Source organism: Leuciscus leuciscus (assembly GCF_965113295.1).
Source record: "Leuciscus leuciscus genome assembly, chromosome: 17".
Lineage (NCBI taxonomy): Eukaryota > Metazoa > Chordata > Actinopteri > Cypriniformes > Leuciscidae > Leuciscus > Leuciscus leuciscus.
In genome coordinates, this window is record NC_138741.1 from 6,410,982 (window position 1) to 6,482,550 (window position 71,569).

The 71,569-nt window shown below is 39.6% G+C and overlaps 4 protein-coding genes across 7 annotated transcripts; 2 read left to right on the plus strand and 2 right to left on the minus strand.

Annotated features, from left to right (window-relative positions):
• Positions 1–23,594: 23,594 nt before the first annotated feature.
• Positions 23,595–48,000, minus strand: atg2b (autophagy related 2B). 2 transcript variants are annotated; one of them, XM_082143695.1, is made up of 43 exons: positions 47,758–48,000; positions 46,827–47,016; positions 45,272–45,434; positions 44,203–44,355; positions 43,977–44,079; positions 43,715–43,877; positions 43,436–43,615; positions 42,947–43,043; positions 42,655–42,828; positions 42,375–42,526; positions 41,410–41,521; positions 41,075–41,318; positions 40,317–40,473; positions 40,127–40,219; positions 39,719–39,907; positions 39,347–39,620; positions 38,626–38,734; positions 38,309–38,513; positions 37,904–38,046; positions 37,621–37,778; positions 37,273–37,445; positions 35,721–35,868; positions 35,271–35,470; positions 34,598–34,678; positions 34,274–34,380; positions 33,943–34,035; positions 33,794–33,864; positions 33,634–33,710; positions 33,375–33,545; positions 33,062–33,194; positions 31,968–32,170; positions 31,634–31,863; positions 31,415–31,532; positions 30,298–30,489; positions 30,103–30,204; positions 29,175–29,253; positions 28,764–28,977; positions 28,394–28,463; positions 27,675–27,757; positions 27,472–27,593; positions 27,164–27,318; positions 26,848–26,997; positions 23,595–25,545 (listed from the first exon to the last, which is right to left on the minus strand). In XM_082143695.1, the coding sequence occupies exons 2-43, from the start codon at positions 46,986–46,988 to the stop codon at positions 25,315–25,317; spliced, it is 6,234 nt and encodes a 2,077-aa protein (XP_081999821.1). In that variant the 5' UTR covers positions 46,989–47,016; positions 47,758–48,000; the 3' UTR covers positions 23,595–25,314. The 2 variants fall into 2 exon arrangements, with proteins under 2 accessions (XP_081999821.1, XP_081999820.1); XM_082143694.1 differs by having other exon boundaries at positions 35,721–35,871.
• A 34-nt stretch (positions 48,001–48,034) lies between these two features.
• On the plus strand, positions 48,035–52,703 carry gskip (gsk3b interacting protein). Of its 2 annotated transcripts, XM_082143904.1 has the most exons (4): positions 48,084–48,154; positions 48,922–49,050; positions 49,473–49,718; positions 51,020–52,703. In XM_082143904.1, the coding sequence occupies exons 2-4, from the start codon at positions 49,012–49,014 to the stop codon at positions 51,176–51,178; spliced, it is 444 nt and encodes a 147-aa protein (XP_082000030.1). In that variant the 5' UTR covers positions 48,084–48,154; positions 48,922–49,011; the 3' UTR covers positions 51,179–52,703. The 2 variants fall into 2 exon arrangements, with proteins under 2 accessions (XP_082000031.1, XP_082000030.1); XM_082143905.1 differs by lacking the exon at positions 48,922–49,050 and having other exon boundaries at positions 48,035–48,154.
• A 995-nt stretch (positions 52,704–53,698) lies between these two features.
• Positions 53,699–56,088, minus strand: npc2.1 (NPC intracellular cholesterol transporter 2, tandem duplicate 1). Of its 2 annotated transcripts, none has more exons than XM_082143902.1 (5): positions 55,960–56,088; positions 55,657–55,758; positions 55,153–55,260; positions 54,899–55,071; positions 53,699–54,805 (listed from the first exon to the last, which is right to left on the minus strand). In XM_082143902.1, the coding sequence occupies exons 2-5, from the start codon at positions 55,742–55,744 to the stop codon at positions 54,719–54,721; spliced, it is 456 nt and encodes a 151-aa protein (XP_082000028.1). In that variant the 5' UTR covers positions 55,745–55,758; positions 55,960–56,088; the 3' UTR covers positions 53,699–54,718. The 2 variants fall into 2 exon arrangements, with proteins under 2 accessions (XP_082000028.1, XP_082000029.1); XM_082143903.1 differs by having other exon boundaries at positions 55,987–56,008.
• Positions 56,089–56,834: 746 nt separating this feature from the next.
• Positions 56,835–59,118, plus strand: isca2 (iron-sulfur cluster assembly 2). Its single transcript, XM_082143901.1, has 4 exons — positions 56,835–56,964; positions 57,413–57,557; positions 57,706–57,821; positions 58,701–59,118. The coding sequence occupies exons 1-4, from the start codon at positions 56,903–56,905 to the stop codon at positions 58,873–58,875; spliced, it is 498 nt and encodes a 165-aa protein (XP_082000027.1). The 5' UTR covers positions 56,835–56,902; the 3' UTR covers positions 58,876–59,118.
• Positions 59,119–71,569: the final 12,451 nt, after the last annotated feature.

Here is a 71,569-nt window from a genome sequence, read left to right on the forward strand (position 1 = left end):
ACTTTCTCAATATATGTCATCATTTTAGCTTTGTCTAACTGGGTCTCGTTTTCACATCCAATTAGCAAATTCCCATCTCCTAAAATCCTTGCATATTTCACTTCCCCAATCTGATTCTTGATGATTTTTGTTAATTTTAATCGGGTAAATTTTCTTAACTCCGCCTCCTTCTTCAAATCTGACAACTACATTCAATATTCCTTCCTTTACTGTTTTACCCTTTCCACTTCCATCACTTTCTGATTCTCCAATGCTAGATGCATGATTTTTCTTTCTTTTCCGACTCTCTCCCTTCTTTCCCTTACCAGCACTTTCCCATTCATTTATCCTCCTCTCATCTTCCTCACTACAAGCCATGTTATTACTCTCACTGTCAGTCATTCTTTCCCATTCATTTATCCTCCTCTCATCTTCCTCACTACAAGCCATGTTATTACTCTCACTGTCAGAGTCATTCCCTGCCATCTCCTACGGATTGCAAGGAACTCCGTGAGACCACCGTTCCGGACCTATACAGGCCGTCGGTCTATAATCCCACTGCAAATTCCTCACACAACCCTTTTTTCTTTTTTTTTTCTTTTTTTTTTCTTTTTTTTTCAAAACCTCACAACACCCACCCCCTGTCTTTTTACAATGCAACAAAATATTTAAAGAGCAAGCTATTACAATCTATATTAGGCCTATGCGCACAGATAATATAACAGTATATTAGTCAGTAATTTTTATTAAGTTAAACAGTGATTGGATAACGTTTTTAATTAAAAGTTTTTAAATTAAGGCACACCCACAATTGGTCTGGCCCATCCAAAACTGGAATCCTGGCGCCGTGCCTGTGTCCATCTGAGCATATATTCAAAAAAATAAAGTAAATAATTATTTAGCCAGTAATTACCTCCATTGAATGTGTTTTGATGAGTTCACAATTTATATATTTGTATTTATTTTTTTATTCTTTTTTTTATTTTTTATTTATGTATCTAGGCCTTGCAGTCATTCCTGAGGAGGAGGAAGATGCTCTGTTCAGCACAAGCCCAGCTCTGAAAGGTATCGAGAAATACTTTTCTTAATGTTCTAGTTTTACTTAATACTTAATGTTCTAGTACTAATACTTTACTTAATACTTAATGTTCTAGTTTTTCTTTTCTTTATTTTTATTGATATCATTTAAATACTGATTATTACTGTAGCGTTTTACTGAGGTAAATATGGAAATATGGTTTATGCAGGTGTGTCTTGTGTATATAGTAGGGGTTGCACGACTACTGATTTCTGCAAGTCGATTTCTTATCAAAACAGTACTCGAGTTACTCAGGCCGAACAGCTGATCATAGCTGGACAGGGCGGGTTTTTATTACTCATCTCCATAAATATATCTAGTAGTAAAACTAATGCAAGGGCTAGAAATCATTAATCCTTTGCTGATACTTCCTCGTCATCATGGAGAGCTCAGTTCATTGCACAGCAACAAAAGACGCCATGGGAGCGCAAGCACTTGTGGAAAGAAGGAGAGCGTTTTTAGACGTGATATGTGAACGGCCCCTTACAGAATTGGGATATAGAGATTTTTATAACCCTTGATGAAATACTTTCACACATCTGATGTTTTTTTTATTTTTTTTTATTGCATTTTAACAAGAACAAAACATAATTTACATACAAGAGTAGGCCTACACATGTCATTGGTAAAGAAGAAGAAGAAAAAAGAAAGGCATTTTACAGAAAACATCTGTATCTGTCAAAGAGCTGTGTAGTTTTCCTAGCTTTTAGGTTTTTACTTTTGGATATTGTTTCTAAATATATTTTAACATCAATTTTATAATGTTCAAAATGTGGTATTTTTCCATTCCATTTGACTTTATGAATATAGTAACGGGCAATTATAACAATTAAATCTAAAACACCATCCTTTTTGATCAGCTGTTTAACCCAAATAATTCCCTTTTCAAACCAATTCTCAAAAAATATTGACTTGTTTCTAACCCTTATAAATCTGTTATTCCAGATGTTACATTTATGGGGGGAAAATTATGACTATACATAAGAGTCTATGAGAGTAATGCTTGTTTGTGGAAACTTGCAAGTTTAATGGGTATTTTGTTAACATCATAATCACGTTTCAGTATAAATTCTATACCACCTACTTTTTGAAATATAAAATTGGGTACTGTATACCATATACTTTGTTTATTTTTTAAATAATTTTGGAGCCATTTTATTTTAAATATCATATTAGAGGTCTTAAAATCCAAAGCATTCAATCCTCCTTCAATTTTTGATCTACAAATATTTTCTTTTTTTCTTTTTTTCTACTAAATAATTAATTTTAATGGTTTGTCTGAAAAGGTTAGTCTATAGGCCTTATAATGTGACCAGCTACTTGACAGGATGTGGTGTGCTAAGCTGTCTTTTCTCCATTTTAATAGAATCTGAGGACGAAGGAGGAGAAGCTGAGGACGAAGGAGGAGAAGCTGAGGACGAAGGAGGAGAAGCTGAGGACGACGGAGGAGAAGCTGAGGACGACGGAGGAGAATCTGAGGACGACGGAGGAGAATCTGAGGACGACGGAGGAGAATCTGAGGACGACGGAGGAGAATCTGAGGACGACGGAGGAGATTCTGAGGACGACGGAGGAGAATCTGAGGACGACGGAGGAGAATCTGAGGACGACGGAGGAGAATCTGAGGACGACGGAGGAGAATCTGAGGACGACGGAGGAGAATCTGAGGACGACGGAGGAGAATCTGAGGACGACGGAGGAGAATCTGAGGACGACGGAGGAGATTCTGAGGACGACGGAGGAGATTCTGAGGACGACGGAGGAGAATCTGAGGACGACGGAGGAGAATCTGAGGACGACGGAGGAGAATCTGAGGACGACGGAGGAGAATCTGAGGACGACGGAGGAGAATCTGAGGACGACGGAGGAGATTCTGAGGACGACGGAGGAGATTCTGAGGACGACGGAGGAGAATCTGAGGACGACGGAGGAGATTCTGAGGACGACGGAGGAGAATCTGAGGACGACGGAGGAGAATCTGAGGACGACGGAGGAGAATCTGAGGACGACGGAGGAGAATCTGAGGACGACGGAGGAGAATCTGAGGACGACGGAGGAGAATCTGAGGACGACGGAGGAGAATCTGAGGACGACGGAGGAGATTCTGAGGACGACGGAGGAGATTCTGAGGACGACGGAGGAGATTCTGAGGACGACGGAGGAGATTCTGAGGACGACGGAGGAGATTCTGAGGACGACGGAGGAGAATCTGAGGACGACGGAGGAGAATCTGAGGACGAAGGAGAAGCTGAGGACGAAGGAACAGAGAGAGGAGAGACCGAGAGAGGAGAGACCGAGAGAGGAGAGACCGAGAGAGGAGAGACCGAGAGAGGAGAAGCTGAGGACGAAGGAGAAGCTGAGGACGAAGGAACAGAGAGAGGAGAGACCGAGAGAAGATGCCAACTACACATTTGGACTGAAAAGCGACAAAGTCAGTTTATTCCTCCTTGAGTTTCTTTAACAAGAACTTAGATTAATGTATGAATTGAATAGTGATTGTGTGACCTATGATGAGGGAACAACCAGTGATACCCTTGGTAGTACCATCAAATGATAGCCTATAGCGATGTCATAAGGATACACATACACCTGTAGGCAGTGGCCCACTTTACCGGGTGACCACATCGTGGTCCACCAGAATTTATAGTTTACCCACCTCTTTTTTTACCACTACACCTCTGGAGCTAAGGTATATGTAACTCAAAGGGTGCATATTCCTTATTAGTTTACAATTTAGCCTGGGAGATTATTTATTTATTTATTTTTCTTACTTACTCCCCCTCGATCATTCTCTTTCAACCCACAAATCCTCACTTAGAATTATTAGGTCAGAGACCATCAGAACCAAACCTTTATTTGGGGAAAATTGTAACACCATCATCAAAGGCTCTACTCCCCACAAAATAAGCTTTACAACCTTTCTCTCTGGCATCTTTTACCATGGGCCACAGGAGTTTTCGCCTCTCCACGTCCAGCGCAGTCAAGTCCTCTGTAAACTGTAAACGCTGTGCTTGAAGGAATTCACAGTTCTTCGCTCTTTTCCAAAGTAGATCTCGAGTAGACCTGTTCATGAACTGAATTATCGTTGCTCTTGGGCTTCTGCCCTGTTCTTTCCAACCCAGTCTATGAACAATGTCCACATCAACTTGGCATCTCTCCTTTAGTTCTGGGGCAACCGAACCGCAGATTCCAATCACCAGATGCTTGAGATCTTCATCCGTTTACTCAGGAACACCGTGCAGCCTCAAGTTCCATCTCCGCCGATATCTTTCTGCTTCATTGACTTTTCGTTCAAGCTCCGCAACTTTCTGCTCGTGCGATTTAGTGATTTCTTTCACTGCTTTCATTTCGTCTTTCAAATCTTTAACTTCATTCAGCGCAAAGTCAATTGACTTTTTCAGGGTTCCAATGCTGAGCGTATTTTCTCGAATCAGATTCTTCAGGTGCCCCAAACCTTCATTAATTTTCTTGGATAAGAGAGTTACAATATTCTCGTGCATCTCAAGAAGCGACGGCTCGTCTTTCTTTTTTTTGGAACAAGGTTTTTCTGGCGTGTCAAAATCCATATCTGGCATACGCTGAATATCTTTCTCGTTGGTATACGAGTGATCTGCCATCTCAATGTCATTGCGTATACCCTTTTATTGACACTTTTGTGTCTCCACAGATATCGATGCTTTAGAACAGCGGTTTTCAATAGGTGAGGCGCGCCTCCCCTGGGGCGTGCCAAAGAGCCACAGGGGAGGCGCGACACACTAAGAAAAAATAACTGTAATTGTGTGTGCGCGAGTATTAACTTTAAAATGCGTCGTTTCCTTGTCCCAAGTCAACAGAAGTCAGCATTAAGGGAGAATACGGAGCCCGGGAAGTCACCTGTGTGAGTAAAAAAAAAACATCCGTGGCGACGGTTTTGCAATCCGTCCGCTCAGTTTATAAACAGTAACGAATTCTCAAACCGTTCCCTCGGTTTTACAAATCGTACCCACGGATTAATAAACTGTACCCACGAGTTTCTAATCCGCGCTCTCAGACTTGTTAACCGTGCCTTCAGTTTTTGCAATCTGGCACAAATTCATAAACCGTGCCCACGCTTTCGCAATCCGTTCCCACGTAGTATTGCGTGACGAGTTCATAATGCGGTGAATTCCCGCTCCCATTTACTTCACAATCTCATTATAGAGACGCGCTTCACGATCTGTGCACTGCCGCGTCTCGCGCTCGCCATGCAGCCAGCTTTTATGGGGCGCCGTTTGTAAAGCGGCTCACGCTGAAAATAACAGCAACATTTTGTCACATTTAGCTTCAAACAATGTTTAAAAAACTGGTATGTATTTTTGACGGTCACTTTTTACCACATTTACAACAATATTTGTCAACTTAGAGATATTTTAAATAGTAAAATCTAAATATTAAATGTTACACCTAAATGTTAAATGTTAAATCTAAATGCTAAATCTAAATCTAAATGTTAAATCTAAATCTAAATGTTAAATCTAAATGTTAAATCTAAATATTAAATCTAAATGTTAAATCTAAATCTAAATGTTAAATCTAAATCTAAATGTTGAATCTAAATCTAAATGTTAAATCTAAATGTTAAATCTAAATGTTGAATCTAAATGTTTCCGGTGAAACTAATATTTAACTAATATGCAAATTCAAAATGCCGGTAACCGGAAGTGCCTAAATAAAAGCTCGAGGAGGTCAGTGTGTGTTTATAGCATGGTTTATAGTGTCAAATAACGAAACAAAAATTCATACCAGTTTTTTAAACATTGTTTGAAGCTAAATGTGACAAAATGTTGCTGTTATTTTCAGCGTGAGCCGCTTTACAAACGACGCGCCATAAGCTTTCAGTATCAATGCACCTTATGAACCATGGCGTTAACTTGAACTGCATTTCTGTCAGTGCGTGACTACAGCTCGTTAATAAACAACAGCTCGTTTTTTTGATTGATCCATTTCATACAATCCGTCTTCATTTGGCAAGTACACTTGCGCAAAAACGTTTTTCATGTTCAACTATTTTTTTGTGTGTGGATGCTTCTGATAAAACAGCTTCGCCGAGACTACAAAGAGGCATGCATTTGTGTGTGTGTTTGTTTGTTTGTTTCTTTTGTAAAAGTTTCCCGGATATAACTTCCCTATTTAATGCACAATTTTCCTTACAAATTATATTATCTGCATTACAATGTGAGTAAATGTAGCCGTGTAAAATGTAAGGGATGATGCCACCCTTCTACTGTAGATCAATGTGCATTCGAAGGGTCCTAAAAAAAATTAAAGCTGCAAGCAGCGATGAAAAGGGCCCTCGCACCCCTGCCACTGCCACCCAGCGCCTTTCGTAAAGGCCTTAAGATTACACTCACCAAATTTGAAGAGGATCAGATCAAAACTGTAGGAGGAGTTCGTTAAAGTACAACATCAGGAAATGGCAAAAACTGCACAAAATCTGAGTGGAAGGTCAAAATAGCTGACTTCCTGTTGTGTTTAGGGCTGCGCTCCAAGAGACTTTTTTGTAGGTATTGGGTCATTACATGTATGTACTAAATTTCATACCTGTACGTGAAACCTAGAGCCGGGGCAAAATGTGGGGGCAATAATTTACAGAATTTGCGTAAATATCACACGTAATATCACACGTAAATTTTCACCACTTCTGAAGCGTGTGCAAAGTTTCATGAGTTTTCGAGCATGTTAAGGCCCTCTAAAAAGCGATTCACTTTGGAGAAGAAGAAGAAGAATAAACGGAGCAAAAACAATAGGGTCCTCTCACCATCGGTGCTCGGGCCCTAAAAATCCATTTGAAAGCATAGATCCATACAATCTATCAATAATGTGATTTGTTAAACATAAATAGGCCTAAATTCATATACATTTTTGAAAGGGATTAAAATGAGGCTGTATAGGGATAAAAGTAAAGTGTGATCCATGGATTGTTCAGAAGACAAAACATCTTTCCCCAAAAAATTTTGGAAGACAAAAGCCCCATAAAACAGTTTTGAAAGTTGTGAGTTTTGAAAGCTATGTGACTTATGACCTTTATACACTCTGCATCCTATTGTAAAGACTGCAAGTCTATTCCTCACAGCCATGTTTTCAGCCACGTAAAAATCTGAATTTGTCACAAAAGTCATAATTTCCCTTACATGGTAACTTTGAATTTATTCAGCAGGAAATTATGTAAAATCAAAAAGGCAAGATGCAATATAGGTTAATTTTTGCTACATTTAAATTGACATTACTTTTCCAAGCTTTTAAGATTAAATCAAGTCTAAGATATTGACTGACTTAATGACATATAGTAGTATTTAGTTGTATTTGGACTCTCTTTTACTCAGACTTGACTCAAACTTGATTGACTAGGACTCGACTAGGTGGACTTGAACCCACCACTAATTTCTGGTTTATGATTTAATGATGAAAGGGCAATCTTGTCATTTAAAGATAAACTGAATTACTATTTTTCCCAACATAGCAATCAACTAAGTATGAACCTCTTTAATCCCAGTAACCATTATACTGATACAAATAAATAGATTCTGCCTTCTCTTGCCAGTGTTTTTTCCAGTGTTGCAGTGTTGGACCAGGTCCACCGCCTCTGAGAGTGACACTACCTCTCCTACTGCATCTGCGACTGAGAGAGACACTCCATCTGAGAGAGACACTCCATCTGAGAGAGACACTCCATCTGAGAGAGACACAGCATCTGAGAGAGACACTCCATCTGAGAGAGACACTGCATCTGAGAGAAACACTGCATCTGAGAGAGACACTGCATCTGAGAGAGACACTGCATCTGAGAGAGACACTCCATCTGAGAGAGACACTCCATCTGAGAGAGACACTCCATCTGAGAGAGACACTCCATCTGAGAGAGACACTCCATCTGAGAGAGACACAGCATCTGAGAGAGACACTCCATCTGAGAGACGCACTGCATCTGAGAGAGACACTACCTCTCCTACTGCATCTGCAACTGAGAGAAACACTCCATCTGAGAGAGACACTCCATCTGAGAGAGACACTGCATCTGAGAGAAACACTGCATCTGAGAGAAACACTGCATCTGAGAGAGACACAGCATCTGAGAGAGACACTCCATCTGAGAGAGACACTGCATCTGAGAGAGACACTACCTCTCCTACTGCATCTGCAACTGAGAGAAACACTCCATCTGAGAGAGACACTCCATCTGAGAGAGACACTGCATCTGAGAGAAACACTGCATCTGAGAGAGACACTGCATCTGAGAGAGACACTGCATCTGAGAGAAACACTGCATCTGAGAGAAACACTGCATCTGAGAGAAACACTGCATCTGAGAGAGACACTGCATCTGAGAGAAACACTGCATCTGAGAGAAACACTGCATCTGAGAGAGACACTGCATCTGAGAGAAACACTGCATCTGAGAGAGACACTGCATCTGAGAGAAACACTGCATCTGAGAGAGACACTGCATCTGAGAGAGACACTGCATCTGAGAGAGACACTCCATCTGAGAGACGCACTGCCTTTAAAGTGAAACTGCATCTGAGAGAGACACTGTCTCTGAGAGAGACACTGAGATTCTCAGTGCATCTGAGATTCCGCATGCACTTTATTTAATTATTTTTCTCACGCCTTTTACGAGTCCATCAAACAACTTAGGTGAGTAGGATCAGTCAACAAACACGGTAAGTCATGACATCTTCTCCTCTTACTGTTACTTGCACCTCATGCAACATGTTTAGCATATCCTTCTCTGTCAGCACAGGATTTACGCATCCAAACTTTAATCGAGGATAGTAAGAATGCAAGGGCTTTAGATACTGCTTTGGATGCGACTAGCTGAGTGAACTCTGTACATTGTTAAAAGCACTGTTTAAATGAAGATAACATGATATGACAAAACATGACAATCTGCTGGCTGTCTTACGTCACCAAGGTCAGATAAATCCCATCACATAGAGCCTCTTTCACCTAGCTATCATCACATAGATGTAATGTTTCTTATTTCAGTGAAGAAACAGTTTGTAACAAAACGTATATTTTATTCACTTTCAGGTTGCGAGCAGGAACAACAACAACCCATGTGGTCTACTAACTCTCCGTCTGCATACTCTGCAGGTAAGTGTAATGCTACTGACACCTAGTGGTTAGTTTCTGTATTCACATCAACAACTACACTATCACTACAATATAGACTGTGTCTGTTCATTATAGACTTCTATAATTCAATGTTAGGCTGCATAGATCAGGTCAGACAGAACCGGGAACACTTCCCATAAATCCTGATGTACTCGTTACATCATAAGAAGAATGGCATCTAGGCTAATTTGAGTGTTTTTGTTTATCCCGAGGTTTTCCCACAGCCTGCCGGATCCAGGCTGTATCCAGATCTGATGAAGGACCTGCGCCTGGACCTGATGTCATAGCGGGGTGCTGAAGTGCCAACTAGTTTCTCCTTATGGAGGATCCCTTTACCACTCTACAGATAAAGCGTTGTCGGGAAAATGTAGTTAATAACTAATGATCGTTGCGACCGAAGTGAATCAATCAAATTAACTTTAGCTGGAAAATAACTTTATTCAAGAACTGCTATAAAGCCAAAACAATCTCTGTTACTTAAACTATCCTAGTATCTCTGTAAAGCCGCTTTGGAACAATCTACATTGTTAAAAGCATAGCATGACATGATATGACAAAACATGACAATCTGGGGCTCAGGTCAGGAAGCAGATTGACTGGCTTAACCGACCGTCTGCTGGCTGTCTCACGACACCAAGGTCAGATAAATCCCATCACATAGAGCCTCTTTCACCTAGCTATCATCACAGAGAGAGACTGTGTCTGTCCCCCGAATTTGGAAATCCAAAAAAACGTTTCAACCCATCAAAGGTTAAGAATTTAATTGATGTTTAACAAATAAAAAACAGCTATAATACAGATGAGCAAATGATAAAGCTTGGGTTGCTGAATATTCGATCCCTTACTTCAAAAGCACTTATTGTTAATGATATGATTACTGACTAAAATCTAGATGTGCTGTGTTTAACAGAAACCTGGCTAAAACTAAACGATTACATTACTTTAAATGAGTCCACCCCGCAAGATTACTGTTATAAACATGAACCTGAAACGCAAAGGGGGAGGTGTCGCTGTAATTTATAGTAATATGTTCAAAATCACTAAGAAATCTAGTTTTAAATATACTTCTTTTGAAGTGTTGGTGCTTAATGTAAAAATATATAGTGTAAGTCTCGTGTAAATTACATTTAGGCTTTTAGCACTTTAGACACAGTTGCTCCATTGCGCTTAAAGAAGATTAAAGAAAAAAGTCCAACGCCGTGGTACAACGAGCACACTCAGGCACTTAAGAGAGCAGCCAGAAAAATGGAGCGCAACTGGAAGAAAACCAAACTAGAGGTATTTCGCATTTCATGGAAAGAGAGTTCGATTGCATACAGAGAGGCCTTAAAAGCTGCTAGATCTGCTGATTTTTCAACCCTATTAGAAGAAAATAAACAAAACCCTAGGTATTTATTTGAAACAGTGGCTAAACTAACAAAAAAGAAAGCTTCAAGCCCAGAAATTTCCAAGCAACACAGCAGTAATGACTTTATGAACTTCTTCACTTATAAGATTGATAATATCAGGGACAAAATTATAACTATGCAACCGTCTACTACAGTAAAGTAGTCAGGCATCAGGCAGTGCATTGTAGTCTCCTTAAGGAAAAATTCGATTTATTTATTGCTATAGGAGAGGAAGAATTCGCTAAACTCATTAAATCATCTAAACCGACAACATGTATGTTAGACCCTATACCGACTAAGCTACTGAAAGAGATGCTTCCAGAGGTCATAGATCCTCTTCTTACTATCATCAATTCAGCTTTGTCAATAGGATACGTACCAAAAACTTTTAAGCTGGCTATGATTAAACCGCTTGTTAAAAAAACGCAACTTGATCCTACAGAATTAGTCAATTACAGGCCGATCTCGAATCTACCCTTTCTGTCAAACATACTAGAAAAGGCAGTATCTTCACAACTATGTTCCTTTTTAAAAAGAAATGATATCTGCGAGGATTTTCAGTCAGGATTTAGACCGTACCATAGTACAGAGACAGCTCTCATTAGAGTTACAAATGATTTGCTCTTATCATCCGATCGTGGTTGTATCTCTCTATTAGTGTTACTCGATCTTAGTGCTGCATTTGACACTATCGACCACAACATTCTTTTAAATAGACTCGAAAATTATGTTGGCATTAGTGGAATTGTATTAGCATGGTTTAAATCATACTTATCTGACCGTTATCAGTTTGTAGCAGTAAATGAAGAGATGTCTTATCGATCACAAGTTCAGTATGGCGTACCACAAGGTTCAGTACTTGGACCACTGCTGTTCACTCTGTACATGCTACCATTAGGAGATATCATTAGGAAGGTAAACAATGAGTCCGCACACCAGAAAATGCTCCTTAACGATTTTAATGGTTGCTCACCACGTGTAACGTTTCGGGCCCAAGCCCTTCATCAGACATGAAACAAGTGGGGAGACACACCTCCATATATACAGCCATGCATGATCACATGATCACATACATCCATGATTAATCACAGGACCAATCAAGTGAAAATGCAATTACATCAGGAAAACAGATAAAAAAAAAAATATACCAACATTTGTAATACAAAAATATATTAGAAATATATTAGGTGACTAAGAGAAGGCCTGCAGTGCTTAAAGCATAGCCTAAAGTCTCTACCACTGTAGGCAATAGTGATAGATGAGCAAGAATGTAGATATATAAGGGATACCACAAAGGTGTGTTGCATATATCATATATCAAAGTCAGCAAAACGATAACACAACATTTACAATATTTACACAATTACAGGAGTTATTTACAGAAATGGCCTCAGGTCAAAGTCTTCATTCAACCCTTTTGGAGCTAAAGTGTCCAGGGTATAGATCCAGAATGCTTCTCTTTTGAGTAACAGACAATTTACATCTCCTCCACGGGAGGGCTGTTTCACAAGTTCAATGCCGCAATATCTGAGAGAGGAAACGTTATGAGAGGCTTGTGAAAAATGCACCGCTACTGGGCTTTTGATGTCATGGTTACGAATATTTGATCTGTGTTCTGAGATTCTTGTTTTCAGTGGCCTGGTCGTTTTACCAACATAGGCCAAGCCGCACGGGCATTTAAGTAAGTAGATAACATTCTTTGTGTTACAGGTGATCACACCTTTGATATCATAGAGTTTTCCAGTGCGTGGGTGATTAAAGGTGGTAGTTTTATGTGTGAAGTTGCATTGAGGGCAGTTGCCACATCTGTAATTCCCAAAGGGAATAGACTGCAAAAAATGTGGTGGACTCAATGGTGGAAGATGAGCTCTCACCAACATGTTTTTGAGATTAGGTGCTCTCTTGTACACAACGTGGGGTGATGTGGTGAAGCATGTAAGTGCTGGATCAGAGTCAATAATGTGCCAATGTTTTTTAATGATGGATTCAAAATCTCTGCCAAGAGGTGAGTATTGGACAATACAGTTAACTCTAGACTCAGAAGTTCTGGATCTGGTGTTGCTGAGACAATCAGTTTGTGATATATTTTCAAAGCGATTACGTGCTTGGATAATCCATTCATGTTTGTATTGTCTCTGTTGAAAACGTTTTCCTAAATCAGCTGCCTGGGCTTGGAAATCACTATCAGAACTACAGATCCGGCGAATGCGACTAAACTGAGACAAAGGCAGACTCCTTTTGAGTGGAATAGGGTGAAAAGATTGTCCATGAAGAATAGAATTTCTGTCAGTGCTTTTTCGGTACAAGTTGGATCCCAGTCTATTCAAGTCTCTGTAAACAAGGATGTCTAAAAAATTCATCCTATGCTTGTCATATTCCATTGTGAATTTCAAATGGCAACTGTTCGCGTTGATAAACTCATGGAACTGTTTTAACTGAGTCTCAGAACCGGTCCAAATGAAAAAAATATCATCTATATACCTCCTCCAGTTGGAAATTGAGGGTAGGTGTGGGTTGCATAGTTGATTCAGGATGATTTCCTTTTCAAGGAGTCCGCAGTATAGGGATGCAAAACTTGGGGCCATTTTAGCTCCCATGCTCGTGCCTGACACCTGGAGGTAAAAGTCAGAGCCACCTTTTACCTCCAGGTGTCAGGCACGAGCATGGGAGCTAAAATGGCCCCAAGTTTTGCATCCCTATACTGCGGACTCCTTGAAAAGGAAATCATCCTGAATCAACTATGCAACCCACACCAATTTCCAACTGGAGGAGGTATATAGATGATATTTTTTCATTTGGACCGGTTCTGAGACTCAGTTAAAACAGTTCCATGAGTTCATCAACGCGAACAGTTGCCATTTGAAATTCACAATGGAATATGACAAGCATAGGATGAATTTTTTAGACATCCTTGTTTACAGAGACTTGAATAGACTGGGATCCAACCTGTACCGAAAAAGCACTGACAGAAATTCTATTCTTCATGGACAATCTTTTCACCCTATTCCACTCAAGAGGAGTCTGCCTTTGTCTCAGTTAAGTCGCATTCGCCGGATCTGTAGTTCTGATAGTGATTTCCAAGCCCAGGCAGCTGATTTAGGAAAACCTTTTCAACAGAGACAATACAAACATGAATGGATTATCCAAGCACGTAATCGCTTTGAAAATATATCACAAACTGATTGTCTCAGCAACACCAGATCCAGAACTTCTGAGTCTAGAGTTAACTGTATTGTCCAATACTCACCTCTTGGCAGAGATTTTGAATCCATCATTTAAAAACATTGGCACATTATTGACTCTGATCCAGCACTTACATGCTTCACCACATCACCCAACGTTGTGTACAAGAGAGCACCTAATCTCAAAAACATGTTGGTGAGAGCTCATCTTCCACCATTGACTCCACCACATTTTTTGCAGTCTATTCCCTTTGGGAATTACAGATGTGGCAACTGCCCTCAATGCAACTTCACACATAAAACTACCACCTTTAATCACCCACGCACTGGAAAACTCTATGATATCAAAGGTGTGATCACCTGTAACACAAAGAATGTTGTCTATTTACTTAAATGCCCGTGCGGCTTGGCCTATGTTGGTAAAACGACCAGGCCACTGAAAACAAGAATCTCAGAACACAGATCAAATATTCGTAACCATGACATCAAAAGCCCAGTAGCGGTGCATTTTTCACAAGCCTCTCATAACGTTTCCTCTCTCAGATATTGCGGCATTGAGTTGTGAAACAGCCCTCCCGTGGAGGAGATGTAAATTGTCTGTTACTCAAAAGAGAAGCATTCTGGATCTATACCCTGGACACTTTAGCTCCAAAAGGGTTGAATGAAGACTTTGACCTGAGGCCATTTCTGTAAATAACTCCTGTAATTGTGTAAATATTGTATATGTTGTGTTATCGTTTTGCTGACTTGATATATGATATATGCAACACACCTTTGTCGTATCCCTTATGTATCTACATTCTTGCTCATCTATCACTATTGCCTACAGTGGTAGAGACTTTAGGCTATGCTTTAAGCACTGCAGGCCTTCTCTTAGCCACCTAATATATTTCTAATATATTTTTGTATTACAAATGTTGGTATATATATATTTTTTTAATCTGTTTTCCTGATGTAATTGCATTTTCACTTGATTGGTCCTGTGATTAATCATGGATGTATGTGATCATGTGATCATGCATGGCTGTATATATGGAGGTGTGTCTCCCCACTTGTTTCATGTCTGATGAAGGGCTTGGGCCCGAAACGTTACACGTGGTGAGCAACCATTAAAATCGAAAAGGAGCATTTTCTGGTGTGCGGACTCATTGTTTACCTTTGCAACTATTTGTCTGCCCAGCACCCAGTTTTATTGTTTTGGATGTGCGTGCTGTACCTTTGAACTCTATTGAGATATCATTAGGAAGCATGGAATTAGCTTTCACTGTTATGCCAATGATACTCAGCTCTATATTTCTTCACAACCTACCGAAAACTACCAATTCACAAAACGGAATGCATAGCTGATATAAAAAATTGGATGACTAGTAATTTCCTTCTACTAAATTCTGAAAAAACAGAGATTCTAATTATTGGACAAAAAACTCCCACACGTAATAACCTAGAATACTGTCTAACACTTGATGGCTGCTCTGTTAAGTCTTCATCGTCGGTTAGGAACCTGGGTGTGCTCTTTGATACCAATCTTACAGCAACGGTCCTAGTACTGAGCCTTGTGGTACGCCATACTGAACTTGTGAACGATAAGACATCTCTTCATTTACTGCTACAAACTGATAACGGTCAGATAAGTATGATTTAAACCATGCTAATACAATTCCACTAATGCCAACATAATTTTCGAGTCTATTTAAAAGAATGTTATGGTCGACTCGATAGTGTCAAATGCAGCACTTAGATCGAGTAACACTAATAGAGAGATACAACCACGATCGGATGATAAGAGCAAATAATTTCCTCGCAGATACCATTTCTTTCTAAAAAGGAGCATAGTTGTGAGGATACTGCCTTTTCTAGTATCTTTGACAGAAAAAGCAGATTCGAGATCGGCCTGTAATTGACTAATTCTGTAGGATCAAGTTGCGTTTTTTTTAACAAGCGGCTTAATCATAGCCATCTTAAAAGTTTTCGGTGCATATCCTATTGACAAAGATGAATTAATGATATTAAGAATATTAAGAGGATCTGTGACCTCTGGAAGCATCTCTTTCAGTAGCTTAGTCGCTATAGGGTCTAACTTACATGTTGTCGATTTAGATGATTTAACGAGTTTAGTAAATTCTTCCTCTCCTATAGCAATGAATGAATCAAATTTTTCCTTAAGGAGACTACAGTGCACTGCCTGATGCGATACTGTAGTAGACGGTTGCATAGTTATAATTTTCTCCCTGATATTATCAATCTTGTTAGTAAAGAAGTTCATAAAGTCATTACTGCTGTGTTGTTTAGAAACGTCTGGGGTTGAGGATTTATTTTTCGTTAGTTTAGCCACTATTTCAAATAAACACCTAGGGTTTTGTTTATTTTCTTCTAATAGGGTTGAAAAATCAGCAGATCTAGCAGCTTTTAAAGCCTCTCTATATACAATCGAGCTCTCTTTCCATGAAATGAGAAATACCTCTAGTTTTGTTTTCTTCCAGTTGCGCTCCATTTTTCTGGCTGCTCTCTTAAGGGCCTGAGTGTGCTCGTTGTACCACGGCATTGGACTATTTTCTTTAATGTTCTTTAAGTGCAAAGGAGCAACTGTGTCTAAAGTGCTGGAAAAGAGAGAGTTAATAGTTTCTGTCGCAATATCTAGTTCTTCTGAGCTATCCGGGATGCTGAGATGATGAAACTGATCAGTAATATTATTAATAAAGCAGTCTTTAGTGGCAGAAGTGATAGGTCTAACATATTTGTAACACGGAGTCAACTTTGCAGCCTTGGCTAAATGAAGTTTTCTACTTCTGTGCTGTTTACCCCTATTTGAGTCCATACAGAACAAACTCCATGAAATCAGCCTCAATGTTGGGAGAAGTAGTTTTTATCTTCTTTTTTTTTAAATCGATGGGACCAGATTGGTTACACCTGTTGCCGAATAGACCTTTCCAGGATGACACTCAAGTTTTTAATATTAGAAAAAGATCCAGCAACATATTCTTTTTGTCAAAATCATTTATCATTGAAGCATGTTTTATTAGATTGTGCTGTGTTTAACCTTGTGAGTAACACTTTGTAAGACGTTTTTAACAAAGATAATAAACCAAATATAGTTTTCCAACCCTCTACGGACACACTGAAGCGCGAGTCGCCATTGTCTAGTAATTGTTTTTAGTTTACTCGCCAGACTTTTTACATGGAATGCAAGAACAATGGAAATTAAAAACTTGTATATAAATATAATATAAATTATAAGTATAAAATATAAAATTCAAACATTATTAAAGACAAGTACAGTAAATAATAATCAAATAAATAATCTACAAGTAATAGCACAAAATAAACAATAGAACAAAGACACAAACTAAATAAATAGTGCTTTTCAGGTTTTTCAGGTAGATCTAACAGTAGTTAGATACAGATTAAGTATAGTACAGAAATTGAATAAAGTGATCAAATGTAAAATATCACTGCATAGTCTAAACGGTATAAATTAAATAGGCTTATAGATGAATCCTTATTTAAAGTTACAAAAGTTATTCTGTCAAGAGCAGTGAGTTATTTTATTACATTACTTTTGTTTGTTGTTTGCTGCTGTCACTTTAAGACGATACGCATGTCCAATATATTGATACTGTTACACATGCGTTGTCTTTCTCGATTTTTTACGTTCACTTAAAGGGATAGTTCACTTTGAAATTAATTTTTGGTATGTTTTAGCTTACCTCAAGGGCATCCAAGATGTAGGTGTCTTTTTTTCCGCAGTAGTTTCAATTTTGATATTTTTAGGTCAAACCGTTCTCGTCTGTCAGTCATATAATGCCGGTCGATGGTCACTGTCTCAAAACACAAGCACAGAGTCCAAATTAAAACAATTCCCCGTCGTCCAAATTAAACAATTCCCCATCGTAAGTACACATTGATGGCCTAAGACACGAAACGAGCGGTTTGTGTGAGAAAACGAACAGTATTTATATCGTTTTTACCACTTATACACAGCCACGTCCGAGTGATCTGATCTGACGTGTGCGCAGACTGGTGCATAGATATATACACTAGATGTCGCCTTAAAGACATTTGTTCCAATGAACTGCCGTAGCCAATGCGACAACTAGTGTATATATCTATACCCGCCCGCGCTCTCAGATCATTTGGACGCAGCTGTGTACAAGAGGTAAAAACGATATAAATACTGTTCGTTTTCTCACACAAACCGCTCGTTTCGTGTCTTAGGCCATCAATGTGTACTTACGATGGGGAATTGTTTAATTTGGACGACGGGGAATTGTTTTAATTTGGACTCTGTGCTTGTGTTTTGAGACAGTGACCATCGACCTGCATTATATGACTGACAGACAAGAACGGTTTGACCTAAAAATATCAAAATTGAAACTACTGCAGAAAAAAAGACACCTACATCTTGGATGCCCTTGAGGTAAGCTAAAACATACCAAAATGTTATTTCAAAGTGAACTATCCCTTTAAGAGAGCAGCCAGAAAAATGGAGCGCAACTGGAAGAAAACAAAACTAGAGGTATTTCGCATTTCATGGAAAGAGAGCTCGACTGCATATAGAGAGGCTTTAACCCCTTAAACACTGAGGCCATTTTTGGAGTTTTTTGTCTGTGTGACACACAAAAAAGTAAAGACTCATAACTTCAAAACTATAGAGAGGAGAGTCAAAAGGTAGATATCATTTGTTAGGAAACTTTTTATATTTTTAGAAAACATAAATTTTTATTACTTTTGGACAATCTAATGCTGAGAAAATGCTGATAAAAGACAAAAATATTCATATTATTTTTTAATAATTTACATATCTTTCTTATTTGAAATGCAATAATTCAGGAAGGAAATACGGTGGCAAAATAATTCTTTTTTTGTGATGTTCCCCTATGTGTGGTCTGCGTCTGGATCGTTATTTTATGATGATAGCATAAAGTAATCCAAAGTTACAGCACTTGGAACAAAGGGAGCCTTTTTGTTAAGTTCTCACACATTTGGAAGGCAATAAAAAAAATGAGTTTTCTTAGTGACATACACAAAACTAAAGACTCATAACTTCAAAACTATAGCAAGGAGATTCTAAAGGTAGGTATCGTTTGAAAGAACACTTTTCAATTTTTTTGAAAATATACATTACATTACATTTGGACATTCTCCTGCCGAGAAACTGCTGATAAAAGACTATAAATATATATAATTTTTATAATGATAATGCATATCTTTCTTATTTGACATGGAATAACTCAGGAAGGAAATAAGGTAGAAGGAAAATTCTTTTTTTCCCTCTACATATGAGCTGCATCTGGATAAAATGTTGTGGTGATTGGATAAAGCAATCAAAAGTTATAGCATTTGGAACCAAGATAGCCTTTTTGTTGAGACCTTGACGCCCCCTCATGGGCATTTTTAAAATTGTTTCACCATGAAGAATATCTTGTCATAAAAGCAATAGATTAAGTTAATTTTGGGCTCATTTTAATTGTATTAATATGCTGTAAAAAATGAAGTGCAATTTTTAACGATTTTTGAATGTTTCATGAGATGTATGATGTTTTTGACACATTGCAGTACATAGTACAAAAAAGTATTTTATAGATTATGAAAAATAAAATTCTATTTATCAACAAATAACTCAGCAGTACTTAGGAGTTTTTCAAATTGGCTACATTCACTGTAAAGTTCAGACTCTAAGCTTTCAAATGACACCAATTTTGTTTGAATCAAGGCAATATTTTTGAAAAATATGATAATGAATATTTTCGCAGCTGTGGGGCGTCTGCGGGCGGTACACTCCGGTTGAGAGAGACTAGTCAGCACTCGTTCAGAGTTGATCGAAGTGGTTGGATGCATTAAAAAGCTGAGATTCTAAGCTTTAATATGATACATATTTTGTGTTATTCCACGTTTGAAATCGAGCACGGATGGTTCCGGGAAAACTGGAAAACACTTTGCACCCCGGGAGGATGAGAGACTTGTTTTTTAGCCAAGTATGCATCACTTCGTGAGGAATATCTCGTGATCAAAGCAATGGATTATGTTGTGTTTGGGCTCTTTGTAATCGTGAGAATCTGCTGTCAATAAAGATGTGTGATTTTTCACAATCCATGCATGTTTCATTGAGTTATGAGCAGTGGCGCCTCACACATGGGTCTCTTAAGGGGTTATTTTACAAAAACCTTGCTCAAGTTTATTAAAAACCCTGGAACAATTATGCTTGTTGTATTCTACTCATTGAGACCTTTCAAATGACATATGACACAGGACTATCTGAGCTGTATGATGTTTTTTACATATTGCAGTATGTGGTACAAAAAAGTAGTTTATAAATTATGAAAACATTTTTTTTTCTATTTATTAGCAAATAACTCAGCACTACATTGGAGTTTATCAAATTGGTTACATTCATTGTAAATTTCAGACTCTAAGCTTTCAAATGACATCTATTTTAAGTTGATCCAGGTAATATTTTTGGAAAAAAATTATGATTATTAATTTTGCAGCTAGGTGGCGCCTACGGCGGGTACACTCGTATTTAGTGGAATAACTCTGCAATCATTAGGAGTTGATCGAAGTAATTAGATGCATTAAAAAGCTGAGATTCTAAGATTTAAAATGATACGTATTTTGTGTTGTTCCAATCAGTGGTTGCTTAGTAATTTGATTATGAATATGTTTCATGGGGTGGCGTCCCGCCGGCGGGACGGTTAGGGTTTAAGAACATAAACAAAACCCTAGGTGTTTATTTGAAATAGTGGCTAAACTAACGAAAAATAAATCCTCAACCCCAGACGTTTCTAAACAACACAGCAGTAATGACTTTATGAACTTCTTTACTAACAAGATTGATAATATCAGGGAGAAAATTATAACTATGCAACCGTCTACTACAGTATCGCATCAGGCAGTGCACTGTAGTCTCCTTGAAGAAAAATTTGATTCATTCATTGCTATAGGAGAGGAAGAATTTACTAAACTCGTTAAATCATCTAAATCGACAACATGTATGTTAGACCCTATAGCGACTAAGCTACTGAAAGAGATGCTTCCAGAGGTCACAGATCCTGTGGTCACAGATCCTGTCACAGATGAATCATTAATTCATCTTTGTCAATAGGATATGTACCGAAAACTTTTAAGCTGGCTATGATTAAACCGCTTGTTAAAAAAACGCAACTTGATCCTACAGAATTAGTCAATTACAGGCCGATCTCGAATCTACCCTTTCTGTCACAGATACTAGAAAAGGCAGTATCCTCACAACTATGCTCCTTTTTAGAAAGAAATGATATCTGCGAGGATTTCCAGTCAGGATTTAGACCGTACCATAGTACCGAGACAGCTCTCATTAGAGTTACAAATGATTTGCTCTTATCATCCGATCGTGGTTGTATCTCTCTATTAGTGTTACTCGATCTTAGTGCTGCATTTTACACTATCGACCATAACATTCTTTTAAATAGACTCTAAAATTATGTTGGCATTAGTGGAATTGCATTAGCATGGTTTAAATCATACTTATCTGACCGTTATCAGTTTGTAGCAGTAAATGAAGAGATGTCTTATAGTTCACAAGTTCAGTATGGCGTACCACAAGGCTCAGTACTAGGACCACTGCTGTTCACTCTGTACATGCTACCATTAGGAGATATCATTAGGAAGCATGGCATTAGTTTTCACTGTTATGCTGATGATACTCAGCTCTATATTTCTTCACGCCCAGATGAAACTTACCAATTCACAAAATTAACGGAATACATAGCTGATTTGGATGAAAATTGGATGACTAGTAATTTCTTACTACTTAATTCTGAAAAAACAGAGATTCTAATTATTGGACAAAAAACGTCCTCACGTAATAACCTAGAATACTGTCTAACACTTGATGGCTGCTCTGTTAAGTCTTCATCGTCGGTTAGGAACCTGGGTGTGCTCTTTGATACCAATCTTTCATTTGAAAGTCGTGTGTAATATCTGTAAAACCGCATTTTTCCATCTTAAAAAATATATCTAAATTACGTCATATGCTCTCATTGACAAATGCGGAACAGTTCATGCGTTCATGACCTCAAGGCTAGATTATTGTAATGCTCTACTGGGTGGTTGCCCTGCACGCTTAATAAATAAACTACAGCTGGTCCAAAACGCAGCAGCTCGAGTTCTTACCAGAACCAGGAAGTATGACCATATTAGCCCAGTTCTGTCAACACTGCACTGGCTCCCTATTAAACATTGTAAGTAATCAGCAATATTTTAAAATGTATACAAAGTACTAAATGGTTTAGCTCCGCAGTACTTGAGCGAGCTCTTAACACATTATATTCCTTCACGTCTATTGCGATCTCAAAATTCCGGCCAGTTAATAATACCTAGAATATCAAAATGGACTGCTGGCGGTAGATCCTTTTCCTATTTAGCACCAAAACTTTGGAACAATCTTCCTAACATTGTCTGGGAAGCAGACACACTCTGTCAGTTCAAAGCTAGACTAAAAACACATCTTTTTGACCTAGGATACACATGACACATTATAGACTTCTATAATTCCATATTAGGCTGCATAGATCAGGCCAGCCGGAACCGGGAACACTTCCCATAAATCCTGATGTACTCGTTACATCATAAGGAGAATGGCGTCTACGGTAATATTAGTCTCTCTGTTTATACCGAGGTTTACCGCAGTCCGTCGGATCCAGGCCGTATCCAGATCTGAAGAAGGACCAGCGCCTGGACGCGACGACAACGCAGTCCTGAAGTGTCAACAAGACTCTCCGTTTCCTGAAGTGAGGTGGACCTCGGCCGTATCCAGATCAGATGGTGGATCTGCACCTGGACCCATCCATGACGCATCCTGAAGTGCCAGCCTCATCAGCCCTGTGAAGGCCTCATCGACACGAACAATCTGACTTCTGACCTGTAACGCTGCCTGGATCATAATCATACACTGTTCGCTCGTTGGCCAGAGGAGAACTGGCCCCCGACTGAGCCTGGGTTCTCCCAAGGTTCTCCCAAGGTTTTGGTTCCTTGCCACTGTTGCCTTGGCTTTTGGCTTGCTTAGTTGGGGACATTTAATATTCAACAATATTATTGATCTGCCTTATTATGGGTGGACGATGATGCAATTTTCTTTTAGAAACAAACTTTGTTGTATTATTTTCATGTTATCAATGTGAAGCTGCTTTCATACAATCTGTATTGTAAAAAGCGCTATATAAATAAAGGTGACTTGACTTGACTATTGTAGGGTAAGAACCCAGAAAATTAACCTGGCAAATACCATGGTAGTTTTCAATCTGCCCACTGCCAACTGCGTGATGCTGTCATGGACCAAAATCTCAGAGGAATGTTTCCAGCACTTCGTTGACTTTATGCCACGAAGAATTAAGGCAGTTCTGAAGGCAAAAGTGTGTCCAACCTGGTACTTTGCAAGATGTACCTAATAAAGTGGCTGGTGAGTGTTTATAATAACAAAGCACCCACTTGCTTTATGCTCACATCAGTAAAAATCATTTTAAACATACCTGACCTTCTCCATAGCCGTTGGTGCCAGCCTGCCAGGTAACACTCCTATCATCAATTTCAAATCCTAACATCTTTAGTATTTGCATTGGTCAACACAGCCCATAGTCTAAAGCGTGCAGAGCCACAGTCAGGAGCTTCACACAGAAGGAAACGTGAGCGAGTGATCTCAGCGGCATTATTGACACAACACCATCCAATGGAAAACACTAGAAAAGATGGATTTTAGAAAAACAAATATATTGTTGTCAGTCCTCAAACAAAGCTGTACATTGTTGGACAATTTTCTGCCAAGGGATGTCAAGTTGCACAAAAAAGACACCATAAACAAGATGACATTAAATAATTTATTTCCCTTTCTTGATTATACATGCTTTAGTATAAATTGGGGAAGTGACCTGTACAGCTATGTACAAGAAATATCACCACTTAAAGGAAAAAAAGTACAATAAATATTATCAAGTGTTTGGACTATGAAGCTAAAATTAGCTGTCATTTATCAATTTTGTGACATGCCAAACTAGCATTTACTCACACAACAGCAATGATGTCAGGGAGATGATAATAAAAAAAATCTGTCAAACTAAGATATTGATATTCATGAAGAACAGAGATTTCAAATTCTTGTCTATTTGACAGTTTCTACAATAAGGTAAACTATATAGAGAACGTGTCTATCTAAGGTTCATTTCATAAGACTTCTTTTGACGCGGATGCTTAGGGAATGTCACTCAAGCAGACGCTGTCTCGACAGCTTCATTCAAAACGAAAAACAGAAGAGGTGTAATTTTCTGGGATCACTTAAATACAAAGTGCAAAGTGGTAAAATAATAACTGCAAAACATTCCACATGTTTGAAGACTAGTTTCTAACACAGTATCTGTAAAGAGAAACACTACACCATATTGTGTTACTTAAGCCATAGAAATCCATCCGGTGCAAATAAGAGTCACTCTCTTCCATTTAAATAGTTAAAAGTGTGGTTAGGTAAGTGATAATTATTGTTTTAGGAATAAAAAGGAGGATGCTACCAGGTGGCTCCTTTTTGCCCTTTTGATAGTTTACAATATCTTTGAGTATCTTCATGTTTAGATCTTGAATCTCACAAAAAAATCGTTAAGAAATGGCAGTCTCACCCCAAATTCAAAAGAATAAAATGAAAAATATATACATTTTGCAAAAAAATAAACAAAACTATTTTAGGACACATTATTTTCAGAAAATTAGGCACAATACTTTAATTCTCGATTCTTTATGTGAAAAAGACATGTTATCAGCTGTGAAGTATACATTATAACAGTATTTGTAACTTATGATTTATTTAACATAATGAATACTTTTTTCTCCTTCAAATTACAGTAATAAAAACGTGTGGATATTAAAATGATAAAATAAAAAAAAGAAAGAAATGGCCCTGAAATAGTCTTCATTGTCTTTATGCTCAATGCTACTTTTTTTTCCTTTTGATTTTGGGGTGAAATATGACCCTGACTTTTCGTCGTCCCTTGCGTCCAACATAAGACGTCATGACATGAGCAACACAAGCCATATTTTTTAATTACTTGAATGCAGTTGTAGTAGACGTGTTTAAAATTGAATGACGTGAAAACCCATGGCACAGAAATCTTGTTCCCCACAAGTCACTATCTCGTTCATAAAACAGATGAACATATGATATTAATAAACTATGACATGAAGGCACTACAAGGACGTTTGATAGGGGGCTGAGAAGCGACAAATCTAGTTAGATCTACTCCAGCGGGAGCTGTGCGTCTCCAGTTCTGCGGCTCGATGGCTCCACTTACATTACATGTCAAGCACAAGTGCTGTTGAGAATAAAGCTCCAGTCTTCCTCTGCTTCTTCATTTGGGGATTAGACTTGTGCTACACAGCCTCTAGCTGTCTGTCGCCCAGACCGTATTAAAAACGCATAAGCAGCAAAAAAGAAAAACTGGTCTTATATGATCTTTACAGGCATTAACACACCAATACATCAAAGCCAGCACACACATTCTAGGCTGATAGGCCAGTATGAATATCAGCAGAACAGAGCTCAGTCTTCACCCAAGCGCCATTTCTGGGACTCTTCTTGACGTGCATCTGGGTGGATCTGGTTCCTCATGCCTCCCAGCACATTGGACGTTGCTTCTGTGGCAACGATTAGAGGTTTAACAACAGCTGGAGGAAGCTGGCGCAGGACTCCGCCCACAGCGCCCGTCATGCCCCTCTGCTCATGCTCACGGGTCGCGGTGTCATAAATGGTCAGGGCTGTGTCGGTAATGCCCTGCGAACACACAGTGCGTAGGAACGGTTTATATCAACATTAGGGGTATAACACAATATATCGCAATACAAAAATGCAACAATATGTATCTTGGATAGTGACAATATGTATTGTGTATAGTTCAGCCAAAATACAATTTCTGTGAGGAAAGAATTCGAGTTTTCAGAGTTTTAGTGTTAGTACTACATTATATATAGTAGTTTAATGTTGAATATAATGCAATAGGGGAATATTTGTGGGTCCTGATAATGCCAAAAGTCGTATGTTACCTGTAAAACGTGGACTACATTATTTTAAATATATCTAGTCAGTGACAGAGTGTAAGCATATTCGTCTAAAACAATTCTGTATTTTCAGCTTCAGAATCATGAATATTTTTATTCTGGTGTCACTATTGTCCTGTGCATTGGGTTATCAGCACCAAGACCAAGCCTATTCATTTACACCCACAATGTAATATCAAATATGTTTTATTTTAAATCAACAGAACATTTTTTGTTAACCTTTCATATCGTGAGTTCAGTATCGTGATATGTATCGAATCGTGACATAAGGGTATCGTTACACCCCTAATAAACATACCAGTATGTACCTCATGTCAGTCACTCTTAAAGGGACAGTTCACCCAAAAATGAATATTCTGTAGTCATTTACTCACGTTGATGCTTCAAAAAGTTCATAAAGAAATCCATTTCGAGCGGTTTACTCCACGTCTTCTAAAAAAAGGACACTATCGGATGGACAGATTTAATTTAGGCTTTTTATTCACATTATACACAAACCTCATTGGTTCTCACACGTAAAGCAAGCATGTTTGAGATTTTGTTCACCATATTTGTTCTCAATGAAGATGCGTTGATTATGTTATATGTGAATAAAAGCCTAGATTGAATCTGTTCATCATGTAAAGCGACTGAACCTCTCAATTCACATGGATGTCTTTATGAACTTTTAAAAGCTTTAAAGGTTTGGTGAAATGGACTTTCAATGGAGGGACAGAAATCTCTCAGGTTTCATTAAAAGTATCTTGATTTATGTTTTAAAGACATGTGTACGAGTACATGATGACAGCATTTTCAATTTTGGGTTAAATATCCCTTAAAAACCCAAGATGAAGTGGCAATAACAACCAATGCATTTCCATTTTAGAGGGCTTTTCTTAAAAACGCTGATGAATTGTGCAATTGGGAATGTGCATTAAGAAAATCAATATTCTTTGATTACATATTTACTAGCTAGGATTAAGTGTAAAGGGGCAAAAATGTATATTATGAGCCAAATAAGGGCACAAAGTGCTCGTACCTCTTTTACTACGCTGTATGCCTTGGCCACCCCCTCTCTGAGGTCCACTGGCTGATGGGCCAGACAGTAATGCGAGTACCGTTTAATCTTTTTGCATTCTTTCTCATCTGGCACTGGAGACACCATGTCATAAGCCGTTTCAGCAGCCGCCTACACAAAACAGATCACAAGGCATTTATATATACGGATAAGTGGAGCGAATTAAGTTTAATGTGATCAGTATGATTTATACATCTATGTTGAAAACATTCACGCACTGTCACAGTCGCCCCAAAAAGTCACACACTAAAAAGTAGTAACACAAATCAGAGTTTACCTGTATTGTTCGCACCATCCGATTGGTGAGCTCCAGAGCGGCCATTGCGGTGGATGTCCCGAAGGAAGCGGTGCCCCGCTGGAAGCCACGCACTATTCTTCCATCCTTACGGTACTGCTCAATGGGCAGCCAAACTAGATCCCTAAAACCCTGAACTATAGGTCAAACAAAGAGGAAACACTGCTTAACACTGATAACCTCTCATTAGACAACTTTATTTACATAGTTAGAGACATCAATATTTAGTCGATAGTACTTTTTAATCACTTGCAGATGGAATAACGCATGTGTGAATGTGTTGTGCTAACCTAGCTGCACCAAGGAATGAATGGGTCCCACGCCTCCCAAAAGCCCCGGCAACTGGTTCTTCTTTATGTCATTCAGCCACTCATTAATGGCATATGAAAAGAGTTTGTCAACACCCAATAATCTGGAGGGGGAAAAAAAATCATCTTGAATAAATAGGCTCAAACAGATTTGTTAGGTAATGTAATAAATACATTTTTCTTACCCTTGTCTGTAACACAGGCGTCGTAATTTAAGCTCTGAGCAGTTCAGTTGTGTCAGCCCAATCACAATACCAGCAAATGTGCCCTGTAAAATAAGAATGCTTAATAATAAGCATTATATCATACATTACAATTTTTCTCATAGTTTATTTACTAAGAAACAAATCTACAAGCTTGTTTTGAAGCTAAATATTGTTAATATAATTGCTTTATATTCAGATGAAAATACCATTTATTACAACAAGCATTGTTATCGTCTCCATGTAAATTACAAAAGCGTGAATTTGTGAAAACAGTGACGTCATGCACAAGTGTATTACGTGTTGAGTCTATATACGTGTAGTGTTTCTTTACAAAGTGGATTCGCCAACTATTGGCCTGGCATAAATAATACAGCAATTTAGTCGTTTTCGCAGATCGTTTTGACAATGTTGTCGTCTGTACGTAAAAAACACCCCCCAAAATTTTTTTTTTCTGTTTTTTAATACATCACTGTCGTGTAAACGTACCCTTTGATTCATACACAAAGTTTTGTTGACCAATCATTGCATATATACAGTATATATTGTCACTGCTCGTTACAATTTACAAAAACATATCAAATACATTTGGCATCATTTTTTCCATTACATTATTTTAAAGAATAAATTCAGAATAAAATATGATGTTCACCAAAAGATTACGACAATTTGTTGACATTCGGATTTTGTAGATAGCTCACCTGCTCCATGGCCATGTGTTTTCCATGGTAGTCTAATCGAATTGGCACCTCTGAAGTGAATCGGAACTCTCTGGAAAACGACATGAGCAAAATAAATTCTGGTTTGTAGTTGTTGATTAACTCATAGCTGAACAACTTGTTTAATGATTTTGGGGTGAATGTTTAATGTAGATGGACACAGTGTTGTAGATCAGGGGCGTCCAATCCTGCTTCTGGAGGGAGTTTATTTCCAGCCCTAATTAAACAAATCTGAAGCAGCAAATCCAGGTCTTCAGGACCACTAGACAGCTAAAGCTAGAGAGCCCTCCCGGAGTAGGATTGGACATCCCTGTTGTAGGTGGTTATGAATACTGCTTCCTCTCTCACACACCTGAAGAATATGGGCTGGTCAGTGAAAGATGTGGAGGCAGTGTCTGTCTCAGCAGTGCTGTCTTGGCTGCAGGTGCGGACGAGGCTTGGACTGGCACGGCTTTGTGTTGGCACTGAGATGATGGGCGCAGGGTCTTGAGCCGCTGCACCGTTGTACTTGGAAAAACTGCAGGAAACTTCGGGGCCAGAAGGCTTCTTCATTGACACACAGAATGCTACAATACAAATCAATAAATAGTCACATAGATGAAACAATTGCTTGCAGAGCAGAATAGATGTCGCAAGATCTAGAGAGCTGCCTTAATGTCTACTTTTTTTTAAATACAAAATTTCTAAGCTCACTCACAGGATTTGGAACAGAGTTAATGTTTCCACGGTCCACAGAGTTTATATTTTGCATATTGATTGTTACCTTCCGTCTCTGGTGGGGAAAACATTTCAACGTCTGCTGCCAGACTGGTGAAGAAGTTCTTCAGGAAGAACAACGCATCCTGTACAACAACAACAACAACAAAAAGTGATGAAAATGAGAGGGATCACTGACATTTAAGGTGTTCACAGTTGTAGTTCGGTTCGCTTGGTTAATTTGGTCCGGACACCAAAAAAATTTATTTAGTCCTGGTCCGCTTGGCGTTCAAATTGGCATTTTACCACCGAACCTAAGAGCACCGAAAATACTGAACCTAAGCCTAAAGCAGGGATATGTTCACCACCTGATTGATCGGCTTTTATCACGTATTTTTCACGATGGAACTTATTTAACATCCAAAACAATGCTGTGTTCTGGGCTAAATGTGCTCGTTGTATGTGCGTAGCCTACGTGTGATGGTATGTTGACCAGCTGAGAACTCGTGAAGAGCTTATAAAATGTGTAAAGGAGTCAAAACAGCGTCAGGAATCCCTCCGTCACACACACAAACGAAGATCTGCTGTGAGGAGACGCAGTTCTGACGCCTCTGCCGAACTGTGATGGGCAACATCACAACTATGATGATGAGAAAAAACAGGTATGATTGAGCAGTCTGTCCTTTCTAGGGTCACATCTTGTGACACCATGTGCCGTTTTTGGTTCCTTTACATGTCTTTGGTATGGTTCGACTGAAATTTGAACGCGACATGGACCAGAGTTCGTTTGGAAGCGGACCGAGACCCATCTTTCAGGGTTCAGATGGCAGCGTTCACAATTACTTAAATTAACCGCAGTAACAGAGCAATCGTACCAGGGTTTGTTTTAATCCAACCGAACATGCCAAGTGTGAACACACCCTTAGTCACCAGTCTGAACTACACTGTTCATCAACTCTCCTTAAATCATATTTTTTTACAGTTTTGTTCTGTACCTGATCAATGTTCAGACGGAGGGGCATTAGTGACACACGTAGACAGCACTCCTGAGGTCCCTGTCCAGCTTCCGGACACACGTGTAGGGCTCTGATGGTCAGCTGATATACACAGACAGCACATGCTCAGACCATATCATTTGATATTTTAGAAACATATCAGATCATTATCTGTCTGTGTGTATTTGATTGTACCATGTTGGAGTGAGCTTTCCTGGGCATCTCTTTACTGGAGTACAGGTAGAGGAACTTGTTCATCATGGAAGAGGCCAGCCTGTCTCGTATCTCCAGATCCTGCACTGAGAACACCTGTCTGGACACCGGCTGCTCCGTCAAAACGCCTGCCTCTGGAGCCATCTGAGGATACACCTCATGCTGGAACCGCACCTAATATAAGACATGAAGAATCAGAGTATTATTAGATGGTTTAATACTGGTTATACCACAGGAACGTCGAATGCTTGATTCTGATTGGTTGACGAACGCTCTAACTAAAGGTGTGCAATTATTTTCAAGTAAACGCACAGCTATGAAGTAGTTCCAGGTCTGTTCACCACTTTACAGATCCATATCACGTCGCCAAATTATTTAAGATTACAACAGCCTTCATCCGCAAAGACACTGACCAAGCAAACAAATAACACAAACAACAGAATAAAAATAAAAAAATTATGTTTTTCCCACTAAATTACCTTTTATTTTTTTATTGAAAGCTTTCTTTCTCCCGCTCTCTCTCTACATCCACACTCATAGGCATACTGTACAAACACACTCGCACTCAGATGGAAACTTGCACGTTCACAGAAACTTTTTGTCAGCGCTGCCCATCGACTGACTTCATAAAGTTGCTACATGACATTTCTCAGTAGCGAGGTGGGAACGCCGCTGTTTTTAAAGCAGTTAAACTTAACTAAAACAAAAATAAAAACTACTAAAAACATTTCGTTAACTGAAATAAAATACTAAGTATTCAGTTAGATGCCAAGGCAACAATTACAAATTTTCATTCAGTTTAAGTACTAAAATGACAACAAAAAAAATTTATTAAAAAAAAAAACTACTAAAAATGACAAATGCACATAAAATTACTCAAATTACTCAAATGAAAACTGAACAAATAAAAAAGCTAAGTCAAAATATTAATAAAAACTATAATAATATATGAATAATACTAAAATAACAGTGATATATTGGCAGATTGGCAGACAGATGATTAAAATTATAAAATGTTTTATTTTCATATATTAAGCATTATATTCATGTTCATATATTAAGCAGGCAGATGATTAAAATGTTCAAGTGTTTCTCTGACCTTACTGAGCTGAATCTCCATCAGAACATCATGGTTTCTGCCCCATCCTCCTCCAGCACGAGAGCCTCTTCTCACCTGTCTTACAGGAGTCTGTGACGGAGAACTGTGAGGAGTGCACCTACACACAAACATGCTCTCTGAATACACACTTATAACACATGCAGATTTTATATGAAGCATGATTTTGAATCAAGAGTGGCCCAACTCCAAAAAATGTACCCTTGACTGCGAGCTGGTGATGAGGACAGTGCGCCACCGCCAAAGTCCTTTCCTCCATAGAGATGCCACACGACAGAGATCTCTTTGACCAGGTATCTGATTTCCGGCACAGGGAAATTAAGCGGCCCCCTATTCAAAGTGCTGCCCTCCAGGGGGACACCGAAATGTTCTTCCTTCACCAGGATAGGTTCAGAGGTTAGCTTCTTTACCACAGGCTCCTCATCCCGTTCCTGACAGACAGACAAAACACTTTGATCAAGTAATGCATACACGAATTAAGATCTCTATTTTAAAGAACAGTTCACCCAGAAATGAAGTCAAATAAAGATCTCACCTCTATTCTGGAGCCCGGCGTGTCGAGGATGCAGAAGTCATCAGAGTCGTGGAGCACAGGGGGGGCAGGAGGAGAGATGAGGGGCGAGTGCAGGGTTGGGTATGTGGGGCTCGGGTCCTGCCCCAGGTTTCCGCTCTCATCAGGGAAAAGGAAGAGATCAGAACGGGGTGGCTCGTGATCATGTGAATGGTCTTCGTTGATACCTACACGAAAGATTCAATGCGAGCACTGTTATTTTCGTATTTATTAATACTTTGAATATACAGTGCGAGAGAACCGCTCATCGCTGCACAAACATGTCTACTGTGTGTTGCAAGTTTTGTGTGTGGTTTTTCTTTAGGAAACTTGTAGCAATGGAGTCATCTGAAGGTTTTAGATGCAGTCACTGTTCTCCACCGGAGCTGATCCCGTCAGTTTTGTCCTACGCTCGAGTGACGCGACGCAAATGCTCCACTTAGATATAAACGCTGCCTTTGGTTAATGAAGATTTGACGGATGAACTCGAGGCTCAGTTGGACATATTAAAAGTAATAAGAGTTTTCAGTTATATGGACATCACCATACTTTGGTCATTGTCACTATGGTTACTCGTAAGAGAATACGGGCTTGACTCCTGTTGTACGTTCATTTGAGAGGCTACTGTAAATTGCTGTTTAAACGGGACATTTCGAGACTCACACCTGTAAATGCGGTTGTCGATCCCAAGAACTGAGTGTGAACGTAGTCTAACTGATTCACTGGCATGTAATTCCAAAGATAAAAAAAATACCCTGATTAAAATATAACCCGGTCCACCTATGATATGACTTTCTTTTTCCTTTTCTGACGTTACTGACGTTAAACAAATGGCTCCATTCTGCTACATAACAGGAAACTTTTAACAATCCAATCAATTACTGATTGATATTATCAAGCTCTGCCATACATTTTTATCACTGAATATCCAGTTGCACTCAGAAATAAGTAAGATTTTATATTAGTAAAATTGGATGGTGAATGTTGTTTAATGTATGGTTTTAAAATAAGTGCTAGACTGAAAAATTTGGAGAAGCCATTCACCACAGAAAATAAAGAAAAGCAGAGTAGAGTCTGACCGTTCTGTTGCAGCATATGGCCCTGCAGGCTGTCTGTCTCTTCCATAGCATCACTCATCAGATCCTGAAGAATCTGCTGCTCCGCTTCAGGAAGAAGAGGTGCCGGAGCTGGTGGGCGGCTCACTGCTTCAGTCTGGAGAACATTAAACATGTTCATCATGACAATAGCTCAAATTAGCTAACTACTACTTGACTTTAAAAAAATTGGTAAGGTTGTCTGATAATAATTACTTTGATAGTTTGATTTTAAATATTAAGCATGGTGGACTGTGTCATTGTCGACATTTTAAGTCAGATTTTCAATTGAACAGACCTTCACCCTTTGTTTATTGCTTCTGCGTTTGGCCTCCATTCCAGAAGGGGGCAGTAGATCTCCGTAGCTGGCTATGTACTGAATAAGGTTCATGAGAGCGGCACAGGAGTCTGAACAGGTGCGGATGTGAATAACATCACTTGAGCAACGCAGCTCAAACCTCGGCTCCGTCTACAGAGACATAATTGACACGAGATTAAGTCACTGGAACATTCTGCACTAGAGGGTAGACAACTCTTTGTTTTAACAGAGGACTCACCATTTTGCCATCTGCTCCTGGTTTGACTGCAGTGATCCTCAGTTCCAGGGTCCCCATATCAACCACCTGCACATAGTCTGAAAACATACAAATAAGAAAATTAGGCCAGGGCGCTTTGTCGACATATTCTGAAACAGCACAAACGTGTACAACTCCTCACCTCGTGCCAGATTAACAGACACAGCGTTGACTTTGTCAGACAGAAACAATACAGCTTCATCTAAAATTATTCTATAAGGGAAGAAATCATAAGCGATTAGAAAAAAAGTAACTAGGAAATGTTCAGTTATAGACAATGTTTGTTTTTACCTTAAACTGGAGGAAGAGTGATCTAAAGACACACTGCTGGAGATGCTAAAGGTCTCCACCGTCAGCAGAGATCTCACGGGTAAATACAAAGGTCTAGAGAGAGAAAACTGCTGCTTAGATCCAAATGCTCTTTTAATAGAAAAGCACAATAAATACATTCTGTGCAGATTATGAGGATTGAATCTTGATCCTCATTTGTTTGCTTGAATGAAACGCAATTAAATTCATCCATTGTAAGCGTCCAAACGGTTTTGGGAGGCACCGTTTTCCCTTTAAACACTGGATAGATGTATTGGAAAAGATCGTGCTAGAATCTAGCTAGACGTATCACCTATAATCCAGGGAGCAGCTCCATAGATGCAGGTGGAGGGTGGACACAGATGAAGGGGGGGTGTAGCCAAGCACCGGCTCATCGGACACATTTAAAAAGTCGACTATCTACAGTGGAAAGATAACCAATAAGGTTTGGCACAGATAAATTAACGACAATAACAATCTGATTAATTTCTGATTAAGATTAAAAGTCAACAACTCATTCATCACCAAAACTTTTGAAGATGCAATCCACAATTCCAAACCCATAGGCGCTGTTATTTCAGGTGATTTGCATGAGGTTTTGTACATAATATTATTATTATTATTATATTATTATTACCTGGTCATACCAGCCCAGACTTGAAGGCACCACTCTGTGCTCCAGCGTGACTCCCCTCATGCCAATGGCTATGAGAAACTCCTGAACATACAGAAAGACATGCAGATCCAGTTACACGTTTAAAAACACAAACAGCACAGAAAAGTTTTGGGTTGTTAAGACTTATAAAAAATAAAAAATAAAAATTAAAAAAAAATATATATATAGCAAAAACTGTAATATTATGAAATAGTATAAAAATTATAAATAACTTTTCTATATATTCCTGTGATGTCAAAGCTGAATTTTCAGCAGCCATTACTAAAGTCATCAGTGTCACATGATCCTTCAGAAATCATTCTAATATGCTGATTTGATCCTCAGGAAACATTTATTATTATTAACAATGACAATTGTTAATTGAATGACAAATAACAATTGAAAACAGTAGTGCTGCTCAATATTTTTACAGGATTCTTTGATGAATAGAAAGTTCAAAACAACATGACAACATTTTGTAGCAATGCAAGAAAAGTCTTTAGTGTCAGTTTTGATCAGTTTAATGCATCCTGAACAAAAGTATTAATTTCTTTAAAAAAAAAAAAATGTTTTAAATCGTACTGACCCCAAACTTTTAAACAGTAATTTGTGTTGAAATTTTAAACAGCATTTGTCTAATCCAGTTATGTGTTACCTTGACATTGCGCTCAGTGTTGTGGGAGGAAATTTTAACAGCGACAGACAGCATGCTGTGGGGCTCCAGACTGAGCCCTTCTGACGGAGACGCCCTCTCTGAGGCCGATTCAGTCGCATACATAACAGGCTCCAGCCAATGAGGACGCGTCCTGCAGGGCAGATTAACACTCCACTCCGGGGCATCCCCGTCCACCGAGCCTGACCAATTAGATACATAATGATGAAGAAGAAAAAAATTCATCACACATACTTATTAATCCTAATTATGAGATATTTGAATGAGATACAAATATTATCATACAAATAAGCCGCACTAAAATACAGTTAAATAGGAGCATATATTTCTGTTTACACAAAAATGATAATGTACCAGAAATCTCTATAGACCATTATATAACTTAACTGAAAAATAACAGGTAAAAGAATGCAAACAACTTCTCTTGTTTACCGTGGTGATAGAGGCAGGCCTGAGACGTGTGGAAGCAGACATAATGCTGGTCTTTGTAGCCTTCGTGCTGCGTCACGCCAAACAACGTCCCGTTTTTCACCTCCATCCAGAATTCACCGTGTTTTTTTTGTAACACACTATTATCATCCTGCTGGAAGCATTGGCATATATTACATAAAGCCATGACTATATAATGACGCAATATTAAAGCTACACTGTGTAGGATTTTCTCCCATCTAGCGGTGAAATTGTATATGACTACCAACTGAATATTACTTTCTAGTCCCTCCCATTCCAAGGGCGTTTTAACTCCTACGGTGGCCGTATTATTTCAAATCTGCCGGCAGTTATGAGTAATCTCCCCCTCGCATTCGTCACGGTGCCACTGAGTGTAAAAACGCGAAAGGCAAAGCTTGAATTTCCAGGTATGTCCCTCTTTGTTAAGGGTGTCACGATTTCGATTTTAAATCGAAATCGATCGAAATTAATGCTCAATCTCGATTATCGAATCAAAAAATGGAATTGTCGATGCTGCCACGCCCCATATGTCACGTCAGCTCGGCTTGCCTGTAATAGGTAAAACTCCTTTTCTCGAGAATATTGAAGCCTTTATTTTAAAACGAATTGCAGCTGCACAGCGAGAGCATCATAGCTCGTCTGAGCGAGCTGATTGGCTGTGCTGCGGCAACTGCACGAACCTATGGCGAGTAGGAGCGCTTGGCGCCCTGCCAACCTCGAGCGCGCCAATTTGGACGCGGCTGAAGTGTATAAATTCAGAGAAAACTCGCCAAAGGACTTTAGGTTTAAATCGACTGAAGCAAAGTACCTGATATGAACGAAATAGCACGGCAAGGCAACGCAGTACTCGTTCCCTTATTTCTAAGGGAACCGATGTTGCGCAAGTAACCAAGTACGTTCCCTTACGAGAACGTTCTCTCGTACTGCGTTGCAAACGCTGTGGGAACCCAATTTAAAACGCTGTGCTATTCGCCTGTGACTGCTCTGAGGAGTCCAGGGAGCCCCGGGACTATAATAGGTAATAGGTTATATTGTTTAAGTTTCCAATTGACTGAAGATATAAGTTATTGTTACATTATGTTGTTAATAAACGTTTTAAATTTGACAATGTAGTGTGTGGTACATTGCGAACAAAGGTCATATATTATTATATTGCATAAAAGTCTAAAAATGGCATAGCTTGTGCTTTCAAATTTTATTTTATTTTAAATAGAGAATCGAATCGAACCGTGACTTTAGAATCGAAAATGTAATCGAATCGAGGATTTGGAGAATCGTGACACCCTTACTCTTTGTCTAATGTATTTTCAAGATGGATGCGCAACATGGTTTCCGCCATTCGAGCGACTCGCTCGTATGTATTCTAAATTGCAGATTATACACTTACGAGAATACTTAATTAGTTGGTTGAAGTGATTACACATTAATGAGAATGTATAATTTTGAAAGAACAAAGTGTTTTTTGCTAAAAATCAACTTAAAATATTACACAGTGTAGCTTTAAAGCACGATCTTCGCGATGTTGATGTAATACCTTTAGGTGTGTTTGCAGAGCCAGCAGGCCGTGGTTAACAGACAGGACGATGGAAAAGAGGCTCTGAGAGTTCTTAGGCTGGATCTTACTCCTCTTCTTCCTTCTGTTCCTATAGCCCAGTTCAGCGGGGGTGTAATACTGCAGGATCTCTTCCTCAGAACCACTCTCCTCCTCTTCACACACATAATGGGGAAAAAATCCAGAACAAAAAGACCAACAGACACGTGACTACCTGAAAACAACATCTTTCCAAGAATAAGTGCTGGAAATAGTACCAAAAAGCATGTAAATGCTTTTTTTAGTCTGACATTAAATATTCAAGTGAGCAGAAGGGGAAATGATCTTTACCCTCAGGGCCAGTAGATCTAAACTGACTGAAGCTGTCTTTACTGTACGTGTTGATGAGTTGACTGGCTACAGACAGACCCACACCATATGGGATGTTCTCCACTGTCTCGACTGGAGATGGAGCGGTGGGTTCCCATAGCAGCAGGTCGTTATTAATCCTGGTAGAAAAAATAGAAAATAGAGCACATGGTAGCTGGAACTCACAAGGACATGAATATGAAGTTTGAGGATGTAGATTTAGAAGACAAAGCTGTGATTTTCTTCATGCATTAATAATAATTACCTGTTGTGTAGTTTCTCATAAAAGTCATTATTGGGCAAAGAGAGCTGCACATTAGGGAAAAACAGCTCAAGGATGTAGCGGGAGTTGCTCATGGTTTTATCTTGGAATTCTGTCATCTCCACCACGTCTCCTGGGATGACCATCTGCATGAGGCGTAAAGTTATTATACATTATTAATAAAAACAGATAATTACTAATTAATTTAAGTCTATGTGGGCAGTTGATCCATAATGGGTGCATGTATTTTTCTTAACACCGGGCAAAAATTGCTTTTATATTTATTACACTATATTATATTTATAAATAATTTGCCAAAAAGAAAAATAATTAGAAATTAAAATATCAACAAATCAATTTAGTTTACAATTTAAAACTTAATTTGAGAGAAAATAAAAATCTCCTTACCTCCTCATTCTCATACATGACACGTCGTGAGGAGAAAGGGGATGGCTCGGGTTTGCCAAAATCACACACATCCTTCAAGGAGTGGGCGGCTCCTTCTTCCTCCTCTTCCTCCTGTGAGTGACCGTCTGCTTCTTCCTCCTCTTCCTCAGCTGTTACACGCTCTAAGATGGAGCGCACAGCCTTGGGGTTCACCTTCAAAACCACTCTGAATGGGTATGGAGCAGAAAATATTTTAGTTTCTGTATCTGGATGAATTTTATCAGTAAAGATACACAGAATGACTATAAACAAAACAGGATGCACAGAGCACAGCCTACCTGGGCCAGTCGAATTTGCCACAGTCGGACGATGTCATGTCCTCCTCCATGGTGTTAGCTACTCGTAAGAACCTGGCTGCAGGGTGATCTTTGTCTTTTTGAAATGACCCTAGTGTAACAAAAAACACATTGTGTGATTAAATGTGTAAAAAATAAATAATTATATCTAATATTCTTTGGATATTATGTTATGAGGTTTTGTATTGCCTCCAATTTCTTTTATACTCTAAGAAATGTAAAATTCGATTTAAAAAAATCTCCCATTGATTTATATTGTTAGATTGTGCACAAATCTAGCCAGCAGAGATGACATAATTGTAATATTAGCACATTTCCATTTATTAATATTAAAAAAATTACTCTTTGAATTGTTTTTTTTATACTAAATTGGTATTTTCTCTCTGGCATCTATTGGTGCCATTACACTGCAAAGTGCATGTTAGACAACAACAACAACAAAAACAAGAAAGCATATATAACCTTCAGGAAAAGCAAGTCTAGCAGACATAAAATATGGTTTATTCTTTTAAGAAAAGAAGAAGTGAAGCATGTCTATAAAAAGTATCTCTGTATCCTGTATGTGGGGGACGACTGTAGAGGAACATTTGAATTCATTCTTCATTTCCTCATCCAATGATCACTTTCAGAATTCACTCAAAATGCAAAGCTGCAAGATTATTTTTATGGCATGATCAGGATGAATCTGTTTGTAAATCAATACCGCTGAGCTCTTTGAAAGTGAGCTCCATCTTGTTCTGCTCTGATGAGTTTCCTCCAGTGAACTCCGTCTTGAGCTCCAGATCCTCCAGCTCCAGCTGAAGCAGCTCTTTCTGCAGGGACTTCTTAAACCAGGGGCCCCTCTCCTGATCCGAGCGCAGGTCTGGGATTGGAAACCGTACCACTAGTACCAGTAGAGGTGCATTTATTGACACAGACACGTGGCAGTGCGCTGGGGTGCGACTATCATCCAGGAAGACCTCTGCGAAGGCTTTGTGCTTGTGAGGAAAACACACAACCACAATAAGATGCAAAGTGATATAAAAGTAAAAGAAAGTAAATTAAGTAGAGGGAGATAGTTGTCAATGTTTCTCACCAGACTGACATGTTTATTGTAGGAGGTGTACATGTGAGATGCCATCATCTCCGTTGTAACCAGTTTCTGAGGCTGGAGTAAGGAGTTGAGCCTGTCCACAATGCTGACGTCACACTCTGAGCGCACTTTACCCAGCTCCACCTGCAATTCTGCCCTACGAGGTACAGTACTCAGGCGTACCTGCCCGCCCTGGTAATAAAAAAAAAAAAAGAGGGACCATGTTTACTGTCTGCAAGTGACTAGATCTGTGATTAATTTGAAGTAAAACATTCAAACAATTAATGTAAATAATAAAATATCATATAGATGGACTAGTCAAGGACATAATCGTGTGGTCATTTACTTTAGTATGAAGAAATACTCTATCAGCTCCAATCAACACTTCTAAAGAATATTTCAGGCAGTTACCTGTGGGCCTCTGCGTTCTGTTAGTTTGTAGTGTAAATGTAGGCATGTAGGAGGGGGAGACTCACTACTGGCTGGGACGTCAAACGTAAGAAGCTAATGTTTGACACAGAAGAAAAAAATCATTGTTATTATATAAAATAACTATTCTGTGCACATACAACATTTATTAACAGACAAAAAAAAAAAATACCTCTGTGTAGTGGGCTCCACTCTTTGTAGTGTGGCTGTCAGTAGAGTACAGGCATTCCAAAACCTCCACCTGACTCAGAGAGAGATCCGTGTTCAGCGTACGTACACTGGAGCCTTGGCAGTGCTCGTATGTCACCTTTAATCCCTGACCAATGAACCTGAAGATGAAGAAAAATGCATTTAAAATGTTCTGCTATCTTTAGTGGCACCTTAAAACACATACTCTCTAAAACATAAGCAAAGGTTAAGTATGGAGTTCCACAAGGCTCTGTCTTGGGTCCTTTCTTGTTATCTTTATACATGTTTACTTAAGGATACATGACTTTATCTTTTGCTTTAATTTTTATGGTAATGACCCACAGATATAAATTTCCTCTAGACCCGTAAAAAATGTCAGTTTTCCCAATCAATGGAGTGCATTGAGGGAATTAAAGACTGAATGCAAAGTTATCGCTGTCCAACCTCATCTTTTTTGTGAACACACATGCAATGTCAGCCATCCAAGATTATCCAATTATTGATAATTGCAAGAAGGCTGATAACAAAATAATAAGCAACCATTCTTATAGTATTCTAAAGGGCTTGGGATATTGCCATCCACCAAAGCTGTATTTTTTAAAAAGCTCTTATAAACAAAATGTGAAGTTCAACTAAACAGATAGATTTGAACAACATTTTTAATTCTGTTCGTTTGTCAAATATATTATTACTCAACATATAATAAAAACAAATTTAAAAGGCTAAGAAGTGAAAGCTTACCTGAGATGATCATGTGGACAGGCTTCATCAAAGATGGTTCGTGATTGGAGGAAACCACCAGCAGGGAGTTGATTTACAGTCAGAATACGGAAAAACTCAGAAGCCATTGGTGCAAGATGGCTGCGGGAGGAGTTTGGAGGTGGGAGGGGGTCGATATGGAGGACAGACAGGCAGAGATTACCCACTGTCAGCCTGAGAACCAGCTCAGGCCTGGACTCATCACAGTGGCCTTTAGATGGATGAGCTAGAGATCACACATAGGGTATATAACTGATTAAAGATAGTCATAAGGGTCAACAATTAACATAAATTATACAGGTGATGATGGGACTCACATGTCTGCCGTAGCAACTTGTGGGTAAGCTGACAATCTCTGGAAAGTTGTGGTGTCTCACTTGTCTGTTTCTCCTTCTGTCTAGGGACATCCATGTACTCATCCCACACCGTCTAGGGAATGTGTCAATAAATGTTTTACATTTGCAATATCTTAAAGTATGTAAAATTTTTGAGAATTGACATTCTCTAAATCCAGTTTATTGTTCATTGACTGCTATTAGTATGACATTCATGGGTTTATCTCTCTCAAAAAGTGTTAACCCTGAGCCCCAAGGCACCATCTAAACATTAAGAGCAGATCCGTCAATCTCTTTCCAGCTCAACCAACTCAACCAAGTGGGGCATGGCTATTGTAGCAGGCTGAGCCAGAGGGTGTTTGCCGATGTGGGACCATGGTTGACGCATTACATGGGAAAAGACATACAGCTTTGGGTACAGGAGTGAAAGCCAAAATTTGTTGCATTTAGGCTAGACCTTCAAATATTAGACAGGTCATGATCAAGTCAAAGTGACAATGTACGCTTTAATACAACATCATCATTCGCCTGTTCAGAAAGACATATGTTCCAGTTTATATATGTTTTACTTTGACATGTCTAGTGAAGACAGCCTCAAATAGTTCTGGCGCATCAGGTCAAAAAATGCACTCAGTGCAGATGCTTTGGATGGGATTATTATAAGTGAGAAGCTCACGTTCTCTTAGAGTTAGCCTACTTAAATGCTTACTCAAGACCCATTGCAACACAGCTAAAGTATTTATAATATGTATTTGTGATATTTGAGATGTGGGATGCGTGACACACGAAAGGGGTGTTTGCAAAATATGCTGTATTTTTGTAATTCCGGAAGGTGCCACTAGTGTCATAGAATGAATGACACAATCTATCATTTAATGAATGAATGGTGGCACAATCTATCATTTAATACCATTTATGCATCACTGAGTTCAAAAGCCGAGACTTACAGTTACATTTCCCGATGGCGAATCCCCCAGGGAGGCGGAGTAGTTGCTATTTACAGATAAATCTAGATCCACCGTGGGTGGATCCCCAAGAGGAGGCAGAGATGATAGGCTGTGTGACATGTCCATATCAGCCATGGAGAAAAAGACATCCTCTGTCCGACCAATAAGAAAGAGATTAATTAAATATGTAGTTAGAGATATGTAGACGATCTGCAAAAGCAGAAGAACTAAGAAGTTCTAGATGTACTAAGAAGTAAAAGATGTGATGTGCTAAACTAACCTCTGCTGGACACCGTTCTGGTGGTCTGGCTTTCAAACAGGTCCTGGTCAGCGGCACCTGTTATGGTGTCTTTCTTCAGGCAGCGGTTGAGCTCCATGTGGAGGCGATACTCATCCTCCTGCTGCATGGGCCGACTTTTCCTGTCCTTTCCTATTGCAGACCACTCCTGCCCGGCTGTATTCCAATATGAAAAGTCATTCACATTCAGCGGAAACCATTTATCACTCACTTTATTCAAAGAGGGACACATATGGTCGAATCATGAATAAAAAATGATTTAAAAAAGTGTCACCTGAGCTGGAGAAGACCCCAAACATGTCCAGTAAGAGGTGGACTTGTTGTGGTGAGAGCAGCATGATTAGAGAATCAAACTGTCCGTCAATATGCAACTGTGAAAAGACCAGCCATTAAATCTTACTATTAAAAAATGTATTATGCCTTTATTTTGACTTCTCTGTCCATTCAGAAATACACTTAAGACAGCTAAACATGTATCAATGTTAATTAATTAGATAATAAAACATCACACCAAGTGGTATTTATTTAAATAAATACCACTTGATGGACACAAAAAGAAGTGTGTTATGCTTTTCATTTTAAACAACATTTCTATTGTTTTATAATTTAGACAAAAAGCATTTGAATACTTTTTAGTTGTCAAATGTAGTGGAACACATTCACTCAAGGAATGACCACTGCGACAAAGGAAGCTAATCTGTGCAATACCAGCTATCATTCAAATTAGTGTACATTAACTGTATGTTATACTGCATGTACCCACCTTAGCTCCTGGCATAGCCTCATTTTGCTTCAGAACCACGGACAGCTCCAGTTTCCCACTAAGGCAGCACACCTGCACTGGCTCGAATGGTGTACTGGAAGACACGGGCTCTGGGAACTGAGGGTGAGGCTCACAGATGATTTTTGGATTCCAACTTGGTGAAAGTTTGGGTTCAGTATCCTTAAATGTATAAAGAACAATAGGGTTAAGTTAGGCTTAGGTTGCACCACAACTTGGGTAAAGATGATTGTTTTATTACAGCAGAACAGATAAACTCACTGTTTGAGTGGGCGATGATTTGGGGCCGGCACGAGCCGACTCTGAAAACTCATCCCAGAACACAGAGGCTCCGTCCAGAGTGAGGTTTTTATGTGCAAATGTAGTAGGCTGATGGATATTGACACTGGAGCCCTCCTCCACGCTCTCATCACAGTAAACCATTCTAAATATCACAAAATGTACAGACAGCATGGCGATGATTCATATGTAAACATATCGTGTTGTTGTGTTGAAAATATTTAGTTACAGCTCTAGAACTTACTTATTGATTCGGAGTTCGAGGGCAATGCCAGTTTTAGAATTTTCAGGAATGTGTTCCATCCGCAGGACGGTGTCCACAAAAGTGACCTTGACTCTTCTCAACACTAACAGAGAGAACAGGGAAAGGTTCTGTCATTGAGAGGGAATCAGACTAAATATATTTCAGCTCTATACAAAACAAAACAAAAAAAATTATACGATTTAATGGTCTACGCGAAGAGGCATACCAGTCTCAATAGTCTCGGCAAACTTTTCCAGACCCTCCAGAGGTTGGAAGCTCTCTCCCTGGTCATCAGTGAGTCTTTGGCTTAGACACTCTTTGGCCAGCTGCATACTGCTGGTCATGAAGCTGGACCAGCACATGGGCTCCATGCCGGATGCTAAAAAAGATTTACAATGGGCATACACAACATTAAAGTAGTCATGAAATGGAAATTCACTTCACTTAACAATTCATTCATGCATACGTTTCATTTAAAATTAATTGACCTCATACTTTTTAAATCAAAATAATTGGATCTTCCAGGGAAATGACTCTCATAATGTACCGGACTACTCTAATAATTTTGTCTGTATAAATGCCCCTTTCCTCCAATTGCCTGTGAGCTTGGATTCAGATCTGCTTCCATCCAATCAACAACCATGGGATTGAACCAAGTCCCTACCCAACACTTTGTTGTTTCAATAATCTGTTTCACTCAGACAATACATCTAAATACAAAATAAATTATCTGTCTCTCCCATCAACTTTATATTAAAGATGGACTTGCGAGCGAAAAATCATAATAGAAAAAGATAGTTTTATAAAAAAAATTTTTTATTAAAACTACTAGAATAATAGATTTAAATATAAATATTAATATTAAATTAGAAACTATTCAATTAGTGCTGGGCAACGATTAATCGCACCCAAAATAAAAGTTTGTGCTTACATAATATGTGTGTGTGTACTGTGTAAGTGTGTATGATTATTTTGTATATACACACATATGCATGTATAAATGTAAAAAATATTTGCATGTATATACTGTATATATGTATACATAATTTATATTATATATAAATACTTTCTACATAAATAACACCTTTTTCTTAAATATATAAACACAAACTTTTATTTTAGATGTGATTAATCGTTGCCCAGCACTACATTAAATACAAAATATTAGAGTGTGAAGATTTCACAAATAAGAAAAAAACTTTACAAAACAGAATTGTAGAATGCATAGCATTGCAATCAAAGCATTTGTCAAGATTATCATCTAAAGAGAAAGCGATTTGAAAGATGTTTCCTACCCATTCGAGGTCTTGGCCTGAACACCATCTCCAAACCCCTCACTTCCAGTGCACAGTTGTCCTGGAGCAGTGAGGCCCATGGCACAGTGAGACAAATGGCCTGGATGAAGCCCTCACTCACCTCAAATGGTGCATCCACAGACTCCAGGATCTCATTCAGGGACTGAAGAAGCACGAGACATGAAAGTCACAGAAGGTAAACTGTGGATAAACATCCTTTTTGATGGTTTTTAGGGGGATAGGTATAAAATATTACTATGTAAACCAGTTTTATCTGGCAATGGAATGTTCCCTTGATGCTAGACTCAGATAAGATATAGCAAATTTCAGAAGTTTAATCATGTGTTCAACTTATCTGCTCGTGTCTATTCTATATCTTTGGCTATTTTCATGGCGAATTAGTTTTTTGGCAAACTATCAGGTTTTAAAAAATCTATTTTTACTAAAAACTCTAAAACAACCCTCTACAATACGAGTAAATTACTGATGGGGCCAGTGTTGCATCATCATGAAAGTTGATCACTTGCATGTGTTTTAAGCCTTTTCAATTTAAATATTCAAGCGCAAGAAGACACGAAAGGGAACTCAATTCGGTACTTTTGAAACGCGCCCAAAAAGCAGAGTCTGACATCACACGAATACTGAGTTCTTTCATGTCTTCTTGTGCATGGATGGACAATTTCACACAAACATTATGACAAAATTCCCATCTTTGCGAGTATCCTATATCCAGTATTAATATATTGGATCTGCGCATTGTCTTAAAGTGACAGCAGCCTAATATTCCTGCTGCTTTTTAATGTTAAACAAACAACAAAAGACTCAATGCAACAACTTTTGTAGCTTTAAATAAGGATTCATCTATATTCAATTTATACAGTTTAGACTATGCAGTGACGTTTTACATTTGATTATTTTATTCAATTTCTGTACTCAATCTGTATCTAACTACTGTTAGATGTATTTAGTTCATTTGTGTCTTTGTTCTATTGTTTATTTTGTGCTATTGCTTGTAGTTTGATTATTTGTCATTTTATTATACTGTTTACTTGTCATTAATAATGTTTGAAATGTATATTTTATATTTATAATTTATTACATTATATTTATTATATTATAAAGTTTTTCATTTCCATTGTTCTTGCATTCCATGTAAAAAGTCTGGCGAGTAAAATAAAAACAATTACTAGACAATGGCGAGTCGCGCTTCAGTGTGTCCGTAGAGGGTTAGGAAACTATATTTGGTTTATTATCTTTGTTAAAAATGTCTTACAAAGTGTTACTCACAAGGTTAAACACAGCACCATCTAATAAAACATGCTTCAATGATAAATGATTTTGACAAAAAGAATATGTTGCTGGATCTTTTTCTAATATTAAAAACTTGAGTGTCATCCTGGAAAGGTCTATTCGGCAACAGGTGTAACCAATCTGGTCCCATCGATTTAAAAAAAAAAAGATAAAAACTACTTCTCCCAACATTGAGGCTGATTTCATGGAGTTTGTTCTGTATTGACTCAAATAGGGGTAAACAGCACAGAAGTAGAAAACGTACCCATTTGTCGAGCGGCACTTGAGCGAGTGAGCCCGTGCCTTGATAGAGGTCCAGACTAAGCTGGTCCAAACTGAGCTTCTCCTGAAGGAAATTTCCCAGATATCGATGCAGCAGGTACCTGCAGGCCCGCTTCTTAATGGACTCAGAAAATGGCCAAGGCATCTTGACCAGCTCTTGGCTTCAGTGAGTACTGAAACACATTAGGACATCCAAAGTGTTAAATGCCACAGACTTAAGAGCGTTTTACTGTAGTGTGAACTGCAGTGGATAGTGTGGTTTGGTGGGGGCGTAGTTTGTATTAAGCTGGAACAGTTAAACATAACATGCTAAAAGACAGACAGTATATAAAATGAATAATAAACACAAGCCAGTCTAAAAACATTCTCATGGAATTGATAAGAAGTTATCTTCATTCTCGGTGACTTCGACATTGCTTTGCTGAAAACACACACCCACACAATTATTCAGTGAAGGGTTGTTGATGTCAATGATTCAGTATAAATACATGTTCTGATTCTAGATGACTAATGAAGACCTCCAAACGATGTGGCTGTCTGAACAAATTACAACTGTGGAACTAGTAATACACAGATGCAAAGCCTGGGATTCCTAGAAAACCTATCAATCACAGGCATTTAGCTACTCAATGCCTTTAGAACAACATCAGAAAATGTGGTGATGAAGATGAGCTCATTTTAAATGACTTGCGGTTATATTTGTTTGTCTGGCATGCCTGACGTTGCTGTCTGACCCCATATATCCACATATACAGTATAGGTGACCACCAGTGCTTGCGCAATTAAGGTTGGTGAGTTTGTTTTTTGCAGCTAACAATGCCAAATCACGGAGACACCCTGCACAACAGCAAAAACCGTCTGTTCGTATGTACAGTGGTCATTCAAAATAAGACTGTCAGAGAAAAATAACTCACCTGTATTATAAAATAGCTGATTAACCGTTGTTCCTTGGCTTAGGGTGAACTAGCATGCTGGCTAAACACAATCCTTTATACCTTCATTCAGCTTTGTCTCTTCAGCTGATGCATCGCTCGTTAATATTATGTATATTCAACTGGAGATGGCAGTCTTCAGGCGCATTATAAGTCAGGTCGTGAGAGAGCAGCATCTCTGTTTGTCTGCTTATAAGGCTAAGATGGTGTTTACAAACACGCTCGTGACTGCGCACTCTCGCGCGCCGCTCCATGCGCGCGATGTGTTCACGAGCATCCGCGCCGCGCAGCCACTGCGCAGATCACGCACTCAGCTTCAGGAGTGTTATTTGTTTGCTACGGATTGGAATAGTAAAAGCACTTTATTTTTGGTGGTAAGGTAAGTAGGCTCAAATTAAATGGTGTAATAGATTTAGTTATTGATCTGATATCAAGGGTTGTAAGTCATATCTTTGTCTATTTCTTTAAATATGTTCTAATCCGTTACCCTGTATTTACATACCTCAAACTGATACTACGCAGCTCGTATTATTTTTCTGAAAAGGGCCAAAATTCAGCAATTTATTCGCCACTGTTTATAATGTTAAATTCATCATGGCTGATTACCGTACATTTTTTTAACATTACATCCTAAATTCATTTTAATAGCTAACTTTTTTCGCTGGCGAGTGATTAAGCATTCTAAGCAAAGTTTAGGAATTAATGTGAATAATTGGATCTGATTACATAATAAGTTTCATTTCATGCATGTACAATCCAGTAGATTTCCATTTTAGTAGGAACACTTGTGGAAATGCAAGTGACGTCACTTTTGGAATACACTTAATGATAAGATAACGAAAAACAGTCAAATTTAAGAAAAACAACACAATTAATAAATACATATATGACATAATATGATAAAGTGTAATAAAGTAAATTAAATGTATTCCGTTCTTTGAACTATAACCATGCTTTGATGTTATTTGTGGAAAATAAAGAATTCTCTAGAAGCCCCTCCGCCCCCAAAGCTCGCGCATCCACCCGCACAGTTTATGTAAGGCATTTAGCGGTTAGCTTTGCATTATCATTTACAGCCAAACAGCTAAATTATAGATTTAGATATTTTACAATATTTTCATACATTTGTTTCTTAAAATATCGCAGATTCTGTAATGTTAGTCGAGGGCGGCGGATACGCAGAAGCTGCTCTGCGCAACTGCTGCGCATAATTGACACACACGAGTCCTAGCCGGCATGAGCCGGAAGTATTCTGACGAACCACCCCTGGAGGAGGTTAGTAACTCATAAAATTATGTTAATAAATAAACTTAAACCGCTTCAGACCTTATAATATAACAAATGAACTTGTTATGTATGCCACGATACCATTATTCTGTTAATATAACCCGGAATTGGCGTCATATGGAACTTTAACGCTACAAGAGCCTCGATTTGCATTATGTTGTTAGCTAACACTTCATATTTTTTAGATTGTCCTTATGCAAGTTACATCATACATAACACCAATGATTCGCATTAAAATGTTTCTTCCACACACACACACAAATGTTACTTTGAGTAAAACGTACTTTGAGGAATTTGAGGCGTTAGCCAGTAGCATGACTGTACAGTGCTCGCGCCCCCTCAAGACCAGGTGACGTCAGATGTTTATGAACATGCAGTTTGTCTGATAATCCATACGCGGTTGTGTTTAGGGGATGGAGGTGGACTGTACGCCCGAGGAGCTGTGTAAGTGCTCGTATGAGGAGCGCTGTGTGGAGCTGGGAGAGGTGAAGGACATGAGGCTGGAGGCTGAGGCGGTGGTCAACGATGTGCTCTTCGCGGTCACAGACATGCACGTCTCTCGCAGTCTCACCAGCGGACTAGATGTGGCCTATATAAACGTGGAAATCAGAGAGGGAACCCGATACTGCTTAGAGCTCACCGAGGCAGGGTTAAGGGTGAGTGATAAAGTAGCATCTGTTCCACCCAAAAACAGCATTTACTCAATAATATTGAGTGTAATATTGACAATCTGATGTTTTTCCAAAAGGCGAAGATGGGGTCCAATTTCAGTCTAGGCCTCTACTTTAAAGTCAACATGAAATAAAATGACCGTTCTTGTATTGGAGTGTCTATTTACACTAACTCCGCCTACTGTCTGCTTTGGGCCTGACAAAATTAGGGAAAATGCTGGATTATCATCAGTATCAAAACCAGAGTGCGAATCCGCCTTTTGCCCAACTCGCTCTTCTCCCTTTTCCCCCTTTACATATCAGATCGGAAAGGCATTTATTTTCAATAAAAATGGAAATGGTCTAATGTGTGTTTAATAATAAAGTGTTTATCGGTTAGGTGTAGGGAATTTTAATAAATATAACCATTTACACTCTATGCAATTATTGCATAATGTTTAATGTACATCAACAATAGTATCAACCGCTAATTTATAAGTATAAATAGCATCTAACTACTATTATTTACACTTATTGCAAAGAAAATACTGCTATTTTTTACATAGTGTAAATATAATATAATGCTATTTGTGCACATAGCCTCTGCCGCCTTATTTTGTTAAAGTGGAACATTGCAGTATTTATTATAAATTATCTGTGCACTTTAAAAAAAAAAATTATTCATGTGCCCTTGTAATCCAATGTATGATTCCCTGGAGGTTTGTGATTTATCGGCTCCATGTCAACCTTTCTTGATAGTTGTGACAACTATCCTCTGCCACTCGCACACCAGACACACGTCAAAGTAGGAGGAGCAACTTTTCTTTATTTACTGATTCGATGAGACACACACGGGCGAGTGATGTATTCACGCAATTACCTGTAAAAACCATCCTGTCAGGTCTAAAATATAATCACTTATAATAGGCTTACCTTAGTGAATCAGGGTAAGACAAAAACACGTTTTGGAAGAAGGATTGATGATGTATTGACACATTTTTTTCCCAACATTTTGTTAATTTTGAAAAAAAAACAAAAAAAAGGATACATAGTGTACCATAAAAATTGTATCAGTTGGAGATAATATCAAAATTTTTATTTTTTATAGAACTAAACGTTGCATAATCCACTCAGAAAACAAAATATCAAATAAATATTGAAACAAAATATAGTACATTAATTTCTTTTTTCAAAACATTTTACACTCGATTTCTTCTGGTCAGGTTTGACCGCTGCGGATCACAAAGATGAAAAGTGAGGAACATGAGATGGTTAACCTATGGAATCTTGTGTTTGTCATTTGTCAGGTGGTGGGCTACATCTTTGATCAGGTGGACGAGGGCTTGAACACCCAGTATCATGAGACTGTTTACTCACTGCTGGATTCCCTCAGCCCTGGATATAGAGAAGCGTTTGGAAATGCTCTGCTACAGAGACTGGAGAGGCTCCAACAAAATGGACAGTGAGGGGTTCAGTATCGTTCAGAATCTTTGCTTGCTAACGGTTCTATCAAGTCCTGTGCCGCTCTCAGCTTCAAGCATCAGTGGTACCTTTATCAGTTTTTAGCCTGTGATATTGTTTTATCAGACCTTCTTGGTGTTAATTTGACAAACTGACTTGCCTGTGATGTTTTAAAGTATTTTACTATTATTTAGAGAGGTATCATTGGAGGCAGTGCTGTAACACAGTGGGCCCAGATGAATACTCCCGTTTTTTGTTTTGTTTTTTTTACGTTTATGCAAGTGAAATAACCCTCAGAAATAGCGATGTGCTGTTTCAAAGACTATGGGTAATGGTTTGAACTAAAATCTTTTATGTTAACATACAAGTGATATGATTTTGTATTAACTGGGTCCTGCAAAATGAGTTTTTAGAGCTCCATACTGTACTTCCGTCAGCATGGTTCTTTAAAGTATTGTCATTAAAAACATATCAGATGCCTTACTACTTTCATTCAAATGTCTAGTTTAACCTGTCTACAGGATAGTGGGTGTCTGAAAAAAAAAAATCCTGATACATTCACTTTCTTCTCTTCGCTTGCTATTGATGATGTATCAAAACTCCATTTGTGACTGTAAGAATGTCTCTTGCTTCCTTTCTCAATCTGTCAAAAACAGGAGAAAGGACTGATGAGCCAAAACATGGTGGTGATATCCATCCACCCCTTCCAAAAAAAAAGTGTTTTTGAAGAAAATGAAGACATGCGGTTTCTTGAAAAAAAGGTGCATTTTAGCACTGAAATCGAAGCTTTATACTTTTATTTATTTGAGTTGAGCAGAATCTTTTTCCCGCAATTACATTACATAACAGCATGTTTGTGTGGATTGCAATGCTCAGCTTTGTGTTGTAATGAGAGGGACATTTCCCTTGGTTTCCTATAGTTCTGTATCATATAAAATGATATGGCGTTTAAAAAAAAATTCAATAATGTTTTTTGTTTTTGGGATGAAAGTTTATACGTTATGTAGAACTAATCGATTGACTGGTTAAAAGAACATCACTTATCGATACTGCGCAGAATTGCACTAAAGGTAAATAAGCAGCCATTTTCTGAATTTGTTTGAAAGGGCTGCGTAAAACTATGCTACAATGTTACATTCCGTTTCTTTTAAGTTTAGAACATTTAAATCTTAAATACATGCATACAGGAAGTTCTTGTATGATGGGTTTCTACCTCATGTTATTTTTTATTTTGGCCATCTTTAGCATGCCTGTGAAACTGATGTGTGTTTCCAGCTGGTTTTGGATAAGGCAGATGATAACGGCCAATGAACACAAGTGGTCCTCTGGTTTTAAGAAATTCCTGTGAAACACAATACACTCTCTCTGTCCCAAAATAAAAGCATCCTAATAATTTAAAGAATGTCTGCTCAGACAACCAAGAGGAAAACGAGTATGAGAGTGTGATGTACATGGCACAAATAACTTATGTACCTGAAAAGAAAATTTGCTTGCTTTTGTTTCCTTGTAATAAAAAGCACACATTCAGAAGTTACTGTGGTTTGGTGATTCATTTTTGTAGCCATTTAGTCATATTCTGCTTGCTTGAGAATTTATTTAAAGGGATAGTTCACCCAAAAATGAAAATTCTGTCATTAATTACTCACCCTCATGTCGTTCCAAACCCGTAAGACTATCATCTTTGGAACACAAATATGGAATTTAATGAAATCTGAAAGCTTTCGGTCCCTCCATTGACAGCTACACAACTACCACTTAAACGCTTCAAAAAGTTCATAAAGTGTCCATAAAACTAATCCATATGAATTGAGCAGTTTAGTCCAAATTTTCTGAAGAGACTCGATAGCTTTATATGATGAACACTGAATTTAAGCTTTTATTCACATAAACATTCATCAACACATAAGTTGTGGTAAACAGAAGCTCAAGCATTTTTGTTTCTGTTTGCTTATCAATGTTTATGTGAATAAAAGCCTAAATTCAACCTGTTCATCATATAAATCTAGTCTTTTCAGAAAATTTGGACTGAACCGCTTGATACATATGGATTAGTTTTACGATCTCTTCATGACCTTATTGAAAGTAGTAGTCAAAGTCAAAGTGGTAGTTGCGTCAATGGAGGGACATAAATATTTCAGATTTTATTAAAAATCTCTTAATTTGTGTTTCTGAAGATGAACGGAACATCTTACGGGTTTGGAACGACATGAGTAATTAATGACAGAATTAAAATTGGGTGAACTATCCATTTAAAGGCAACTGTTTCTTTTAGCAAGTTTCCAGTAAAATAACTGAGTGATGACAAAGTTAACCAAATTACTGATAATGTTCAATACTTAAACAGTAAAAGTAAACCACAAATTCTTCTTGATCATAATAAATGTATAACATATTGAAACAAAATTTGACACAATTTACCTAGTAACCGCCAGCCCTCAAACACATGACCTCTCAACAGGAATATAAAAAAACTGCAGACTGAGAAAGCAGAACTGGAACTGAAGCAAGACACCTGACCCAGAAAGGAGAATCAGTGAACGGATCGCTTTAATAGACAAAACTTCAAATAAAAAGATCTTTAGCTGTAGAGACAGCACTGTCAGCTTCACATTGATTTGTTTGAGCCTTTTACACAGATAGTATTATGTTTAACTGATTTACTTAAACTGGAATTCACTCTTGGCTAACCAGTTGAACACAAACACTAGATACAGTGTCCCCACTGTTGTGGAAATAATAATACTCTTAAAATCATCATAGAAGGGTGTGTAATGAATATATACAGGGTTCCCACATCTTATGACCAATTCCTTTTATTTTCTAGTCATTCATGATTAAACCACAATAATAAAACAAAAATGTAAATCATTTATTACTATGTTGTTGTTTTTTTTAAATGATGAATGACTAGAAAATAATTAATGGATAAATAATCACTGGTCAAAAGGTGTAGGAATATTTTAATTTTGCCCTATTTTTACATTCTGAACACAAGCAAAAATCATTGTTTACCATTAAAAAAAAAATAAACGAGTTTACTTCAGTAACGAACATGTTAACGTTGCATGTAAAATGTGGCTACATTCTCCGATGTTTTAATAAAATATGCTCATTTTAAGATGCAATCTTTATTAAATATGCAGATTTAAAAATGCATGTAAAAAGTTACCAATTGACAACTATTTGCTCAAAGAAGGTTTGATTAGAAACATTACAACACCGTAGCCACACAGCAGCTAGTGCACACTTGATTTAATCACCGGCACTGGCCACTTGTTTGTCAGCGTCTCGTTCTGGTGAATCATTGACGCAATTTAGCAACAAACTAGAATTAGGCAATGTTCGTAAAGTGGCACTGTGTGCATAGTTAAAGATAATGTTAAAATAACAAATCTGTCAGCATTAGAAAAAAAAGGAAAAAAAGTAGTAGTATAAATCATAAAATCTCTGTCTACTAATATTAGATCTAAAAGGTCCATAGAAAAGTATTTAGGCACAATTGTATCCCTTTGTAAGCGTTTTCATCTTGGCTTCAGTGTTGGCCTTCAGCTCACAATCTGAACTGGGAACTTGACGCAAAATAAATCTTTGTTGGAGTCGTCTCTTAATTCCCATTCCACAACCAGTTTTATCTAATAAACAAAGCAACAAAATAAGGAAGTGAATGCCTGTGACATTAAAGCACTGATCAGAACTAGAGATAGACGAGGAACTTAAACACTTACTGATGGATACTCGCTCTTGACGGGCAGCTGGTTGACGTAGCTGTACATTTTTTGTGGAACAATAGGACACTGAATTCCAGACTTGCAACCATCATCAATAGGGATTGGGAAGGGGACGGGGACGCCTGCGATCACTCCATGAACCACAGCTTTACTGGTCTGACTCGCAACACCTATGGGAAATACAAACAAGTTATTGTTTTTCTAAATTAAGATTTGAGATGCTATGCTACTACACGTATAAAGATACTCACTGCTGCTGAAGGTTACATTGACTGCATAGGACTGTCCCTTGTGAAGCTGGCATGGCTGTTGTGAGCAGGGCTCAATGTCAACTCCAACAACTTTTCCTTCTTCTGAACCTGTAAGGAAGAGGAAAGATTGAAAATGGAACGAAAACAATATATATTATTCAATTTGTCAAAGGGATAGTTCACACAAACATGAAAATTCTGTCATAATTTACACTCAAGTTGTTCCAAACCAGAGTTTCTTTCTCCAGCTGAACACAAAAGATGATATTTTGAAGAATGCTGCTAACCAGACGGTTGTTGGACCCCATTGACTTCCTTAATATTTATTTTCCCTCCATATGGAAGTCAATGGGGCCCATCAACTGTATAGTAATCTATATTCCTCAAAATATCTCCTTTTGAGTTCAGCAGATGAAATTCATACAGGTTTGGAACAACTTGAGGGTGATTTTAATGACGGCATAATTTTCATTTCATTTAAACTTGATAGACATGAGCACTTACCACAGTCCACAAATTTCACCGGCTCAGAATTAACGTTAGTGTAGGCGAGAAAAGAGAGTAAAACAACGCAGATCATTCTGTAACCCATGGTTCAGACGAATCCTGTGGAGAAACAACAAACTAATGTTAACGTTACCTGACTGACAGAGAACAACACACACGAGAACTTACATCGGTCAATCACATGACAGTCAATCTCTGCGTAGTTTCAGTAAACTTCCTTGTGAAGATGGATTTTACCGTTACTAATGAATACACAGAAAACTCACACAATACGCTCAATTCAAACGTTAAAACACTTACAATTTATTTAATTGGTTTCTTACACACCAGTTCCTTCAGACCCCAGTTTGTAACTACACCCTATTTCCTTGTCACGAGATCAGAATGACTCGTCCAATGAAATACTGTTTGTGTGGGCGTCTTTATGACGCACACGCCTTCTCGGTGAACTCTTAACCAATGGCAGTGACTCATGGAAATGTTCCGAAACAAGGAGAGCATTATGTTGCCAGATATATCAAAACCACTCTTTTGAACTAGAGGACATGATAAAGATAAGTAAAACAACACCAAAACGTTTCTTTCTTCAAGTTGTTGATGGGTATATTCTTCATTTGTGGTGGCAAGCGGTGTCCATCTACTTTGAAACAGCTGAAATAAACTTTTAAAACCAATAAATCATAAAATGTTTGCATCTATTCCGGAGGGTGAAAAAAGTGCATTCTTAAAAGTGTTTTTTTTTTTTAATACTAAGAGATATCCTGATGTAAATGCAACAATATAACATTTTAACACAAAAAAATGGCTATGTTGTGAATATAGATTTAAGAATTAAAGCATTTCATAAATTCTGCCTCTCATTTGCCACTCCAGTTAAATAAAGACCCTGTTTGTATCAAATTAGCCAGTTTATGTCTTTGAGAGACTTTACATACTTAAGAGTTCAAATCTGGCACATTTCTGATGTATACTTGAGTCATAATTAAAGGTACACATATCAGCTTATGTATTTTCTAAATAAATAAGATTTATGATTTTATAATTATAATTTATAAAAATAAATAATAATAATTATTATTATTTACTACCTAAAATCCCTTTCGATAATAACTAATAAGTCTTTATTGGTATACAAATTAAGTGTAATTACTTAAAACAAACAAAGGGTTTAACAACTGAACCTGGCAACCCACTCTCGATAACTCCGTCATGCGCATGCGCAGTACAATCCGAGTTATAGAAGATGTCATTCGCCAGAAGACTGCTCATTAGCGTCCCTAAATCCGCGTCATTTCAACTTCTCAAGTATGCACAAATTAGCGAAATGATAGTGGTATATGTATTGTCTAATATAAATTGACTGTGTTGATACCTGTTCTTCGGTTAATAGTCATTGCAGGTATCTTAGCTAGCTAGCTAGCTAGCTTGAGAACAGTTGCGATTGAGCTAACGGCACAGATGACAACATTTGATAACTTGAAGTAGAACATGAACACTTATGGATGTCGACAAATAATCTCCACATGTAAATTATTTACGGTGAAATTACTCGTTTGTTGTCAGTTGCTTGCAAACAATCTTCTCCGTTCTGTTACGCAGATTTAGCCAAAACTTAAAGCTAAGCTTTAGTTTGTTTCATACTTATTTTGAAATGAATTTAGCCACAATACTAAGCTGTGGATATATCGAAACTCGGTCAAGGGCATTGCGTGTACAGCAGTTCGGTGTGTCACGTGTGTTTGTTTTCGTCCAGTATTTCCTCGACCAGAGTTCAGACAGCGAGAAGATGTTCAGCTCCTCTCAGCTGCACTGCGCATGCGCGCTACAGCAGCAACCCACAGCAGCTACACTCAGCCAGCCCAGCTGAGGACCTTCTTCTCAGTCAATCCTGTGCCAAGGTTTGAACTCACTGCACTTTATCCTTTATACTTCAGTGATCACATTTTAGGCAGTAAAAAAAAAAAAAAAAAGCTTAGTACTTGACATGGACAACAACAAATAATTATAATAATCAAATCAAAATGTCTTTTTTTGTTATTCCTGCAGAGGCTTGCTGAGATTCTGGATAAGGGACAGTATCTGAGGATAGCAGTGGAGGGAGGGGGGTGTTCAGGATTCCAGTATAAATTCTCGGTGGATGCTGTTAGAAATGAAGATGACAGGTAATGTTTGCACTTTTCTCTTGAAACAGGGCGTGAAAACTTTTGGGAAAAAAGCAATTTTTGCTTTTTTTCCAACATAGAGTCAGTCAAAGGAGGCGCTAAACTTGCTCAGAAACTCATCGACCTCAGGAGGTCAATATTATGTTATATTTGCATGTGTTTCATATGAGTTTTGCAAGTTTTGGAGCCACCAAACTTTAATACTTGACCATTTAAACCCATGATTTTGCTATTTTCTGGCAATAAACATTTAATAAACAAAGATGAGATAATCTAGGATTTAATTATTATCAATTAGAATAAAGAGTTATTGGACTTTGATCATTTTATATACAAAATCTTTTGTTACAAGGTTGATGCTGTAGAAAGAATCTGAACTGTTATAATTAAAAAAAATATTTGTATTGAATTGCTAAATTAAAACATTTTAATGTCAATATATTGTAATATTGTTGTATTATTTTGATTATTTGTATGAATATTGGATAAGGATGTGAGAGTTCCATTTTAAGGATAAGGGTAGAGACTTCTAATCAATGTAAAACTTGCAACTTGTAAAACACAAAAGAAGATATTTTGAAGAATGTTGGTAACCAGACAGTTGACGAACCCATTGACTTCCATAGTATTTTTTAAGTAAACTATTGTATCATTACTGTACCTTCTCAAAGTCTATTTATTGTACATTTACTGTACCTTCTCAAAATCTATTTACTATTTAAAGTCAAAAATTCCTATGTACTTATACTAGCTGTTCTGGTACAAATGGCAAATAAAACTTCAACTTGAAACAATCTGTCTCGTATAAAGCGCTATATAAATAAAGGTGACTTGACTTGACCAAATCAAAATCATTTATTTGTGTCTCCATCTTTCCAGAGTGTTTGAGAAGAATGGAGTTGGGATAATAATCGACCTGGACAGTCTGGAGTTTGTGAAGGGATCCACTGTTGACTTCAGTCAGGAGCTCATCCGCTCTTCTTTCCAGGTGTTGAAGAACCCACAGGCTGAACACGGCTGCTCGTGCGGCTCGTCCTTCTCTGTGAAGCTCTGACACGCGCTCTCTCTCTCCAGCACAGCGGTTGTTAATGCATGCGGGCTATGTGCTTCTTTAAAATCTTACAAGTAGCTAATAACGTGAGAGATTACGATATACAGTGTGTTTGAACTCATTGATATGACCACTGATGACATAACAAAAGAAAAGCAAAAATCAGAAACTACAGATGTTACTTTAGTGTGTTGTATATAAGGAAGATTGTAAATATATTTCTAATAAAGTTATAAGATGATATAATTTCCATTGCCTGTTGAGATTATTCTTAAATATTTTGAATATTCAGCCTGTTATTATGTGGTTTGAATCATGTGATCAATGAGATACAGCTCAGATTAAATGCAAGTAATGTGTATTTTGCATTAAATGATAGATTGATCAAAGAAATGAATTGAAAAGCATCCTGATTGCGTTATAAAAATCAGTAAACTGCAAGTATCGTATTATCTGGGTCATATGGAAGTTCTGTATATCATAGTGTGCAATTATTTTCCTTTTTTTATGCTGACAAAGTCTTTCCCTTAAGAGATGATCAAAGCCAATAAACAGTGTCAAAAGATTTGAGAGGAATGTTCCTGGTTCAAAACAAGTTAAGAAAAGACCTTTGACTCATTTAAGTAAACTATTCCCCAGGTTTCACAGACGAGGCTTAAAGGACAAGTTCGGTATTTTACACTTAAAGCCCTGTTTACAGATCGTATCTGATGAAATAGAACGGTTAAGATTAAAATTTGGACACATGCTCCTGTCCCGAGAATTTTAGGTTTATTTCGCTTTTGTGGACCTATTTTGCCAAACGCGTCACACCCGTGATTCTTCCGTTGAGAGCTTGAATAATAGACACTCCAGCCCAGTTGGTGGCGATAATGCACCTTTGCCAATTGCAAGCAAACCACGGGCATTTCATTGAATACACAGAAGAAGCAGAAGAAGAAGCGGCAGAGTAATACCGTAAAGGTGCTGCGGTCTCACAGCACGTCCTATTAAGTCAATGGAGTTGGACAAAAACTACGATAAAACCTGTTGGAAAGCATCTTTTTCAGCGATTTTTGAGTGAACATATCAGTGAACACCCCTGACCACTCGGTGAGTTTCACGTCTTTGTAAACGAAAGTTTAATGTGTTTTTAGGACGGAATCTTCCAGTGCACATAGACAACCATTGTGGGGGTGGGGGGGGGAGCGAAATAAACCTAAAATTCTCGGGACAGCAGCATGTGTCCAAATTTTAATCTTAACCGTTCTATTTCATCAGATACGATCTGTAAACAGGGCTTTAAGTGTAAAATACCGAACTTGTCCTTTAAGCTAGTCTCAGACTAAAGTGCATGTTTGAGGAGTTTTAACTGAAAGCAACTTGCACTGATATATCTTAAAATATGTCTCAAGATGCACAGCAGTAATGTTTTTTTTTTTCTAAGGCAAGTTTATAAAAGCTACTTAAATGTCCTAATTGAACTTAGGCCTAATCCTGGCTTAATCTAAACCCTGTCTGTGAAACCAGGCTTATTTTTACTCTGATAATCAACAATATGCCACAGATTTCTATTGAACCCAGAACAATCAGTTCACGTCACTTCAGAACGAGTAAAGCCCTATTTAACGTGGAGAGGTGGGGTAAAGTAATAATTACCAGAGCTCAGTGATTTTAGTCCCGTCCGAATGTGCCATCTCAGTAATCATCACGGACAATGTCAGTAAAGATTACGGCGACTTTTACCTTCAGTAAAAAGGTCCGGAAAAATTACCTCAGGTAATACAAATCCCGTGCGAATAGAACGGAAAGTATTCATACCCCCGGTAAATATGATAAAAAATGGCTGTAAAAAATAAATCTTTCATTCAAAAAATTTGATCTTTCGAGTTTTATCTTGAGGTGGAAAAAAACTACTTTCACATTATAATTTAGTTAATAATTTAACTAAGTTATAAAAAGCAAAAAAATTGTAATAATTGACCTACATTAAACATTATTTTGGCTTATGTCTAAAGAACATATATTGATAAAATATGGTTGTATAAATGTTTTTCTTCTTCTTCTTCAAAATTTAGGGTTTGAAAAAAACATAAATGTAATTTAGGAAAACCTAAACCTAAAAAACAAAAACAAATTGAGTTTTATTTCATTTTTTTAAGTTGCTTAAAAGTATATTTTTTCAATCTAAATATCTAAAAATCAAATCGATCATAATAATCCAAAATTATTACTTTTTAAAAGATACAATAAATAACATTATAATTTGATTTGAGGCATCAATGTTTTAAACACTTTAACTGTTTTTTCACAATGAAAGTCAGTAGGGTCCAAAACAACCCTGAACCCCAATGAATTTCCATGTATAGACAAATCAAATGTCTTTTTTTGTGTTCCACAGATTAAAAAAGAAAGAAAGTAAGTCATATAGTTTTGGTAAATGATGACAAAATAATTTTTTGGGGGAGAACTATCCCTTAGTATGAGTGATAGTAATAATTAATGACTATACTTTCCTAACCTTGACTGGATATTTGAAGAGCTTGACATATCCAAGGTCATCCCCGGTCGCTAACAACTTCTTGTCATTGCTAAGACATGCGGCCGTTACTTCAGTAACTTCACTGACCACAGGCCAAATTCCCTCACAGGAACTTCCCAACACACACGTCCATGTGCTCCAGTCGATCTTGTCCACCTGAGGAAGGAAGAAGGCAGCATGGAATCTTCTGGTTCATCTCAAAATGGCCAGATAAAAGTTACAAGTTAGACCTTTTCATGAAAAAAACTGGCTAATTATATTGCTGAGTCTTCCCCTAATCAGAACAATATTTTTTAATCAATATATAGAGTTTATGCTTTAAAGCTGAAGAATAACTTTGAGCAAAACTTTTAATGAAAATGAATTGGCAGCATTCATTCCGATATTAAAATCCAACTCAATCGAACAGGGATTCTGGCCAAAATGCCTCCTACAGAAGCTAAAGGCAGGTGATCAGAAACTTTGAAGGGCTTCCAGCTCTTACTAAATCTTAAGTTGTTACGGTAAGTGTTCACTGTCTGTCCCAACGTACCGTGGCCTTAAGCACGGCCTAATTCCCCCAACACAGTCAGAACACAAAAAAAGAAAAGAAAATGAAAGATTACAATTCAGGCTGTTTAAAGAACGTGCTCGGCGGGCGACTCAGAGACTCCATGTGGGCTACCAGGTGCCCGCGGGAACACCCACCATGTTGGAGACCACTGATGTATAGTATACATTTCTTGGACTATTTAAATTTATTTTTAAAAAAGGGGGGGGGGGAAATCATTGTGCTACGATGGGAATATACCCGCCCAGATCAGTCAATCCATCTAGCGATCAATGGGTTGGTGCCGGCCCTGATCGCACTCAACAGCAATAGTTCAAAGCGCGCGGCGGCTATTTATACCGCAGAGTGGACCTGTCTTTCGGTTCGACGGTAACTGGAAATTCAAGCTGCGATTTTTCACGATGGATATCCTCACGCGATCAAGTAGAGATTGTGTTAAACACGATTAGAACACAATTTTTACGTTTATTCGATAAAAAAGTCGGTATTTCCCACAGTGCTTCTGCTTTGCAGCTGCTATTGGCGTACGTCACGAATTACTAAGCGCCTGCTATTGGCGTAGGTAATGTTTACGTCACGGTTATTAAGTATGTAAGGCGAACGGAACGGAACAGTTAAATTAACAATAAATTAACATGGTGAGTTACATTTTATAAACAATTTGGTCAATATTGTTTGTTTTCCCTCTATTTTGCTCACCCAGCCTGCATTTATTTGATTAAAATATAGTAGCCTAGGCTCTAAACAACAGTATAGTGATATATTATTACAATTTTAAATAACAGTTTCTATTTGGACATATATTAAAAGTATATATATATATATATTTTTTTTTTTTTCTAATTTGAACGATCTCATAGCTTTATTCATGCAATTGTAAATGCAGTGAAAATATATTAATGCCAGATCTGATGCCACTTCTGTGTATGCACTGCAAAGATGGATTTTCCTTTAATGATTTAATTTGACTGGTAACAGTGGTATTGTGTAATTATTCTAATAGAATTTAGTCTTTTCTCTCTGTTTTGCATGCGTCATCATAATCATTATTTTTTTTTGTTTTTTTGCCTCTGTCACAGTGTATTCTTAACCTGAATGAGCACTGTCCATAGAGGTATACGGTATAATAGGCAACACCACTAGGTGTCATGTAACACAAAATAAACATATGTTTTCTTCATGATACAGGGCATAATCTTAGTTTCGTTTTTATTTTGTTACCATTAGACATCACTGGGTTTTAATTTGAGGTGTGAAAACCTGACGATACCACATATTGAAACATAAATTCATATAACATAAATTGCCTGTCATTTTCTTCCTTTCTAAGTCAATAAAGTGTATGTTAAATTAATAAATGTAGTGTAAATGTAGTAATGAAACAAACTATACCGTTCAAAAGTATGGGGTCAGTAGTTCTCTTACGAGAGGTACTCTCGTACTGCGTAAGTCTTACGCTAGGGGAAAATCTCTTTTCCGCGAGATACTGAAGCCAAAAATTATCCTTAATTTTGAAATAATGTAAAACGCGTTGCGGCAGCATGCAGACACAGGCGAGACGGCTTGTGCGCCTATTGGCTGCCCTGCGGCAACTGCAGCAGCCTATCGATAAGGCCTTTTCGTGACGTCAGCTCCAATGGGGGCGCTTCGCGCCCAATACGTCACGTCCCGCCAGAATGGGCGTGGTCTAGGGCTATAAACATAGCTTCGAGAGGCTAGCTCACTGGTTTTTCATCGCCGAAGCGAACCAGAGCGTGTGCAGGCACGGCAAGATACGCAGTACTCGTTTCCTCTCTAGAGAGAACCGAGGTTACGTTAGTAACCGAGTACGTTCTCTTACGAGAGGTACTCTCGTACTGCGTAAGTCTTACGCTAGGGGAAACAGTGTAAAACGCCGTGCATGCTAAGATCCAGCACCAAAGTCCCAAGGGCAAGTGCCCGGGCTCATATAGTACATGATCATAAGGGACTCACAGAGAGCCCAGGAAAGAGTGGCTAGAATAGCATCATTCCTGTAATAATATAACATCCTATAAGGAGCAGTTATACTGATGATGTGTCGTACAGTCAGGGCGACCCCCGGCCTGGACTGACGAATATAGTGGGTCTTACACACTGCCCATAGAGCTGCGCGATCAAACAGCGAGCATTTGCTCAAGCAGTTTCAGTATTCTGGCCCGAACACATCAGGGCAGACAGTACCGATTTTAGACCGAAAGCAGCTTAGCCTGCAAGGCGGGAACCTCTAGGTTATAAAACCTTATAAATGTAGACGGGGAGGCCCAGCCTGCCGCCATACAGATATCTTGCAAGGCAATCCCACTAGACCAAGCCCACGACGAGGCCACGCCTCTCGTGGAGTGTGCTCTGACTCCAAATGGGCACTGTAAGCCCTTAGAGGTATAAGCCAGTGCTATAGCATCAACTATCCATCTGGATAGGCTCTGTTTCGACACGGCAAGTCCCTTAGAACGTCCGTAGAGTGAAAACAAAGAGCTGCTCTGTCTGTCTGAAAACAGACGTGCGAGACACATAAGCTCTTAATGCCCTGACTGGGCAAAGGAAGCTTGCGTCTCCTTCCTCGTCAGAGACCGGTAGGGCTGACAGGGAATGACCTGCGCCCTAAACGGTGTGTTGAGGGATTTTGGAACATAACCGTGCTTAGGTTTGAGTATAACTCTTGAGTCATTAGGCCCAAACTCCATACACGTTGCGCTTACTGAGAGCGCGTGTAAGTCCCCTGTGCGCTTCACTGAAGCGAGAGCCAGAAGAAACACTGTCTTGAAAGACAGGTGTTTAAGATCAATCGTCTGTAAAGGCTCGAATGGGTCACCTTTCATGGCTTCCAGCACTGTAGAAAGGTTCCATACAGGGACTGAGGGAGGTCTGGGAGGATTCAGTCTCTTAGCTCCTCTAAGGAAGACGATGACTAAATCGTTCCTTCCTACTGACTGACCCAGCGTTGTTTTTGAGAACGCTGCTATGGCCGCCACATACACTTTGAGCGTGGAAGGGGTCCTGCCCTTGTCCAACAGCTCTTGTAGGAAGGAGAGAACCTCCGTCACCCCACAGTCTAGGGGCGACACGCCACAAGCTGTGCACCAGCTGGAGAACACTGACCATTTCGAGGAATAGAGACGTCGCATAGACGGAGCTCTAGCCTGCGTGATCGTGTTTAAAGCTCTCGCATCGCTGAATCCGGAGAGAAGCCGCGCCGTCTGAAGAAGCCTTTCAGCGGGACGAGTCGACACTCTGAAGCCGCTGGCCGCGCCGCCTTCAGTCGCCTTCCTGCTGCGCTATCCGGCGTTATATCCTTTCTCTGCTACTGTGTTTTGTGTATGTGTGTGTGCTCGCCGCCGCGACACACACTCTCATTGCACTAAAAGAGCCGGGCGTCTTTTTCAAGACGCCCCTTTCCTGAGGATCACGCAGCTCTCGCGCTCGCTGACGGCGACCGCCCTCACTGCGAGCCAGTTACTGCCTATGGTGACTCTGAGGACTCACCTGGCATCCTTCTCCGAGACTGCTCCTCCGCCCCCCCCCCCCAACCCGCAAAGCTCGCCGGTTCGCCCGCTTGCCTTGCCTGCTTGGGGGATGATACCTGCTCTCCCTCTGTTCGAGCCGCACAAACCGCGCCGTTCACAGGGGATGTCAGGAGCGGACGGTCACGGGGCTAGCTTTCTCTCTCCCTCTGTTCGAGCCGCGCAAACTGCGCCGTTCACAAGGGAGGCTGGAAGCGGACGATCGGGGTTAGTTTTTCTTTACGTTACAAGAAAGCTACCCTGCCCTTGCGCCCCATTCACGCGTCACTCACCGGCGAAAAGAGAACTCAGTTCCCTGATTAGGCGACTGGAAATATCAATATTGCAGCAAACGAGCCTGTTGTAACACGCACGCTTGCAAGCAAACGCCGAAGAAAACATGTTGACGCTCTCTTATATGCTCACGCATCTATACACCTTTGTGTTCCCCCCTGTGGCTCAGTGGCGGAATCTTAGGTTTTTCGCACGAGAGACCGGGGTTCGAATCCCGGTCTAACGGCAGATATATTATGCCGCCAATGCTTCGCTCTGTCAGTTCCCTGAAAGGCGACTGCAGATGTGCATTTTGCAGCCAACGAGCGCGCTGTACAACCCGCTCGCCTGCACCCAAACACCGTTTCTATGGTTCCCGTGCGTCACTGGCGAAAGGAGAAAAGGGTGTTTTTAGCCCCGCTGCGGCCGGGCCGACCTCCACTCCTGACACATTTCTCATTCCCCTCTTAAGTTCAGGTGACTGGAAATGTCAATATTGCAGTGAGCGAGCCTGTTGTTTTGCACGCACGCCTGCAAACAAACGCCAGCATGTTGACGCTCTTTGATAATACTCGCGCTACTGAATGTCTATGTGTCTTCCTCTGTGGTCCAGTGGTAGATCATCAGGTTTTCGCGCGAGAGACCCGCGATCGAATCCCGGGTCTACCGGCAAAACAAATTTTTGCCGTCAATTCTTGCTCTGGCAGTTCCCTGAAAAGGCGACTGCAGATGTGTATTTTGCAGCCAACGAGCGCGTGGTACAACCCGCTCGCCTGCACCCAAACTCTGTTTCTATGGTTTCCGCCTCAAGTTCAGACGACTGGAAATGTCAATATTGCAGTGAACAAGCCTGCTGTAATACACGCACGCCTGCAAACAAACGCCAGCATGTTGACGCTCTCTGTTTCTATGGCAACTTCTCGCTCGTTCAGTTCCAGTAAATGCGACTGTTCCAGTGTATTCTGCAGTAAACAAATCGGCGAAGCAGCCCGCTTGCCTGCACACAAACGCCGCTTTTACGGCTACCCAGATAAATCCCATAAGAGTGTATTTTCTGGTGTCCCGGCCACGGCCGATGGTGTTACGAATGTAGACGAAATGCCCACTGCCCAGTGCTCATTCCTACACACAAACACAGCCCGTCACACAGGGCTCGCGCACATGAAATCGACCCAGGTCGATTGCGCATTAAACGTGGTAAATGTGCCCACTGCCCAGTGCCCACAAACACTACGTTCCGCATATCTCAAGGTTTCTGTAAAAACAAAACCAACGTGCATTCGCTCTGCTCAGGCGGACAATGCTCTCAGTGTTGTAAATGTGCCCGCTATCCCGCGCCCACATTCACACATAGACATGACAGGTCCTACGGGACTCGCCCAGCCCTCCCCTCTCGGTTGACCACCGCAAAGGAGTCGAGCGCGGGCAATCTGCCCGCTGTTATCAGTGCGCCCCCTGCCTCGAAGCGCGACGCTTATGTTACAGCACACCGAAGCCCCTCTGTCGCTGAGCGACCAGAGCGCGCTCCGCATTCAGCCCCTAGCCATTCGTGCAGATGCATGGGCAAGGCTACCCGGGGGTTTTGAAGTGGGTGCTAGACATTATAGAAAGAGGCTATTCGCTACAGTTTCGCCGACGCCCTCGCCGCTATGTGACGCGCGTCGAAGCTACGGTAAAAACAGAAGTAGCACCACCTACTTCGAGCCGAAATTTTGAAACTGTTGAGCAAAGGGGCCATAGAGCCTTTATCTCAAGCTCAGAGTGAAGGAGGGCTATACAGCAGATACTTCCTGGTACTGAAAAAAGACGGGGGTCTCAGACCCATACTAGATCTAAGGCAACTGAACAGAGTGCTTGCGAAGCAACAGTTCAGAATGCTCACGACCAGAAAAATCCTCACGCAGATTCGCCGAGGAGATTGGTTTGTGTCAATAGATCTGAAAGACGCATAATTTCAAATACAAATAGCGTCACGTCACAGGCGACGTTTGAGATTCGCCTTCGAGGGCCAGGCATATCAGTGCTCAGTCCTACCATTCGGCTTGTCTCTAGCCGCTCGCACCCCTCAGACTACAGGGCATGCGAGTATTGAACTACTTGGACGATTGGCTGATTCTAGCTCAATCTCACTCGGTGCTCATAGAGCACAGGACCATTTTGCTCGATCACCTCGAGAATCTGGGTCAATTGGGCGAAGAGTTCTCTGTCTCCCAGACAGATAATATCTTTTCTGGGCACAGAACTGGACTCGCTGTCTATGATAGCGCGACTGTCACCAGAGCGTGTACTAGACATTCAGCGCGCAGCGAGCTCTTTCCGCTGCGGCGCATCTGTCCCGCTCAAGAAATTTCAGAGGATGCTAGGTCTCATGGCCTCAGCATCATCAGTACTTCAGCTGGGCTTGCTTCGCATGCGCCCGCTACAGTTCTGGCTGAAAGCGCGAGTACCGCGCCGAGCGTGGGCTTCCGGTCTGCTTCGTCTCAAGGTCAATCAGAAATGCATCGCAGCTCTGAAACCTTGGAAAGCAAACGACTTGTACCAATCAGGTGTTAGCCTGGGGACTTCCTCGAGTGTGAAGGTAGTGTCTACGGACGCCTCCACCTTGGGATGGGGAGCACTGCTCAAGGGCAGACCGTTCTTCGGCCAATGGTCAGAACGGGAGAAGCTTCTACACATAAACTGCCTCGAAATGTTGGCAGTAGACAACGCACTGACGCGTTTTTGTCCCTAAATACGAGGACACCACGTCCTGGTCCGCTCGGACAACATGTCAGTGGTGTCCTACATAAATCGCCAGGGCGGCCTCAGGTCCCGAAACCTGCACAGGCTGACAGAACGCCTCCTGGTGTGGGCTCAGCGCAACCTGCTCTCGCCGAGAGCAGCGCATGTGCCAGGGCTCCTAAACGTAGGACCGGACAGACTGTCCAGGAACAATGTTCCGACAGGCGAGTGGCCTCTACACCCACAGACAGTCCAGCTGCTGTGGAAGAAATTCGGCAGAGCGGAAGTAGACCTGTTCGCGTCTCAAGAAAACGCTCACTGTCTGGAATTTTTCTCCAAGAGCAGGGACGCGCTGGCTCACGTATGGCCCCGCCGCCCGCTCTATGCCTTTCCTCCCGTCTCTCTCCTGCCTCAGGTGATAGAACGGATCAGAGAAGGATGCTCAGTGCTACTCGTAGCGCCGTTTTGGAAAAACCAACCCTGGTTCCCAGTTCTGATGCAGCTAGCAAGCACTGCCCCATGGCCAGTGCCAGTGAGGAGGGACCTCCTCTCTCAGGCCAAGGGCTCGTTTTGGCATCCGCGCCCAGAGCTGTGGTCCCTTCATGTTTGGGCCATCAACGGGTACCCGCTGACCTCCCAAGCGGAGTGTTAAACACGATCACGCAGGCTAGAGCTCCGTCTATGCGACGTCTCTATTCCTCGAAATGGTCAGTGTTCTCCAGCTGGTGCACAGCTTGTGGCGTGTCGCCCCTAGACTGTGGGGTGACGGAGGTTCTCTCCTTCCTACAAGAGCTGTTGGACAAGGGCAGGACCCCTTCCACGCTCAAAGTTTATGTGGCGGCCATAGCAGCGTTCTCAAAAACAACGCTGGGTCAGTCAGTAGGAAGGAACGATTTAGTCATCGTCTTCCTTAGAGGAGCTAAGAGACTGAATCCTCCCAGACCTCCCTCAGTCCCTGTATGGAACCTTTCTACAGTGCTGGAAGCCATGAAAGGTGACCCATTCGAGCCTTTACAGACGATTGATCTTAAACACCTGTCTTTCAAGACAGTGTTTCTTCTGGCTCTCGCTTCAGTGAAGCGCACAGAGGACTTACACGCGCTCTCAGTAAGCGCGACGTGTATGGAGTTTGGGCCTAATGACTCAAGAGTTATACTCAAACCTAAGCACGGTTATGTTCCAAAATCCCTCAACACACCGTTTAGGGCGCAGGTCATTCCCTGTCAGCCCTACCGGTCTCTGACGAGGAAGGAGACGCAAGCTTCCTTTGCCCAGTCAGGGCATTAAGAGCTTATGTGTCTCGCACGTCTGTTTTCAGACAGACAGAGCAGCTCTTTGTTTTCACTCTACGGACGTTCTAAGGGACTTGCCGTGTCGAAACAGAGCCTATCCAGATGGATAGTTGATGCTATAGCGCTGGCTTATACCACTAAGGGCTTACAGTGCCCATTTGGAGTCAGAGCACACTCCACGAGAGGCGTGGCCTCGTCGTGGGCTTGGTCTAGTGGGATTGCCTTGCAAGATATCTGTATGGCGGCAGGCTGGGCCTCCCCGTCTACATTTATAAGGTTTTATAACCTAGAGGTTCCCGCCTTGCAGGCTAAGCTGCTTTCGGTCTAAAATCGGTACTGTCTGCCCTGATGTGTTCGGGCCAGAATACTGAAACTGCTTGAGCAAATGCTCGCTGTTTGATCGCGCAGCTCTATGGGTAGTGTGTAAGACCCACTATATTCGTCAGTCCAGGCCGGGGGTCGCCCTGACTGTACGACACATCATCAGTATAACTGCTCCTTATAGGATGTTATATTATTACAGGAATGATGCTATTCTAGCCACTCTTTCCTGGGCTCTCTGTGAGTCCCTTATGATCATGTACTATATGAGCCCGGGCACTTGCCCTTGGGACTTTGGTGCTGGATCTTAGCATGCACGGCGTTTTACACTGTTTCCCCTAGCGTAAGACTTACGCAGTACGAGAGTACCTCTCGTAAGAGAACGTACTCGGTTACTAACGTAACCTCGGTTCTCTCTAGAGAGGAAACGAGTACTGCGTATCTTGCCGTGCCTGCACACGCTCTGGTTCGCTTCGGCGATGAAAAACCAGTGAGCTAGCCTCTCGAAGCTATGTTTATAGCCCTAGACCACGCCCATTCTGGCGGGACGTGACGTATTGGGCGCGAAGCGCCCCCATTGGAGCTGACGTCACGAAAAGGCCTTATCGATAGGCTGCTGCAGTTGCCGCAGGGCAGCCAATAGGCGCACAAGCCGTCTCGCCTGTGTCTGCATGCTGCCGCAACGCGTTTTACATTATTTCAAAATTAAGGATAATTTTTGGCTTCAGTATCTCGCGGAAAAGAGATTTTCCCCTAGCGTAAGACTTACGCAGTACTCGTTTCCTCTCTAGAGAGAACCGAGGTTACGTTAGTAACCGAGTACGTTTTTTCCAAAGAAATGAATCTACTTTCAGTCAACAAGGAAGCATTAAATGGATCAAAATTGACAGTAAAGACTTTAACCAGTCTTCAGTGTCACATGATCCTTCAGAAATCATTCTAATGTGATGTATATGAATATTGGTCAAAAAGCATTCATTGTTATTATTCGTGTTGAAAACAGTTATTTGCATGTTTTAGGATTCTTTGATGAATAGAAAGATCTTTTTATTTTTTGTAGAAAGCCTTTCTTTAAAGTGAATTTCGTTTTGTATAAATTGTATCTTAATTTTAATCAATGTTTCATGAAACCAGTTGCCTGGATTGAATAAATTAGAAGGCAAATATAGCAGATAACATGATCATGGAGGCGATTGCATTAATTGCTTGTGAACTGAAGAACTGCTGGTCTCGACGTGCAGATTCTAAATATTTAAAACGATTGAACGGTTTTTATTGTGTTTTAATGTTATATGAAATGTCACCAATAGTTATTTTCTCATTTGATGTCATTATCATAAAAAAAAAATAAAAAAAAAAAGAAAGATTACAATTCAGGCTGTTTATAGAACGTGCTCGGCGGGCTACTCAGAGACTCCATGCGGGCTACCATGTTGGAGACCACTGGTGTACAGTATACATTTGTTGGACTATGTACATTTATTTTTAAAAAAGAAGA

Excerpts from the sequence above, each read along its gene's own strand:
- isca2 (XM_082143901.1), top strand. The coding sequence starts at position 56,903 with ATGTCATTCGCCAGAAGACTGCTCATTAGCGTCCCTAAATCCGCGTCA. Across the intron at positions 56,965-57,412 it reads GCGTCATTTCAACTTCTCAA|TATTTCCTCGACCAGAGTTC; the intron begins GTATGCACAAAT and ends GTTTTCGTCCAG. Across the intron at positions 57,822-58,700 it reads GTTAGAAATGAAGATGACAG|AGTGTTTGAGAAGAATGGAG; the intron begins GTAATGTTTGCA and ends CCATCTTTCCAG.
- atg2b (XM_082143694.1), bottom strand. The coding sequence starts at position 46,988 with ATGCCTTGGCCATTTTCTGAGTCCATTAAGAAGCGGGCCTGCAGGTAC. Across the intron at positions 44,080-44,202 it reads TGCCGAGACTATTGAGACTG|TGTTGAGAAGAGTCAAGGTC; the intron begins GTATGCCTCTTC and ends TCTCTCTGTTAG. Across the intron at positions 26,998-27,163 it reads GGATGGTGCGAACAATACAG|GCGGCTGCTGAAACGGCTTA; the intron begins GTAAACTCTGAT and ends TGTTTTGTGTAG.
- gskip (XM_082143904.1), top strand. The coding sequence starts at position 49,012 with ATGAGCCGGAAGTATTCTGACGAACCACCCCTGGAGGAG. Across the intron at positions 49,051-49,472 it reads ACGAACCACCCCTGGAGGAG|GGGATGGAGGTGGACTGTAC; the intron begins GTTAGTAACTCA and ends GGTTGTGTTTAG. Across the intron at positions 49,719-51,019 it reads TCACCGAGGCAGGGTTAAGG|GTGGTGGGCTACATCTTTGA; the intron begins GTGAGTGATAAA and ends GTCATTTGTCAG.
- npc2.1 (XM_082143902.1), bottom strand. The coding sequence starts at position 55,744 with ATGGGTTACAGAATGATCTGCGTTGTTTTACTCTCTTTTCTCGCCTAC. Across the intron at positions 55,261-55,656 it reads GGTGAAATTTGTGGACTGTG|GTTCAGAAGAAGGAAAAGTT; the intron begins GTAAGTGCTCAT and ends TCTTCCTTACAG. Across the intron at positions 55,072-55,152 it reads CAATGTAACCTTCAGCAGCA|GTGTTGCGAGTCAGACCAGT; the intron begins GTGAGTATCTTT and ends TATTTCCCATAG.